Source organism: Pseudophryne corroboree, chromosome 4, assembly GCF_028390025.1.
Source record: "Pseudophryne corroboree isolate aPseCor3 chromosome 4, aPseCor3.hap2, whole genome shotgun sequence".
Lineage (NCBI taxonomy): Eukaryota > Metazoa > Chordata > Amphibia > Anura > Myobatrachidae > Pseudophryne > Pseudophryne corroboree.
In genome coordinates, this window is record NC_086447.1 from 149,212,868 (window position 1) to 149,284,956 (window position 72,089).

Here is a 72,089-nt window from a genome sequence, read left to right on the forward strand (position 1 = left end):
TCATTAGTCAAGTGAAAAGAAATATCCCACACACAACTTGAATTACTGTCCTTGAATTGGTGTATCATATAAAATGTTCATGACTACTTCTATGAGGACCCATTTGAGGCACATACGGATACACACAGATAATAATCCATTGATATACAGTTTGTCCAGACTTCCTCTCAGCTGGATGCAATATGTCTCCATTGTTTGGCAACATTAGCAATAAATGATTTTTGTCTAAAGTATATACCTGGCATTAGCAACACAAACATAGTTGAAAACTCTGAAGAGTTGGTTAAGTACCTGCTATAAAAGTACAAGGGATATGTTATAATGCACACAGCGAGTATACTACTGGTAATGAGTTAGTTAATGACCTTGGGGCTACTGAGAAGGCCCTGCTATTGGTTTACTGCAGTTTAAGCCAATTTGAGTTGCCCAAAATTTAATGAGACCAGATGGAGTATGAACAAGGTCAGCATCTTAATTTAGCTCATCTGCTTTCCCAGATCACAGGATATTTGGATGTTAAAACTTCACAGCAATGCCTGAGAGAAATCCCTCTACTAGAAAGACAATGGAGACAATTAACAGTGAAAAATGGGTTATTATATTACTAGCCAATGAACTGATGGAAAATGGAGGCATTGGATAGTTTTACAGAAAAAATATTGAGTCCTGGTATTACATGCAATACATGACAAACATGAACACTTTGGCTTGATAAAACCTAGAATCCAATAATTTAGATGTTTCATTGGTTGTGTATTGAAGATGAGGTGGGGAAGTACTGTATTGTAGATTAGGTGGGAGTTGCATAGTGTATAAATCCTTACTTTTTAAAGAAGCACCATTGGTCACTTTTAACAGTAATGGTCTTATGAACTTGGTTTGTACAGTATGAACTATCTGACTTTTGAGCCTGGGAAGAAGTGCAATACATTAATAGTAACTGACCACTTCATTAGGTATGCTCAGGCACATGTACTGTAACACCTGATCAATGGGATAATATTTTTTACCCATTGTGGTCTGCCCAATAGACTTCATACAGATCAGGGGACTGTTCTTGAGAGTAAGTTGATAGACAAATTATGCTATTATACTGTAACTAAATGATGAGTAATGCCAAATATCCCCCAAAGTGACCCCACCCTAAACAATTCAACAGGACTTTATATTTTAGAAACATTAGATCCCCAAACTATACATCAGTGGAGGAGGCATGACAGTCAGCTGGTGAGTGCCTATGACTGCACAAAAAACAAAGCTACAGTACTTTGTTTTCATATGCAAACTTATGTTTGATAAAGATGCTAGACTCCCTATAGATGTGTGTATGGGCTCTCTTCCAGTGACAGACCATTCAAACCACATACAGTACCAGGTATTTGGGGACATTGATAAGGGAATTAGGAGAGGCTTACAATATGGCTTGTAAAGGTGCTAAGTAACTTGAAAGAATAAAACTTGTTATGGTATGGGAGTTCAGGATCAGGTATTAACTTCTCGAGATCGAGTGTTACTTAGATACCTTGGGCTTCATAATAACTTTGCCATTAGGTAGAAATTAGGTACCTGCATTGCAAAGGAAAAGTTTCCCAATTTAGCTGTCTACAAAATTAAACCATGGCAAGATACTGTATTTACCTATCATCGACAACACTTGTACTCTATAGGCTAAGCAGTTTGTCCAGATAAAATTAGAGCGTATACTCTACTAAACTTTCTTCCACTCAATCAAAAACAAGGGGGAAATTGGGGGTATATTATGAATCCTCAGTCCCACAGTTTTTTAAAGACATTCAGCTACAAGAGTTGGTGGAAAATGAGTAGGAGTGAGAATGTAGTGTAAAGGGATATTACTATGTAGATAGCGATTCAGAGCTTGATACTGTTCTTACAAATGTGATAACTCCCATTCCTGTAACTGAGACTGAAAATAAATTCATTATACATGAATTCCATGAGTCTCAAGACATAGCACTATGTGAAAGGGTTGATGAGACAATAACTGAACTTTGTTCTTCTTAACTAAATATTGAGGAAAAGGAAAAAAGGATATTAGTAGAGAGGTCTAAGAGGGGTTGTAGACCTCCTATGATCCAAGCATATGTAAATATGTAATAGAATATGTAGAGATTCCTAGAAGTATACAGTACATCCTAATGTTGCACTTACTTAATCTTACTTTGTATAGTCATCACAAACTAGTAAACAGAGGTGAAAAAATTTGAGTGTAGGTTGTCAAATTATCTATGCAAATATGTATATTCCTGTTAATTATAAATGGTGACCTGGCTAAGTTATGTTGCACATAGCCAGTTCACCAAGGTGAGAATGTAACCACTTGAAGGGTTAAACATGGCTACTGTATGCTTTTTATATATATATATATATATATATATATATATATATATATAAAATAGCTCATTAATTTCCATTCTTCACCCAAATCATCGATTTTTCAGAAAGTATTGAGCAAAAGAGCAAGTTTGTGCTGAATATTTGTTTTGCCAAATAACCAAGTTTTTGTCTCTGTTGTGCTTAGGTCTGCATGTGGATCTGGGTTTAAGTCTCTGATTGGAGTGGGTTCTGGAAACGGTTTTTAGAAGCTGCCTTTACTGATGTAGTTCCTGCTCATTGGATACAGTGAGAATATTGGCTAATATCAGTGAGTGAATGTTATGCACACCAGTGCCAGCAGGAATGTACTGGTGTCTGAACGGAGAGGGATCCAAAACAAATGAACTCACAGACAGACTGGGGAATATGACATTACATACACAGAAGGTGATAGGGTAACAAAATAAACACAAAGTGAACAGAGAAGCCCAAAGGCTAAGAAACTGGGTGTCTCCCTAGTATTAGGAATGCTCAGATGGAAAGAAGCGAGATGTTGTGATTTAATGCGTAGAGAACCCGAAATGCTGTTGCTAAGGGCAACAGCAAAACCCTAAAGGGTTACCAACGGGTGTGGCAGTAAACTCCTTGGTCAGAGATGGAATAATAGACACAAGGAGAGTCTCCACAATCCTAGTCTTCACTTGCAGTGCACTGGTTCAGCTTACTGCCACTAAACTGACACCTGAACACCTTGCACAGTGAGAAAGGATTTTGGCAGGCAAGTCTGAGAATACAGCCGCAAACTTGCTAGGTTCACAGAGTAGCAAAAGAACCCCAGCAGGTTAAATGACTGACTCCAGTCTTACTGCTAGGTCTGGATTGGCAGAGTGTAATACCAAATCCCAAGGCCTATTTGCAGTAAGCAACAAACAAATACAAAGTTTACACAGTACTAGCTAGCTTTCAGGAACTGACTAACCAACAAAGATTCAGCAGCATCTGCCTAACCTGATAGGAGGGTTTATATAGCAGGTGCTGTCCACGCCCCACTCAGACCTCACAGACTGTGAGCACAAAAACCAGCACCGGATCCCCTGCCGTGCACAGAGCCTGTAACCACTGCACAGCAAAAGACCCGAACCGGAGTATCAGCTACGCTCAGGTTACTCCGCTAGCACTTGTCTCCCGGTTGCCATGACGACGTGGCAGCACAGAGCAGGAGACCCTAACAGTACCCCCCCTCTGACGAGGGGTCAAAGAACCCCTACCACCGGGTTTATCGGGGAACTGCGAGAAGAAAGAGCGTAACAGTCTGGGGGCATGAAGATCACAACTGCGCACCCACGACCGCTCCTCCGGGCCATACCCCTTTCAGTGCACCAAAAATGACAGCCGACCCCGAACCATCTTGGAGTCAAGAATCCTTTCAACAACAAACTCCCTCTGGCCACGTATCAGAAGAGGGGAAGGTCTTCCACTGGAAGAAGGATTACTAATCGCCCGTTTTAAAAGGGAACAATGAAATGTTTTATTGATACCCAAAGAACGGGGTAGATCTAACTGAAATGCCACCGGATTGATAACCCTAGTGATCTTATAAGGACCGATGAACCGGGGGCCTAACTTATGAGATGGCTGTCTCAACTTCAAATTCTTGGTAGACAACCAGACGAAGTCTCCTAATTTGAAGCTGCAGGGTCTCTTCCGCTTATCAAAAACCCTTTTGGTCACTAATGACACAGACACAAGGGCTTTCTTCACTTTCCTCCAAATACCTCTAAGGACCGAAACCACAGAGGAACCACCAGGCGTGGAGTCCAGGGGGTCAAAAGAATTGGCCTTAGGATGATGCCCATACACACAAAGGAAGGGAGAGATCCCTGTAGCAGAGTGAGCCGCGTTGTTATAGGCAAACTCCGCCATGGACAGATGAGCAACCCAGTCAGTCTGACACTTGGAGACATAACACCTGAGGAACTGCTCCAAGGACTGGTTCACCCTTTCAGTCTGCCCATTAGACTGCGGATGGTAGCCTGACGACAAGCTGACAGAAATCTGGAGATCGGAACAAAATGCCCTCCAGAATTTGGCCACAAACTGGGATCCGCGGTCAGAGACCACATCAAGTGGCAACCCGTGGAGGCGCACAACATGCAGCATAAATAATTCAGACAGGCGTCTGGCCGATGGCAGCCCAACCAATGGAACGAAGTGCGCCATCTTCGAAAACCTGTCAACGACAACCCAGATGGCTGTCATCCCCGAGGATTTGGGCAAGTCCACCACAAAATCCATTGAAATGTGGGTCCATGGCTTAGATGGAATAGAGAGTGGATGTAATGGGCCAACAGGAACCCCTCTAGGAGTCTTATTTCGGGCACAGATGTCACATACCCGAACCCACTGATCCACATCCCTAGCCACCGAGGGCCACCACACTGCCCTAGATAGCAACTCCCGAGTTCTGGCAATACCCGGGTGACCTGCCAACTTCTTGGCATGGAATTCCAGGAACACTCGCTGTCTTAACCTAGGAGGCACAAACAAAAGACCTACCGGAAGGTCTGGAGGAGCCTGCTCCTGTGCTCTAAGGACTAATGACAAGAGGTCCTGGGTAATGCCCACTTTAATACATGATGGGGACACAATGGGCAATGGCTCCTTGGTGGTCTCCTGGATTGGAGCAAAACTCCGCGAGAGCGCATCAGTCTTGATGTTTTTTGACCCAGGGCGATATGTTATCAAAAAATTAAAGCGAGCAAAAAACAAAGCCCATCGTGCCTGCCTGGCATTGAGGCGCTTCGCTGACTCTAAATATGCCAAATTCTTATGGTCGGTGAGAATTGAGACCACAAACTTAGCCCCCTCAAGCCAGTGTCTCCACTCCTCGAGTGCATCCTTAATAGCCAACAATTCCCGGTTACCCACGTCATAATTCATCTCGGCAGGCGAAAATTTACGGGAAAAGTAAGCACAGGGATGAAGGCGATTATCAGACACCCCCATCTGAGAGAGCACTGCCCCAATACCCATCTCAGAGGCAACCACCTCCACCACAAAAGGACGCTCTGGATCTGGGTGTCGCAGCACCTTGGCTGAGACAAATGCCCTTTTGAGACGGGCAAAAGCCGCTTTGGCCTCACAAGACCAGTGAGCAACATCCGCCCCTTTCTTAGTGAGTGCCACGAAGGGCGCCACTATAGACGAAAATCCAGCGATAAATCGTCTATAAAAATTTGCAAAGCCCAGAAAACGCTGAAGCGCCTTCAAACTAGTGGGCTACACACTGCCTGTACCATGGAACCCTCCATTTGGAAACCTTCTGGAGAGATAATATATCCTAGAAATGCGATTTGCTGAACTTCAAAATCGCACTTCTCCAGCTTCGCCCCAAGCCGGTGGTCTCTGAGTTTCTGGAGGACTAAGCGTACATGCTTCCGATGTTCCTCCAGGGAATGGGAGAAGATTAGGATGTCATCTAAGTATACAACTAAGAATCTATCCAAATATTCCCTGAGCACATCGTTCATGAAGTCCTGGAAGACTGCCGGGGCATTACAGAGCCCAAAAGGCATCACCAAATATTCATAATGCCCTGAGTGGGTATTAAAGGCAGTCTTCCATTCATCCCCCTCTCTTATTCGGATTAGATTGTACGCACCACGTAGGTCAATCTTAGAAAAAATGGTGGCTGTACGAAGCTGGTCAAACAAGACCGAAATGAGAGGCAGTGGGTATAAGTTTTTAATCGTGATACGGTTCAATTCCCTGAAGTCGATGCAGGGTCGCAACGAACCGTCCTTTTTACCCACGAAGAAGAACCCCGACCCAACTGGAGACTGTGAAGGTCTGATAAATCCCTTAGCCAAGTTCTCCTGAATGTACTCTGCCATAGCCTGAGTCTCGGGACGTGACAGGGAGTACAACCTGCTCTTGGGAAGCTTAGCATTCGGCAACAAATTAATGGCACAGTCATAGGGGCGATGGGGAGGTAGTACCTCTGCAACTCTTTTGGAGAACACGTCCGCAAAATCTGCATAACATCCTGGCAATCCTGGCAAACTTAGCTGCGAAAGCCTGACTGGAAGGCTCAAGCAACTCCTGAAACAATCAGTACCCCAACTAAGAATCTCCCCAGAGACCCAGTCAAATTGAGGATTGTGGGCCCTTATCCAGGGTAACCCCAACACCAATGGGGCAAAAGTACAGACAGTCACATAAAAGGACAATTTTTCAGAGTGTGTGGCTCCAATAAACAAAGAAATCTGGCAAGTGCAAGAGGTAATTTTACCCTGGGATAATGGTTCCCCGTTTAACCCACAAATCTCAATTTCCGATGCCAAGGGTACTAAGGGAACAGAGTGTTTCAGGGCGAATTGGCGGTCCATAAAAACCCCGTCGGCCCCACTGTCCACAAAGGCCTCAGTCTTGACAGTTTGACCGAGGATCTTCAAGGTCACCGGAATGATAAAAGTCTTCTTGGGAAATTCTGACTTCTGGCCTGACAGGATATTTCCCATCACCCTCAGGCCCTGAAGTTTTCTGGCTTTTCTGGGCATGAAACTACCACATGACCTTTATTCCCACAGTACAAACATAACCCCTGCTGTCTCCTCCGCGTCTTCTCACGCGAGGAGAGGCGGGTAGCCCCAATCTGCATAGGCTCCTCGGAAAATTCCTCAGAGTCTGAGGTTCCCTTGGGAAAGAAGGAAACCTCGGTCTCCCTTTCAAGCCTGCGCTCTCTCAGCCATCTATCCACCCGAATGGATAACTGCATGAGCTGATCCAAGCTATCAGGCAAGGGATATTGTACCAGTTGGTCTTTTAACTGGTTAGAAAGACCTCTTTGGTACTGGTGTCTCAGGGCTGGGTCATTCCACTGGGTATCATGGGCCAACCTCCGAAACTCCGTACAATAAACCTCAACTGGCCTTCGACCTTGCTTAAGGATCGAAATCTGAGCCTCGGCTGAGGCCGTCTTGTCAGGGTCATCATACAACATGCCCAGTGCCGTAAAAAAAGCATCAACACTTTTAAGCGACGGACAGTCAGGCTGCAACCCATATGCCCAGACCTGTGGGTCTCCTTGTAGCAAGGAAATCACTATGCCCACCCGCTGAATCTCCGACCCAGAAGACTGAGGCCTAAGCTGGAAATATAGCTTGCAGCTCTCCTTGAAACAAAAGAACTGCGAGCGATCTCCAGAAAAACGATCCGGGAGATTTACTTTCGGCTCCTTAACCCCTGAAGGTACTGCTGCTGTGGGAGCTCCGCCAGCGGCCTGCGAGGTGTGCATTTTAATGGACAAATCATTAAATTGTCGAGTCAGGACCTGCACCTGATCGACCACCTGTTGCAAAGTATTTTGAGGGGTATGCTCCATATTCCCACAAAATTTCAACAGGAGTATTAGGCTGCTGAATATGTTATGCACACCAGTGCCAGCAGGAATGTACTGGTGTCTGAACGGAGAGGGATGCAAAACAAATGAACTCACAGACAGACTGGGGAATATGACATTACATACACAGAAGGTGATAGGGTAACAAAATAAACACAAAGTGAACAGAGAAGCCCAAAGGCTAAGAAACTGGGTGTCTCCCTAGTATTAGGAATGCTCAGATGGAAACAAGTGAGATGTTGTGATTTAATACGTAGAGAACCTGAAATGCTGTTGCTAAGGGCAACAGCAAAACCCTAAAGGGTTACCAACGGGTGTGGCAGTAAACTCCTTGGTCAGAGATGGAATAATAGACACAAGGAGAGTCTCCACAATCCTAGTCTTCACTTGCAGTGCACTGGTTCAGCTTACTGCCACTAAACTGACACCTGAACACCTTGCACAGTGAGAAAGGATTTTGGCAGGCAAGTCTGAGAATACAGCCGCAAACTTGCTAGGTTCACAGAGTAGCAAAAGAACCCCAGCAGGTTAAACGACTGACTCCATTCTTACTGCTAGGTCTGGATTGGCAGAGTGTAATACCAAATCCCAAGGCCTATTTGCAGTAAGCAACAAACAAATACAAAGTTTACACAGTACTAGCTAGCTTTCAGGAACTGACTAACCAACAAAGATTCAGCAGCATCTGCCTAACCTGAGAAGAGGGTTTATATAGCAGGTGCTGTCCACGCCCCACTCAGACCTCACAGACTGTGAGCACAAAAAACAAGCACCGGATCCCCTGCCGTGCACAGAGCCTGTAACCACTGCACAGCAAAAGACCCGAACCGGAGTATCAGCTACGCTCAGGTTACGCCGCTAGCACTTGTCTCCCGGTTGCCATGACGACGTGGCAGCACAGAGCAGGAGACCCTAACAGTGAAGAGGCATGGAGTCTAACACACTGGTAGTTTTTAACATGAACTGCAAGGAAGTTTGTGCTTAGCTGTGCCCAACATGCAGGTAATGGCGCCTGACTGGGTCTTCCAGTACTGGTGCCAGAATATCATGGATAAATGGAATAGCAGGATACAAGATACCAGACTGGAACTGATGGTACAGGTTATTGGACTGTAACCGGTGGTACACGATACCAGACTGGAACCAATGATACAGGATATCAGAATGAAACCTATGATACAGGATATCATACTGGAACTGATGGTACAGGATAAAAGACTGGAGCCACTGGTATGGGACTGGAACCAATGAGGGAGCCAGGAGTGCAGCGAGATGTAATCTGCACTAGAGACACTGAATAAAATTAGTATCCACAGGAGCTCTCACAGAATCAAAGCAAGGCTATGGACAACATTGCACTGGCAGATTCTGTGTGCATGGATCTTCATTATATACCCCTGGTAGAGAAGGGACTGCAAGAGTCAGCAATCTTGTCACCAGTTGTTGGTGAGCAGTCACCTAATTCAGACTGTAATGGCTGCACCCAACAGCCAGCACTGGAGGAAATACTGCACATGGAAGCCAGCGAGTATATCGGAAGCCACACTAAATCTCAGGAGATCAGTCATGGTGCTGGAGCATGGAGCAGGGAAGCAAGTAAGTAGGCCTGTGGCTGCACAGAATAGTGTGATGTGTAATAGTTTTCTACTCATACACTTTGTGTCACGATCCGGGTATCTGGACGCCATTTCTTACCTATCAGATGCCTCCTAAGGCTGGCTCAGCGCTCCAGGACCGGATCCCATCTGTCATCCTGATGTGCACATTCCCGCATCCTCGCCTGTCTCTCTGGACGCAGTCACAGTAACGCCTTATACATCTGGCATGGCGTCTCCCGCGGCTTCCGCCGCCGTCCCTGAGCTTCTGCATTCAGAGTGGCGATTACGTCAGCCGCGGCCTCCGCTGTGTCCGCGTGGTTGGATGTGCATCTGTCAGCCTGGCGTCTCCTGTCTCCGGTGGCCGGCGCCGCCATTACTGTTTTCCAGACCACATGGATCACAATCCAAACTTCCCTCCAAGTGTCTGCATGGGCGCAGCCATCTTGGATTCTGTCAGCTGATCTTTCCTACCAATCCGTTGTCAGTATTATTAATTTGCATAATTGCCTAGCCAATGCCTTCCTTGCTGCAGGTATAAATAGGTTGTGCCTGAGCAAGGAAGGCGTCAGTGCTTTGGTTGTCAAACCTAGTTCCTGTTTGTCTCTCTCCTGTGATTGTCTTCCAGGTTCCAGCTCCTGTCTCAAGACTTCCACCATAGAGACCCGCACCAGCATTCCACCTGCGGTGTAGCCTGACTCTCCAATCCATTGTGGATTCATCTGTTTCCAGCTACAACATTACCTGCTTCCAGCCCAGCTTCCAGCAGAGTACAGCTTCTCTTAAAGGGCCGGTGTCCTTTCTACACTTTACCACTCTCCACCGGTATTATTATTTCTCCGCTCTCAAGTTCTACATTTCAGTTCATATTTCATCGCTCCCAAGTTCATTTATTATTTAACTGGTTCCAGCCAGTATCCACTCCGTGCTAACAACAGTCTGGTTCCAGCCAGTATCCACAGCAGCCGTTTTATCTTCAGCAACCCAGCTTTTCCTGGAACACCAGCTGGTACAATCCTGGGTTATCTCCATTGCTACAGTCGGGCCTGGTAAGGACTTTCCATCTAGAAGATTATAAGAACTATCTCACACTACCAGTGCCCTGTGGCTCCTGCCATCCTGTAGTACCCAGGAACTGTATTTATTCTTTGCTGACTTTTACGTTTTCTTTTACTGCTGCTGTGTTGCGGAGTTGTCATAATAAACATCATTGACTTTTATCCAAGTTGTCGTGGTCACGCCTTCGGGCAGTTATTATTCATGTTACTTACATGTCCAGGGGTCTGATACAACCTCCCAGGTTCCGGTACATCTCAGCCCCTACAACTGATGCTGCCTCCCGTCAGCTCAGGCCCTCAGTTGTGACACTTTGTTTACAAATAAATTGAGTTTGATGTACTTAATTTTTTTCTCTCATTAAAGTATCCACCCTTAGCAGCAATTACAGCAGTGCAAACATAGGGCATTCTGTCCGTCAACTTGCCTAAAATTTCAGCTCTGAATGCAGCACAATTGTAGCAAATTCCATAGGTGATTTTTGCTTGTGACTTGAATACACCTGTCCAGATGATCCCAAAGAGTTTAGTTAGAATACAATCAGGACTCTAGGGTGGCCAAACCATGTTCTTCATGAGGGGGTGTGCCAAAACTGTCTTCAGGGTCCTCTACTCTTTCAGCCTAACCTCATTTAAATAATTAATTTAAATTTCTATTTGAGGTTTGCATGAATCATCCCAAAAATTTAATTTTCAAAAAATAAACAATAAAACTCAAAAAATACATTATTGTCAGCGTTTATATGAATATCAAATTTCACTGTTTTTGCATTTATAAGTTGGTCTCGGTCATGTGATAGACACCATTTTCTTTGCTATCTAGAAATAACAAAACAATCATTGTATTTTTGACTGTATACTTACAAATCAAGACTCATATTACTAGTATTCACCATCAATATGGTAACCTACAAGGGATAATTAATAGTATCACCATTTTACTACCTACAAGATTATTAAATTATACTTGCCACATTATATAACAAAATTATATATATATATATATATATATATATATACATATACATACATATCTATCTATCTATCTATCTATCTATCTATCTATCTATCTATCTATATATATAAAAAATTATTTTTTTTTTCAGATATGGCTTAATTAATCCAAATGATGGCACTCATCATTAAGCAACAGTTAATTTTAATGATTCAACACTATCACCAAGTATTATTCAGATGCCATATGTGAAACATATGTAGAACATATGTAAAAAAAAAAAAAAAAGTAAAAAAATTATTTATGTGCCTACTGTGGCCCAGATGTAATAGCACCTGAGTTTGCTAGAGGTGCAGGATGCAGGCCGAACTCAGACTTTTTTTTAAAGGGGCAATTATTGTCAAGGCAAAATCATGCCTTGTAAATAATTGCCGCTTTAAAAAAAGGTCAGAGTTCAGCCGGCATTCCGCACCTCCGTCAAACCCAGAAGCTATTACATCTGGCCCTACAGTATATGTTCATTCTGATTCATCAGTGTAACAAGGTCTGATTCAAAGTTATACACCTTGTGGGTGGATCTCACAATTTTTGCAAATGCATATGTGCCAGAGCAGAGCACAGAGGGTTATAGACATCACAGTCTCATCTCACTGGTGGTTAAATAATTATAACTGAAAGGCAAGTAGTTTCATACTGTACATAGGCTGTGTTCTGACAATAAGTTTTCTGGCAGTGTGAATTGCAAGCTATTCATCATTGAGTATATGTAGAGATTTACAGTATCTGATTTGGGTGGATAAACTGGTACAATTCTGGATTATGGTGGAGATATACTAAGCCTGGGAGAGAGATAAAGTGGAAAGAGATAAAGTACAAGCCAATCAGCTCCTAACTTCCTTGTTACAGGCTGTGTTTGAAAAATAACAACTGAGAGCTGATTGATTGGTACCTTATCTCTCTCTGCTTTTATCATTTTCCAAGTATTAGTGCATCTGCCTCTAATGGTGATGATGACTACTTCTGCAAGCAGATGAACAGGAGCAGTATATACTGTAGGGGAAAATCTGCATTTATTTCTAAGTACATAATGGAACTAACTTGTGTGTAACACTAAAGCAGGCCCCAAGTGTGTATGTTTATGCCTCTCATTGGAGTAAAGAAAATGGATTGACAGTGTTGTAAGTAGTTGCATTACCCTATTTGTACACAGTATAATAATAGACTTAAGTGTCATCTACTGTACATTAAAAAGAATATAGTCTAGAATGAAACTTGTATTCGCAATATAAAATGTAATAAATAAAAAAATAGAAATGTAATTAAATAACAATTAATCTTGTCTTCCCACTTGAAAACCAAATGAGAAATATCTTTCCTGCAGTAGTCCAAATGGACATCATCATCATCATCATAATCATCAGCATAAGCAACGCAAATTTCTGGCTTTATTAAGTAGTTTGGGTGCACATGTACAGAACAGAAATCAACATAATACTGTACTATAATTGTGTAAGTCTTTCCCATATCCTCAATGCGTGAGTCCCATCAGCTCCCACTATGAAGTAGAGGGGACAGCCTTAGGAGAGATGGACGAGGGAAAGAATGGGAGTTGGGGGGATGGGATGGTCAGACAGAAGTGTGACAGGAGGGGGGAGGTTGAGATGGGGGCCGCAGCGGGGAGATGAGGACTGTAGAGATGGAAGGGCTTGTTAGAAATGGGCAGGGACAGTCAGAGAGGGAGTGGAGCAGTGTGGGGGCAGAGTTTGAGGCAACCTGGTAACTAGTATATACTGTACATCAGGGATGGACTGGGGCCATATATCGTCCCTAGCATGTACGTACTTTTGCGTGCGCCAAAGCATGTGCGTACTTGAAAGGGTCGTTTGCTCCATGAATGGAGGAACACAGACACTATTCACGAAGGCATGCAACGAGAGAGGGGCGTGTGGACTCACAGCAGGCTCCCATATTTCATAGAAACTAGCACTTCTGAAGGTAGAGGCGACAAACAGAGAGCTGGTAGCTGTGCCTTCCCGGCTCTCTGTGTGACCGGACTGGCCCATCAGCCCATCGGTCCTTCTGGCATGTGCCAAAAGTGCCAGATGGGCAGTCTGACTCTGCTGTACATTATGCAAAAAGTACTCCCGGTTTTCCAATGAATCTGCTGTAACAGAGATAGGGATGGTGCAATTGTGCACTGATGATGATGAGTATCAATGCGAGAGGCAGAAGCAATGACCATTGACTTGTATTCACTTCTGCTTCAGCCCCTTCGTATTCATTGTAATTTACTTTATATAGAAGTGAAGATGAGCGTTACATTGCAGAAAGTTCATAAGAGCTAAATACATATATCATCATAACAGTAGATAAAATACTGCAGCAACATTTATAATTGATGAACTTGTTAAGCTCATCAATTCAACAATAATGATCTCTAAAGTGACAGGAAATGTAATACATTATCAGATCAGTGAGCTGTGAGAATCACTGAGGAAACTATTCTGACTCAATAACCAGGCTGAGGGTGAAAAGCTCCTGAGACAGTTCTTCTGTGTATGTCTGTATTGAACCAGTACTTACACCAAGAGACCTTGTCAGACAGTGTCAACTCAACTGAAGAGGCATGTATGAAGAATCCAGATGAGGCTTTATTTCAAGCTGATATTGTAGTTATACACAAACAGTAGGTGAAAAGATGATAATTTGCCAGAACTCATAAGGAAAGCTAAAATGGCAGATACACAAAGTGCTAGAGACAGAATGAGGGGCAGGGCTAATGACATCAGAACCTAGCTACAGAGAATCAGTAGGGACACATTGTCAGGATTCTGATTTTGTCTGTCCCCGGCGGGGGCGCTAGTGGGTCAGTGTTGGTGTGACATAATACACGAGGAGACCGAAGAATAGTCCTGCGCATAGGCGCTGATATTTATTATGTCACAGGGATCACAAAGTAATTGAATAACATGTGCAGTGGAATGCAATTGCAGTGGAAATGCAAAACCAGAAATAACAGGAAATAAATATTCAAAAGTCACTGGTAACTATGATTGAAACAAACAGAACTTCGGTAATTGTCTCAGTATAACTCAGGATGAAATAACTTTGGAAAAACAGAACTCAGATAAATGTACAGTCTCTATGAAGCACAAGTCCAGATAGCCTAACGGGCTTAAGCAGGAGACAGTCTCTAAGCAAGTAGATGTTAACTGCTGAGATGCACAGATGGTAACTGATAATGAGTGCACAGGTAGATAATGAAAAAACACCTGAGGAGAGTCTCTTACTGCTGGTGGATTGTGGCTGGCTGTGGCTGGAGTTTGTAGTTCCACAGGAACACTGGAACAGGGAGATGACTTGGAGATGCCAGAAATAGAAGACTGCTGGAAACAAAGGATTGAAGACTGGAACCTGGAACTGGAAACTGGAACGGAACTGGAACTGCTGGGACCTGTAGTTCCACATGTCCAATACATAGGGGTATCTCTGCAGACAGAGGACTGCAAACAGGAGACGCCTGTTCACAGAATGTGACGTGTTGTCCAAGGCGATGAGACTGGGCCAGGAACTGGAGTTTATACCCCTTGGTCTGTGATGATTGGATGTTGCATCTGTGAGAACACACCCCGCTGGATTGGGTGTTCAGATCAGCTGTGAGTTAGCTGAAGCACTGTGTACTCCAGGCTGCAGTAGACTGAAAACTGGAACTGGAACAGAACTGAACTGCTGGAACCTGTAATTCCACAGTAGTGATGCGACGGAGAATGCAGATTCCTGACACACATTTTGACAAGATACAAAGCTTTGCAATAGTAACATGACAGCATATGAAACACATATATCGTGGAACATGACACTCCCCATCTGAAATCTTTAGTATCTTTAGTATCTTAGCATTATAGTAATGTCCTTAGATGAAGTCCATAATTGATCTTGGGACCTGTAAGACAAAAGAGAGAACATGCAACAATAAACACCAAACAATAATAGAAAATATATTTAGTCTAAGTCTTGTGGCTGAAGGTCTTGAGATTTGTAATCTATAACAGTAGGGAAATGTTAGATCAAGTTCCAAGTAATAAACCCATTTTTGGATTGGGCAAGTCGCAACTTGCAAACACTTCCACCAACCCACAGTATAATCCAAAGAATAAAGTGTTGATAGTATATCATAGCTGGAAGTTTGTGGTAGAATACTTCCCATCATGAGGTGAATCTCGTAGCCAAGTCCTTCTTTATGTGATATCTTCCTTTGGAAAAAGAATCACTAGTTCAGTGATTGGATGGAAGAAAACTTTGGCAGAGCCTCCTTTGGTCACTTTGACCTCCACCTTATGAGTCTTTTCATCGTCGCTGGGGACAACCTTGGTGATAAGCCCCATTGGCCATTCATTGCTATTGGCCTCTTTATCCTTCAAAAGAACAAGGTCACCGATCTGGAGGTTGGGTTTTGACATCTGCCATTTGTGACTACTTTGAAGCATATGTAAATACTCTGTCTTCCAGCGATGCCAAAACATATTGGACAGGTGTTGAACCTGTTTCCACTGACGCCTGTAAATGTCTTTGTGGTCTAAGATTTCAGGAGGAATTAAAGCAGCTCCAATCTTCTGGGTAAAAAGAGTGACTGGCGTAAGAATGGTTGCAGAATCAGGGACTGAGGATACTGGGACAAGTGGCCTTGCATTGATTATGGCAGATACTTCTGCAAGAAAAGTGACTAAAACTTCATGGGTAAGAGATGACTTGTGGTCCGGCAACATCGAATCAAGGATTCTGCATGTAATTCCAATCATACTTTCCCAACATCCTCCCATGTGGGATGAATGCCGGGGATTAAAAACCCAAGTGCACCCATTGTTAAATAAGAAATTGCCTAATTGCGGTTCCTTGCCACCACAGAGTTAGTGCCACAGTTACAGTTGGACCTCAGTTGTTTGAAAGGCCCACGGATAGAGAAGAATCTTTGGAGGGCATTGATGAAACAAGAAGACTCTATAGATTCAATCACTTCTATGTGTACTGCATGGATGCTAAGACAGGTGAAAAACACAGCCCACTGTTTGCTGTTTGCAGCTCCACCACAGTTCCTTTGTGTAATGACTGACCATGGACCGAAGACATCCACTCCAACATAGATAAAGGGCAGGTCTGTACTTAGACGATCTGCTGGAAAATCTGCCATTTGTTGCTGTTGGTGTATTCCTCTTAATTTATGGCACTTAACACATCTATGGAGCACTGAGGAGATACATCTCTTCATCCCTATGATCCAGAAGATGGCTGACCTGATGGCACCTTTAGTAAACTGTCTGCCTTGATGCTGCGCTTGTTCATGATGGTGTCGAACCAGCAGCGTAGGAATATAATGTCGACCTGGTATGATGACAGGATTGTGTTCCTTGCTAGATAGATCAGATCTCATTATATGGCCACCCACCCTGAGCAATTTTGCTGATCCATTACTGGGTTCAGTTCAAAGAGTGCACTGTTCTTGGACAGATTGTCTCCTTTTGCGATTCCATCAATTTCTTGACAGTATACTTCTTGTTGTACACACTGAATGAGAAACTCCTCTGCATTTTTGAGGTCTGCAACTGTAGGGTGTTCCTTGCAGATATGACAACAATGACACTTTGGTGATGTGTCTTTTGAAAAGCAGTGACCAATGTGGATTAGGCAAGCAGCAGCTCACACTAAGGATGACCAACTTGAGAAATGCTCAAAACGATGTGACTTCAGCTTCAGTTTTGTAGTCACAGTAGTGTAGAGCATGGAGCTTGTGGACCTGATTTCTTTGTCGGACTCGGGATTGACTAGCCCATAGCTGGTATTGGTAGGAGGTAAGCAGGGATCATCATATAAGAATGTTGGAGGTGACAACCACATGTCACAAAGGTTAGATACTGGTGAAGGTCTTGTTCCACGATCAGCTGGATTAAGGTTAGTGGCGATGTGATGCCAGTGCTCAGGAGTGGAGAAACTTCTGATGCGCTCTACTCTGTTTCTGACGTATACATAGAATTGTTTTGTTTGGTTGTGTATATAACCAAGCACGACTTTGCTCTCTGAGTAGAATGCAAATTAATCAATTGGAACATCCATTTCATCCTTTTTAACTTCAGCAATTTCTACTGCTAGCACAGCTGCACAAAGCTCGAGTCTTGTTACTGAGTGTGCAGGTTTTGGGGTTAATTTGGCCTCACCTAGGACAAATCCACAGTGTAGTTTGTTGTTGGTTTCAGAGATCCTCAGTTAGGCTACTGCGGCTATGGTTTCAACCGATGCATCTGAGAAAATGTGGATTTCTCTTTTGACGGTAGCTGAAAGGGAGCTGAGAGTATAACAACATGGTATTTGGAGTTGTTCTAATATCTTCAACTATTTCTTCCACGTCTTCCACCTTTGTTGTTGCTCAATAGGTAATGGAGTGCCCCAGTCTAAGTGTACCTTGGTAAATTGTCTCAGCAACATCTTGCCATGGATGGTGACTGAGGCTACAAATCCAAGAGGATCATAGATACTGTTTATGACAGATAAAACTCCTTGTTTGGTGAAAGGTTTATCATAGGCTGATATTTGGAATGCAAATATGTCTTGTTTGATGTCCCAGAGCAAGCCTAGGCTGCATTGTATGGGAGGAACATCAGAACCAAGATTAAAATCCTTCAAGTTGGTGACATGATCATCAGAATGAAATGATTCCATTACCTTCTGGCTGTTGGAGATAATCTTGTGGAGCCTGAGGCTTGCTACAGAAAGCATTTCTCTGTTTTGTTGAGGAGATCAATTGCCTCTTCACTTGTGGGTAGGGATTTAAGTCTGTCAGAAGTTATTTTCAACAAAATGATGAGCGTCAGATCCATAATCCGTCTCACCTTCCTGGGCTGTTCTCCTGAGTCCATAGATTGCTACAGCAGAAGAAGGGCTGTTGTCAAATACATGTACCTTCACCCGGTAATCTATGACTTCTTTATTGACGTTGTTGTCCTTGTGCCACAGGAACCTCAGGTAGTTCCGACTGTCTTCCCTGACAATGAAGCAATGGAACATTTGCTGATGTCAGCTACTACTGCCACAAGCTCTTGTCTAAAGCGAATTAGCACTCCTATGAGGCTGTTGTTTAGGTTTGGCCCAGTAAGTAGCAGCTTGTTGAGGGAGACACCCTCATACTGATTGCTGAAATAAAAAAACACTCTAATTTGATTGGGTTTCTGTGGGTGATACACACCAAAGGATGGAAGGTACCAGCATTCTTCTCCTTCCTTTACTGGTGGTGCAGGTTCTGCATGATCTCTGTCAAATATGTTTTGCATGAAATCCACAAAATGTTTTTCCATCTCTGGTTTCCTCTTTAGAGTTTATTTTAAAGAGGAAAATCTAGCAACTGCTTGCTGTAGATTGTTTGATAGTTTCACGCTTGGAAAGCAGAAGGGTAAAGGTGCTACCCAGCTGTTGGAATCGTCCTGAGTGAAATCTTTGTTCACTATCTCGAGAAATTCTTTATCTTCTCTTGCAGATGCTAACTTGTTGTCCTCACTTGTTGCATTGAACACTGTCGATCCAAGACTGTCATCCCAAGACAGGACCATGTTCATGTTATCTTGATGGTCATGCTGCAAATTACTGCTGCCCAGCTTCTCTTTCTCCCAGTAATGATGTTGGCATGGCTACAAAGTTATTATTCAAGTACTGACCCCGTATGACCCCAGGGGGTGCGCACATCTGCAATTTGTGAATATATTCTTATGAATGGGACACAGGTGATTTGGGTTTTTAATCCTATCACCTTGGTTGCTCTTGTGAGGAGCTGATGCTGGTGTGGGAATGATTTCGGACTTTTTCACTGACACTAGACCTCTGTGATTCTTGTAGTTAGGGCATGGGCTGTCAAACTTGGGGTAGGTGAACCAGGATGACTTGACTCACTGTAGGAGAAGCTTGGGTCATTCTTGGATTCTGCAACGTTCCTAACAAAATCACAGAAGTAGGAAAAGGGGGAAAGGAGACTCGATTTTCCCTTTTGTATCTTTACCTAAGTGTAGTCCACTTTTCTTGATTACTCTATGGCAGCTTAGAAACTATTGGGTTTACCCCATGAGCTGTGTCCAGGTAACTTAGGCCAGGTAAGTGAGCATCTGCTTTAACCAGCTGGAGCTCAAAGAGTAGGTCACTGAGCTCTTGGAATTTCTCATAGTCCTTGCCGAATATTTAGGGAAAATCCTGCAGCCGTTTGAACAGAGCATTCTCTAAGGCAGGCATGTCCAAACTGTGGCCCTCCAGCTGTTGTGAAACTACATATCCCAGCATGCCCTGACAGTTTTGCTGTTAGAGAATGCTAAAGCTGTGTCAGGGCATGCTGGGATGTAAGTTTCTCAACAGCTGGAGGGCTGCAGTTTGGACATGCCTGCTCTAGGGCTTCAGGACTTCCAAAGCTTTGTTCTAACCTTTCCCAAGCAGCAATGAGGCCTGCCATAGGATTATCAATGTGGACAGATCTGAGTCTCTTGACATGTTCTGTAGACTGTGGGCCAAGCCTTGTGATTAGCAGATCTAGTTCTTCAGCAGCAGTAATGCCAAGGTCACTAATTGCAGTTCTGGAGGCACATTTCCAACCTCTGTACTTCTCAGGCTGGTCATCAAACCTAATGAGGCCAGCCTTAGTAAGTTGCAAAGTCTGACATGTCTGTTTTCTCTGACTTTGGGCAAAGAATTGCTGGATGAGTAGTGCTGTTCATATTATTTGTGGTGTTCTGGGTAAGAGACATAGGGAGATAGGTGGGCGCATAGGCAATCAGCCTAAGAGCTGGTTTAAAGTCCATAGGTATTGCTGCACGTGGAACTACTGTGTGGTTGCCAGGGATCTGGTGACTTACTGGCATATTGGTTTGCGACCAGGCATTTGTATATTGAGCTTGTTGAGGTGTTGGGCCACGGTGCACTGTGGTGTGTGAAAATGGCTCAGGATGACAAAGTGTTTGTGCTTTGTACTGACCTTGAATGTGGCGTGTTGCATAGGGATCTGAGTCCTTTTGTTCTGGAGAGATGTCTGCAATGTCGTGAATGTTTGCAGCAAACAGGAGTTCACTGTTTTGACTTAGGACATAGGTGGTCGTTCCGAGTTGATCGCTCGCTAGCAGTTTTTAGCAGCCATGCAAATGCTAGGCTGCCGCCCTCTGGGAGTGTATCTTAGCTTAGCAGAATAGCGAACGAAAGATTAGCAGAACTGCTACTAAATAATTCCCTACTCCTAGATTGCGATCACCTCAGTCCGTTTAGTTCCTGGTTTGACGTCACAAACACGCCCTGTGTTCGGCCAGCCACTCCCCCATTTCTCCAGCCACTCCTGCGTTTTTACCTGGCACGCCTGCGTTTTTAGCACACTCCCTGAAAACGGGCAGTTTTCGCCCAGAAACACCCACTCCCTGTCAATCAAACTACGTTCACTCGAGCGTTGAAAAAACATTGCTCGAGCTTACGTAAATCTACAAAGTTTTGTGTGAAAGTACTTAGCGCATGCGCACTGCGTACCATGCACATGCGCATTTTTGCCATTTTTCCCCTTGATCGCTGCATTGCGAAAATCGGCAGCGAGTGAACAACTCGGAATGACCACCATAGTGCCTTGTGTGCTTAAGAGGATCATCTGCATCCACTTCACTTAAACTGATCCTGTCTCTTTCACTTCCACTGGCAGCTTGTTCCAAAACCTTTAACTGTACCATTGCTGTGGCCTGCTCACATTGTTTCTCTAGAGCTTCCATTTTGGCCTTTTCCGCATGCTGCTCTGGCTTCCATTTCATCCTTCTCGAGTACTGCTCTGGCTTCCATTTCAGCCTTTTCACGTGCTGCTCTGGCTTCCATGTCTGCCTTCTCATGTGCTGCTCTGGCTTTTATTTCTGCCTTTTTTTGTGCAAAGTCGGCTTGTATTTTAGTAGCTTCTGCTTCTGCATGTGCCTTTATAAGTTGTTCACTGAGCATGGAATATTTTGAACTTTGGGACTTAGATGATCGTTTTGAACACCTGGTGGACACAGAAATGCGTGATGTTTCTAATAATTGTGCGATTCTGTCCGCTGTCTTAGACTTAACATCACGCAAAAAACTGTCTCAATCCAAATTAAGACGATTAAAGCTTTGCAATTCTCCTAAAGAATCCTGAGTATTAAGTTTCTTCAGAATGCTTACAAATTACGTGCTTTTCACTGTATGCAGTTCATATACTGAACAAAGCTGTCCTAGGGCTCCCTCTAGCTATGACACATCACAGACAGGCTGAGAGATGGTGGACATATGACGTTGCAAATTTTGCCATAAGTTTAGTACATTGGAAGAAAGCTCATGTTTCCTATCTTCAATATTCTTTTATCTTCCATGTAGGCTTAGCAGGGCATTTAGACTGCAGGTTGATATCCATAACTTCTTCTTGTCCTGATTATAGATATTATTCATCTTGAACAGGCAGCACAGTGTTCCATTCAGCCATGATAGCACACAGGTAGAATGGACCTGAATAATGCTGGAGCGAGTGTGTAGCTTGCTAGAAGAATCTATGCTGTAATGGGCTGTTCTGTAGCTGCACACACTGCTGATTTCTTCTTACACTGTAGGCAATCTTGTTGTTGTCTTTGTATCTGCAAAAGCTGCAACTGGCTTACGTGTGTATCTGGCAGTTTTTATCAACCATCTTTTCACTAATCTGACTCAATAACCAGGCTCTTTGTATGTCTGTATTGAACCAGTACTTACACCAAGAGACCTTGTCAGACAGTGTCACCTCAACTGAAGAGGCATCTATGAAGAATCCAGATGAGCGTTTATTTAAAGCAGATATATGTTATGTTCAAACAGTAGGTGAAAAGAACTCATAAGGAAAGCTAAAATGGCAGACACACAAAGAGTTAGAGACAGAATGAGGGGCAGGGCTAATGTCATCAGAACCTAGCTACAGAGAATCAGGAGGGACAAATTTTAACAAGATACAAAGCTTTGCAATAGTAACATGACAGCATATGAAATGCATATATCGTGGAACATGACAGAAATAAACAGCCCCTATGGGCTATTAAAGGTTTTTACAAAGAACTTGTACAAAGTCTCATTATAGTCATCTTGTAGATTTACAACTTGTATGAATGGTGACTGTATAAATGTAGGTGTGAGAAAGTATTACTAAATATGAGATTACATTAGCACATACTCAGTGGGGACAACTAGTGGAGTTAAAATGTCAATGTGAATGTAAAAAAAATATACAATCTACTGTTGTCAAACAAAAGGCAAGTCTTAGGGGGGTATCCAATTAGATTTGATCCATTTTTGGCTGGTGAAAATGTACAGATATCGCGATCAATGACTGATGGTCATTATTGCTGTATCCACCCGCGATCGCGCAAAAACAAATGGGATCGTGGATAAGTACCTGATCCCACATGTTATTGCGGCTCCAGCAGCAGCTTATCAACGATTATGCTTCAAGTGCCTGAGGCACCCAAAGCGTAATCTGCGATAATTGCCGGCATAGGGGAGGAGGGGGGTCCTGCCAAATTGTGGCTAATAGGATAACCCTGGGCGATACAATAACTATCGAACATGGGTAATTGGATACACCCCTTTAGGGGGAAACTTGCTAACCAGAATTTGTAAGGTTTGTAAACAGAAGGATATACTACTGTATCTCTACTCCAGATTTTCACTGATATACTCTGACATGGCCTGCATCTCAGCTAATGACAGTATATAAATGCGAACTCTGGGTGGAGTTTTACCAGGCAACAAATCGATCGGGCAATCCCTCTTTTGATGGGGAGGAAGGATATCCGCACCATGCTTACTGAAGACATCCTTGAAGTGTTGGTAAGCTTAAGGTATACTAGAGGAATTAGCCATATGAAGCAGTCTCACTGAAGTCAAACAACTCTTAAAACAGGAATCATCCCAGGTAAAAACTTCCATGGTATGCCAATCGATCTGCGGATTATGTTTCTGTAACCAGGGAAAACCAAGGACAATACCATGAGACGTTTTGGGAATCACTAGAAAGGAAATATTCTAAAAATATAATGCACCCACATACATCTTCAGAGTTATGGTATAGAGGGTTATAATACCCTCTGGAATATGACTTCCATCTACTGCTATTATGGAGATAGTATGATCCAAATTGACTGTTTTGAATTTTGAAGCATTAATCAAGTAATGCAGTAAGTGATAAAACTTTTCACTGCTCCTGAGTCAAGTAATGCAGAGATAAAAAGAGAATGAGAAGAAACTTCCAAAGATGTAGGAAGTACAGACTCCTTTCTAAAAAGGGATTCTAAAGATAAAGTATTCCTAACTTAACCTCTCCCATATAAATTATGAGGGGGAGTTTCCCTGATGAAGATTACAGGATTTAACAAAATGATTGGAAGGTCCACAGTCCATGCAGAGGTTCCCTTGCCGCCGTCTCAGTTGTCCCTTATTAGTGAATCGGGAATGATTAACTTGCATAGGTTCCTCAGTTTGGGGAGAGGGTGACCTTGGAGCTAGATTAGGCCGAGGTCTGGAATGTTCAAATCTAGATTTCTTGAAGAAAAGTTGCCTATACCGAAGATCCACGTTGTTACCTAAGGATATTAAAACATTAAATCATAGAGCTTTGTTGGAATGTCCCAGGTAGCCAGGTCATCCCGAGTTGTTCGCTCGTTAGTGGTTTTCGCAACGGAGCAATTTGTCGCAATGTTCGCAGTGCGTCTGCGCCAAGTAAATTTGCCAAAAAGTTAGGTATTTTACTCACGGCTTAACGAAGAAATTTCTTCGTTCTGGTAATCGGAGTGTGATTGACAGGAAGTGGGTGTTTCTGGGCGGAAACTGGCCGTTTTATGGGGGTGTGTGAAAAAACGCTGCCGTTTCTGGGAAAAACGCGGGAGTGGCTGGAGAAATGGGGGAGTGTCTGGGCGAACGCTGGGTGTGTTTGTGACGTCAAACCTGGAACGAAACTGACTGAACTGACTGCAGTGGCAGAGTAAGTCCCGAGCTACTCAGAAACTGCAAAGAAATTTCTATTTGCAATTATGCAAATCTTTCGTTCGCAATTCTGCAAAGCTAAGATTCACTCCCAGTAGGCGGCGGCTTAGCGTGTGCAAAGCTGCTAAAAGCAGCTAGCGAGCGAACAACTCGGAATGAGGGCCAAGGTACAGAACTGGATTACATATTGGCTGACAGAATGAACACCCTGATGTAGCCGTAGAATCTCCAAAAGAAGCAGAAGAGGTTCTGTCAGGCTCATCGAAAAGGAGGAAACAAATTCAGAATAATTTGAAAGGATGGGCTATGCCTTTTCCCACAACAGTGATGCCCACTCCAAAGTTTATCTGGTTAGAAGTATAATGATGTAAGCAATTTTAGTCTGGGCAGCCGGTAAATTGGCTGCCTGTAACTCGAATTGAATCTTGCACTGGTTGATAAATCCCTGGCAAAATTTTGGGTTCCCATCAAACTTATTAGGGAGCGGCAACCGTAAGCATGAAACCGGAACTGTTACTGGTGGAGGTGTCGCCACAGGAGGGGATGCTGCAGGACTCGACACTGAGACGTGTGGGGACATCATAGCTGCATGAAGCATATCGAGAAGACATATTCTGCATAAACTGCACCAGCTGTGTCTGCGTGGATTCCTGCTTGCCCAGGCGAGTAAAAATATCCGTTGTCGAATCAACTCCAGTCACTTGCTCACTCACTGGATCCATTTGGCCAGTGCTTACTGTCAAATCAGGCTGGAGGTGAGTATCCGACAAGTGAGCTTTAGATGAAGAGACTGGAGGGAAGAAAGCGAGGAGGCCAAATATAGTTCCTTTTCAAGTACTTATATGACTAACCGAGGCACAAAAAGATGAGTACACTGGAAAGACTTGGGGTGAATGAGGATTATGAACTGAGATACTGCAGTCAGGATGAGAAGTGAATACTGAGTAATGTTCAGAGGATATTTGCTGTGAAGACTGGTTACTTGGTGATTGTGGCTGAAGAATACTAGTGACTGGATACTTGACAACTGCAACTGAAGAACACTGAAGATTGAATACTGAATGGCTGTAACTAAAGAACACTAAGTAATGAATACTTGATAACTGTGACTGAAGAACACTGAAGAATCAATACTTTATGACCATGACTGAAGAACACTGAAGAATGAATACTTGATAACTATGACTGAAGAACACTAAATGATGAATACTTGATGACCGTGATTGAAGAACTTGAAGAATGAAAGCTTGATGACTGTGACGGAAGAGCACTGAAGAATGAATACTTGATAACTGTGAATGAGGAGCATTGATCAAGAGACCTGAGAATCCTCCAACAGCTTCAAGACACTCAAAGCCACTGCCCGATGGGCTTGTGGCTGTGGTTCATGGCACCAGCACCTGAAACTGGACCGCGGGTGATAGAGTAATGAATTGGAAAGCAGAGCTGGATACCTCTTGGAGTACTGAGCACAACAACAGGAGAACCCTGGGGCAGCACAGAGCTACAGCACTTGCCTAGAGAAGCAGCATAAAGCACTGGCAGCGTTTGAATCAGAGCTGACCCCTTTTAAAAGAGGAAGCAGACCGGGATTGGCTGAGTACTTACACATAGCACTGCCATTGGTTCACTGTGCTCCCTGAACAGCAGACAAACAAGGGAGTGCTTCATTACTTGTCTGGTACCCAACTACAGCACTCCAGATCCTGCACCAGTCACCTCCATCAGCCGTGCTGCACCTAACCACAGGCCGCATCCATCCACACACCGTCAGCACCCGGACGTGGAGACCATGGGACCGGATGCCGGATGTAGGACACCGGACCTTGATAAATACAAAGTAGGCACAACATTTAACAGAACAGACACATTAGTTGCAAAATTATCACCAATGACAGGTACAATGTTTCACATTTTACAAAAAAGTACCTGTTGCATACCACCTATTCGCTAGTTGTTATATTTGTCCTAACTCAGTCTCCTAGCTACTGCAAAATGCCAACACAAGTAGTTATTCTCAGTTCAATTGCTCAGTTCCTTTACTTTAGAGCAGAGATTCTCAAACACGGTCCTTAAGGCACCACAATGGTCGAGATTTTAAGTTTATCCATGGCTAAGCTTTGATGGTTAAATCAAATTGACTGAGGTACTAATTAAGTCACCTGTGGCCAAGCATGGCTATACTTAAAATCTGGACCATTGTGTTGCCTTGGAGACCTCCTTTAGAGCAGTGGTTCTCAACCTCGGTCCTCAAGTACCCCTAACAGTTCATATTTTCCAGGTCACCGAGCAGTTGAACAGGTGTATTCATTACTCACTGACACATTTTAAAAGACTCACAGGTGGAGCAAATTATTTAACTTGCAATCCTGTGAGGAGACCTGGAAAACATGAACTGTTGGGGGTAGTTGAGAACCACTGCTTTAGAGGATGGGGGATAAAACAATACAATAACAGAAATTTGCATCCTTTAGCAATCTTAAAAACAACTGCAAAGGCTGAGTACTTGTATCCTCTTTGGTCTAGTGCAATAACAAATGCATATATACTATATTGTAGGTGACTCACTAAATCGCTTAAAGATGAGGAAATAAGTGCAAGACTTTTTAATCCTGGTGAGTTAAATCAGCACTGTGCTATCCTTTATTGGGGAATTGAGAAGATCTGGTGTAGATAGATGCATAGCTGTAGGATTAGATCATCTTTTATATACAGTAGGTGAAGGCTTTTCTTCATTTTAACTCAGGGGTGAAAGAGGCTGGCAATGCTGCTCTGCAAGACGTTTACTTTGCCTGTATGTGTTTACAGTGATAATAATTCTAACACTGGGTCTAATTCAGATCTGGTCGCAACAGCAAATTCGTTAGCTAATGGGCAAAACCATGTGCACTGCAGGGGGGGCAGATATAACATGTGCAGAGAGAGTTAGATTTGGGTGGATTATTTTGTTTATGTGCAATGTATATACTGGCTGCTTTGTTTTTACAGTGCAATTTAGATTTCAGTTTGAACATACCACACCCAAATCTAACTCTCTCTACACATGTTACATCTGTCCCCCCCCCCACCCACCCCTGCAGTGCACATGGTTTTTCCCTTTAGCTAACAAATTTGCTGCAGCGATCAACTCTGAATTCCAAGTTGATCGCAGCAGGAATTTTGTTAGCAGTTGGGCAAAACCATGGCCCTCATTCCGAGTTTTTCGCTCGCTAGCCGCTTTTCGCAGCATTACACACGCTAAGCCACTGCCCTCTGTGAGTGTATCTTAGCTTAGCAGAATTGCGAACGAAGTATTCGCAATATTGCGAAAAGATTTTCCTGTGCAGTTTCTGAGTAGCTCGAGACTTACTCTTCCAGTGCGATCAGTTCAGTGCTTGTCATTCCTGGTTTGACGTCACAAACACACCCAGCGTTCGCCCAGACACTCCCCCCGTTTCTTCAGCCACTCCCGCATTTTTCACAGAAACGGCAGCGTTTTTTCACACACTCCCATAAAACGGCTAGTTTCCGCCCAGAAACACCCACTTCCTGTCAATCACACTCCGATCACCAGAACGAAGAAAAAACCTCGTAATGACGTGAGTAAAATACCAAACTTCTTAGCAAATTTACTTGGTGCAGTCGCAGTGCGAACATTGCGCATGCGCAATTAGCGGAAAATCGCTGCGATGCGAAGAAAATTACCGAGCGAACAACTCGGAATGAGGGCCCATGTGCACTGCAGGGGAGGCAGATTTAACATGTGCAGAGAGAGTTAGATTTGGGTGTGGTGTGTTCAATCTGCAATCTAATTTGCAGTGTAAAAATAAAGCAGCCAGTATTTACCCTGCACAGAAACAAAATAACCCACCCAAATCTAACTCTTTCTGCACATGTTAAATCTGCCTCCCCTGCAGTGCACTTGGTTTTGCCCAACTGCTAACAAAATTCCTGCTGCGATCAACTTGGAATTACCCCCACTGTCTGAAGAGGTGCACCACTATCAGCAAGCTATATGGAGTCACTGCAGTACAAAGGGCTGAGGATACTCTGACTCCTAATTCTCCTGGGCACTGTATATTAAGGTAGCACTGTCTGTTAAGAATGTACAGTAGCTTTCAGCTGCCTGTATAGAGTCACTATACTGCAGTGCACACGGAACCTTTATTTGCTGAAAACCTGTGTAAGCAGCTGACAGAGTGTAATATTGAGGGCTGGAGCTGTAAGTATAGTAGTGTACATTTATAGGCCTATCTGGTTGTCTCCCCTCAGTCTGCGTGGGAGTTAATATGAAAATCACCTCCCTCTCTTTGGCTATGCTCTGCCGACCTTAGGGGAATGGGCATCCAACTCACTGCCTATCTTCAAGGCTTGTATCTCCAAGGCCTCCTGGGGTAAAGTCCACCTTCTCTTCTCCATCCCTGCTGCAAGTGCCAGAGAAACTTGGGACTCTGTCACATTGACCAGAAGCTCGACTGTGCTCCGGTCCTGTCAGAAAGCTGCCACTGCCGCTACTCCATCTGCCTGCCAACAGGTCAGGCATGTAACCACTCACTATCAAGTTCGGCTCCCTCCATTATCGCACAGGATTCCCTGTAACTGACATATCAGTTTCCCACCAGCCCCCTGTTGCTGGCTCCAGCAGCCTCTAAGTCATGTGACCTGCTGCTGGCTCACCGCTCTATCACTCACTCTTCTCTTCTGGGGGAGTGTGGTTCAAATATATGTAAACTAGATAATATATTTAAAATTAACATGCAGGCAGACATATTACTATATAATTTGATAAATTTACAGATTTCTTTGACATAGGTGTTAGCATGGGTAGGGACACTTAGGGTACGGGGCACCACACAATTGGGAACAAAACAGTAATAAAACAAGACTTGTTAATAACAGACAGACCTTAGGTAAGAGGGCCCTGCTCGCAATCTTACATTCTACTGAGATAAACATGGTTTGTCACAATTTAAAAATTTGTTGAAATATTGAAGTCCTCAGAACTGACTAGTGGTATGTGGAAAACTACAGAACTAAAGGTTCTATAAGTGATAGCTTTGGTTTCTCTGCAGTAACACTTTTCTTGAATTGTACAAAATTAATAAAAGGACATTGAAAAAACTGCAGGTACTAAGCAGTGAAACGTGTTGGTGTATCTACCCAAAAACACCCATTGAATGCCTATACTTACCTGAAGAGCCAGAACCAGTTTTCAGAATTGACAAAGGAAAAAACTGTTTGCTTTGGACCAGGGGCGGACTGGGGGCTGAAATTAGTGCATAACTAAAGGGGCCGCGCGGACACTAGCAATGGGGGGTCCCGCAAGTCAAGGGAGCGTGGACTCGTGGCTGTTGCATCTGGTTCTTGCTGGACCTGGACCGGCCCAGCCCGAGCTCAAATATATGTGTCAGGAATCAGAAGTCATCGATCGATCGTGGGAGAATAATCACACATTACAGTTATATAGTCAGATACAGTTACAGTTATATAGGCTTTGAGTTACATTGAATTACATCGGTTCCATTACATCCATAACAAGCCCTCCCATTGGATATTCTGCCTTACCCAAATATAAGAAACTGCATCTGCTAGCTGTTCCTTGTTTTGGTACATATTGGTACAGGAATATCAACATATCATCCTTGAAAGTGTTTCAAGGGAAAGGGGACAGAAGTTTCTTTTCTCTGAATTGCACATTCCTTTCTTGTCCTTTGCCGTCATGTAGTTAAGCAGATGGGTTCATTAATAACATACAGTATAAGAAAAAATGGCTGCTAGTGTTACAGAATGGTGACTATAAATGGAGAACACAAAGTTGACTTTCTCATGGAAACAGGCAGGGGGGCGGGGGAACGTCCACAACAGAGAGCCGGCTCTTTGAATGATAAAACCAGCCCATCGGCCCTTCTGGCATTTTCCAGAAGTGCCAGATGGGCAGTCAGGCCCTGCTGTGGACTATTCCAACCCAATTCATATTCGGAGCATACCATTGCTTATACAACTGCATGCTATTGAGGACTCTGCATTCAGCGTTAACAGCCTGACACCTCCTCTAGCGGTAACTACCATTGCTCAACTGTATGCATACTGGACACCCCTCTATGGTCTTATAAACCTTATCAACTTCAGCATATACTGGTATCGGAAGTATTCATAGGAACCGGCTCTTATCAGGATCAAACATGCACTAATTCCTTACAGTATATGAACACTGTAATGGGTGAGACATCTGCTCAGATCATATACCTATATAAGTCATATCTCGCTTATATATTTTTTTATTGTTTGTAAGCAGTATATCGCAGTATACTGTATCACCTTCTTGATACATTAAACATTTATGAATTCCATCCTAGTGATGTGTAATTGGCCTTTTACTGTATAATGGTGGTCATTCCGAGTTGATCGCTAGCTGCATTCGTTCGCTGTGCAGCGATGAGGCAAAAAAACGGCACTTCTGCGCATGCGTATGTGGGGCAATGCGCACGCGCAACGTACTATTACAACGAACGATGTAGTTTCACACAGGGTCTAGCGAAGATTTTCAGTGGCACTGCTGGCCGCAGAGTGATTGACAGAAAGAGGGCGTTTCTAGGTGTCAACTGACCGTTTTCAGGGAGTGTTCGGAAAAACGCAGGCGTGCCAGCAAAAATGCAGGCATGACTGGGCGAACGCAGGGCGTGTTTGTGACGTCAAAACAGGAACTGAACAGTCTGAAGTGATCGCAAGTGCTGAGTAGGTCTGAAGATAATGCAAAGGAAAACAGGGTTGAGGCTGCGCTGTATTTGATCGATGTAACAACACTAATATTATATTTAGTAAAAACACATTTTATTCCTAAAAACAATAATATGTACTTCAGTTTGAAAATGAACACATAATAAAAAATGCATGCATATCAAAAACAGATGATAAGTAATATACACTTCATGCAAACAATTAAATGGGATTACCCAATACGCCAGGATATGGAAATGTAAATGATATGGAGTCCGTTCCAAAGTTATTATTGTTTTTAGGAATAAAATGTGTTTTTACTAAATATAATATTAGTGTTGTTACATCGATCAAATACAGCGCAGCCTCAACCCTGTTTTCCTTTGCATTATATTCGGGAGTGACTTCCCTTTCTTCAGAGGCCGCTGCTTGGTGGAACATCCCGTACCTAAAGCGCCCGAGCACCCTTGGGTAACCTACTTTTTTGCACGGACACATAGGTCTGAAGATACTCTGAAACTGCACAAAATTATTTCGTAGCCGCTCTGCGATCCTTTTGTTCGCACTTCTGCTAAGCGAAAATACACTCCCAGTGGCGGCGGCATAGCGTTTGCACGACTGCTAAAAACTGCTAGCGAGCGATCAACTCGGAATGACCACCAATATCTCACATAGCACTACTTCTTTACCACTGTGTATAACGTTCTTTAAACGCATACAAAGTTGCAGATTTAGCACAATGGAACTTGGCGGGTGAAAAAACTCATGCTGCTGCATTGTAGCACATTGTATACAGATTCAGATTCATTCACACACATATACAAATGTCATACATCAGAATAAAAAAATGACGGGATGGATCTATTTCGGGCGCTCTCGGCTGCTGAAAATGTGTAGCTCCAGAGAGATTACACCACTCTCTAAATCAATCTAAACAAATACACAATGTGAGCAAACACATATATTCAAAGGGCTGAGAAGAAAAAAAATCAAACCTTCCCTTATGTGCGTGGATGTTTTCACAGGGGATGTTTCTTAATATGTTTCAACCAATCAATTAATCCTTTGTCACTCACATGTAAGGTGGTATATATGGAAAGAAAAGCAACAATACCATAGTGTAGTATGTCAAATACAGTATTTTACAATATTGTAAAGTCCACCCAGGTGATATTGGATAATTCCCATTGTTTGTATAGGATTAAATTCGTGATGAACCTCCACCGTCTTCCTATGAAGGTTGGGCGTGAATAAAAGGTCCGTTTAGGTTAGGACTGTGTTTTTACCTCTCCCTTATATTGTACCAGGACTCACAATATATTAGTATAGATGAGCGTACCGCAACTCAGAATGAGTGGATATGTTCAAAGGATATCAAGGTTTCTTTAGATGATTCTAAGAATAGCAGCATACCGCAACTCACAGCACAGATGTTCTTAACCACGTAAAGATATCTTTTAATGTCCATAAAACCAAATGATATGTAAACTTGAATAGTTTTATTCCTTAAAAAAGTAGTGTTCAAACATTTAAAAAATTCCAAAAGGAATGTACAATGGCGTAAAAAATGACCATAAAACTAATGAAGGAGCAGTAATACACAATCTCACCGGAAGGAGGGGTCCACTGGTGAATGACCACTGATCGGTCAGGCTCTGGAAAATTCCTTCTCAGTCAGGGCCCCAAAGGTCCAGTTTCCAAATGAAGAGACCGCGTATCACAAATGTCAGATGCTCCTCTCTGCTGCCAGTGATTTTTGAAGCACTGTCATCAGACTCTGGAGATGTAAGCATTCTGTATGGCTGCAGGGTGTGCAGTGTGGGCTCCCATGGACCCAGGGGCCCGTGTGCACTACACACCCAGCACACATTACAGATGACTAGAACCTTCACAATCAGGACAGACATTACATCTTCCCTGGGTTCTGGAAGTTCCAATACTGGGCCCAAAATCATAACCATAGCACTGAAGGGAAAGTATAATATAATGTTATACAGGTCAATCACTAGCCCACATGGGTACAGGGGGATTCCCCAGTTGGCCAAACTGCTTGTGGGTCCTCCTTCTCCTCTATGGATCAGGTTACAGACTGTGCACTAACTATACATTACACATACGTTACATTATATTGCATAGGAGTATGGCGTATTTCCTACAGTGCATTGCTGTTATTAATCTGGTACATTATCATGCATGAACTAGCTGTATATATTTATCAGGGGGCTTAAACCATGCACTGTCTAATTGTTAGCCAAGTCTCTGTGGTGACTGGCCACACCCCATCTGGAGACTGACCACACCCCGAAGAATGGGCCCCTACCACTACATTCCCCCGGTAGGCCTTTCATGCCCTAGTCTAACCCTGTCAATAGCTATGGAGCATTATCAGCAGTCCAATATTTGAGGCAGGATGAGGTTGCCCTAGAAAATTGCCTGCCTGGTTGAGTTACTCATCACATCCTGTACTCTAGCAAGCCCTATGCTTTTCCTCGGTATGTATTCCCAATCCAGATATTTCCACTTTGATTGAGACAAATGCTTCTTGCCTTATCCGGCATGTCACCCTTCTGCCTATAATATACCTTTATCTCTACTTCTGTCATAGCAAGCATGTTATTTCAGGCACATCTGCCAAGTAAGAACTTATTGGGATACCTAATTAAAATTATCTCCATTATCAAGAATTCAACCAATTTAACATCTAGCTGAGCAGTTTCTCTCAGCAGCTAGTATAGATATAGCTTGCAGCTCGTGTCGTTCATGCTTGAGATTTCTATCTATGGATATTATAGTGTGGAAGTGTCTGTGATAATTGCAGGGAGAGACTTCTTGTACAGCAACTAATTTAACTGCTGAGCATCTGCTACTTATAAGATGGACAATAGATATATAACGGCAGCCCCCCACCCATATTTGTCACTAGTAAAGTGACTAATACACACTGCAATACCCCTGAAACATTATACCACATACCACAATGCCCGTGATATAGAATACCACACAACGCAATGTCTGTGACACATTATAAACCACACCGCAATGTCCGTGACACATTATGACACACACCGCAATGTCCGTGATACATTATGCCACACACCGCAATGCCCATTACACATTAAGCCCTCCAGTAAGGCTTCTAATTACTTTTAAATTACCTACTCATTGCCAGGGGTTTCATGCTCTTGGTTCCATGCATGGTGCCAGGGGTTTTCATGCCCAGGGTGTCATACTCGTTGCCAGGGATTTCATGTGCTAGGTGTTATGCTTGTTGCCAGGGTTATTATGTGCTGGGTGTCAAGCTCATTGCCAGGGGCTAATATTTGTTGCCAGGGGTTTCATGGACTGGGTGTCATGCTCGTTGCTTGGGGGTAATGCTTGTTGCCAGGGATTTCATGAGCTGGATGTCGTGCTTGACCCCAGTGCAACATATGCCCCGACAGTACCAGATACACCTGTGCCTCCAGTGCCAAATATGCCCCCCAGTGCCAGATACACATATGCCCCCAGTGTCAAATATGCCCCCCAATGCCAGCTACACATATGCCCCCAGTGCCAGGTACACACTCTACCACCACTGCTCTGCTGTCCGGTAAGGAGGGTAGTGGTACAGTCCGGGAAGGAGCCAGAGGGCACAGCGCGCACCTCTCCTGTGTCTCCGGCGACGTGTCTGTCAAATTAAGTGCCGGTTCGTGAGCCAAACAGAGTTTGCGGACTGGCAGCTGTGGCTCCTGATTGTCTTCTGGTCCGCAAGCTCTGATTGGCTCATGAACTGGCACTTAATTTGACAGACATGCAGCCGCCGCCGGAGACCCAGGAGGGACACAATCTCACACACAGCATCAATCAGTGGCGGCGCCCCCGCAGCCCTGCGCCTCCGCAGTGGCTGCAGGAGTGGTAGTTACATCACTGTTTGGAGCAGAGAAGGGAAAGGGGGGACATGATATAGACTTTCAAATACTGTATTTCAAGGGTTTTAGTAAGGTACACGAATTAAACATTATTCAAAGGAAGAGAAGTACTAGAACACAAGGACATGCACTGAAACTGGAGGGAGATAGTTTCAGGGGAAATTTGAGGAAAAATTACATCTCAGAAGGGGTAGTGGTTAAGTGGAATAGGCTCCCATCAGAGATGGTTGAGGCTAAGACAGAGCATTTTAAACATGCTTTAGATCAGTTGCAGCTTGAGTGGGGCTGCAGCACAGTCCAAAATTCAAATAGGGGATCCACACCAACTGCCATTGAGTCCTGGCCAGCAATGTTTTGCAACGTTTGAAGTTGTAGTTGGTGTGGCTCCCCTATTTGAATTTTGGACTGTGCTTCAACCCCACCTCTAGAGCCACAACTGCTTGGGATAGACATATGAATATCTTTACAAATAACTAAGGATGAAAAACAGTAGGGTTGAGATTACCAAAAGGTATAAATGGGGCAGACTAGATGGGCCACGTGGTTCTTATCTGCTGTCAATTTCTATGTTTCAATTTCTATTGCCTAGCTCCTTCCACCGAAGGTCACGCATGCATGAACCCAGGGGAGCCTTTGAATACTGCTACTCTACTCTGCAAAGCAGCAATTGATCACTGAATAGATGCTGTGTGTACAACATCTAAGCAGTGCAGGGAGGTAAGCCAAGGGCTGCCCAGCTGCTTAGGGAGTGCCTGGCACACCCCCAAAAATTTAAAGAACAGGGTCCAGCCATGAGACCACACTGCCCTTTTAGGGCGCGTGCAGGTCCCGAGTCCATGGGAGCATAAAGTGGGAAATATGACTTAGGGCTTTTTATTTACCATGGGAGAAATACATACAAAAAATGTTTTCCAAGTATTCAAAGGAATATTTTATTCTAAGTCTCACCACTGAAAAATGAATATAGAGACTAAATAAGAAAGAGTTTTGCTGTGCTGCTCCTTTGTAAATTTCTATTGTGATTCTTTTGACCTTGTCTAGGCTGATAGGATCATTGCATACCGTATCTGAAGATTTTCAAAACTGATACACCCAAACTGACTGACCGAATACATGCACATATCATTCTTTCTAAAGGGGAGATTCAATTCTCAGTGTGGCCGTGAAGTACCTACTGGAGCTGTAAGGGGCCCTACACATATAAAGATCCGCCGCCGAGCTGCCCTGCGGCGCGCGCGGGGGGGGGGGGCTGGCAGTGACAGGGGAAGTGAAGTTTCTTCACTTCCCCCGTCACACGGCTCCATTGAAGTGCAGGCAAATATGGACGAGACCGTCCATATTGGCTTGCATGCACAGCCGACAGATCACCAGCGATGAACGAGTGCGGGGCCGCGCATCGTTCATCGCTGGTGACTCAACACTCAAAGATATGAACATTATCTCGTTCAATAATGAACGAGATCGTTCATATCTTTGAGGAATATCGGCCAGTGTGTAGGGCCTATAACACTGCTAATTTACCCCACAGAGTTGCACATGAAAGTTAGCGATCTTTCATGATTACCTTAACAAATGGTGAGGTGCACCGCCAAATACTGTATTGCAGAAGAACATTGCAGAGAACTGAATCTCCCCCTAAAATAGACGACAGCAGATAAATTGTTTACAAAAAAGTGTTCATGCAAAAAACATTATATTATAATAAGCATCCTCTCTAAAGAAACATTGGGAGTCATTCCGAGTTGTTCGCTCGCAAGCTGCTTTTAGCAGCTTTGCACACGCTAAGCCGCCGCCTACTGGGAGTGAATCTTAGCTTATCAAAATTGCGAACGAAAGATTAGCAAAATTGCGAATAGACACTTCTTAGCAGTTTCTGAGTAGCTCCACACTTACTCGGCATCTGCGATCAGTTCAGTCAGTTTCGTTCCTGGTTTGACGTCACAAACACACCCAGTGTTCGCCCAGACACTCCTCCGTTTCTCCAGCCACTCCCGCGTTTTTCCCAGAAACGGTAGCGTTTTTTCGCACACACCCATAAAACGGCCAGTTTCCGCCCAGAAACACCCACTTCCTGTCAATCACATTACGATCACCAGAACGAAGAAAAAACCTCCTAATGCCGTGAGTAAAATACCTAACTGCATAGCAAATTTACTTGGCGCAGTCACACTGCGGACATTGCGCATGCGCATTAGCAACTAATCGCTCCGTTGCGAGAAAAAAATAACGAGCGAACAACTCGGAATGACCCCCATTGTCAGTAGCTTATATGAAGGTCATTGTAGTTCTCCAATCAGTAAATAATTTGTTAGGCATATGTGACTTGGTTACCTTCAGTCTCTTCCAGAAGGCACGTCAGTATGAGATCGAAGCCTGAACATGTTTTCTTCCTGGAGAGAAATGTCTTGTGCTTTCTCATCACTTAAAGATTTTTGCTGATGTCTTATCAATAAACAACCATCAGCAATGGAAAACTAAGATGTCCTTAAATGTCACTCAGTCATTTTATTTTGCTCAGTATAAAAATAATACTGTTTCCACTGTTGTGATTAGCTCACAGGCATTATAAGTTAAATGCAGATGAGTATAATTACATTTATTTCTTAGCTATACTAATTAAAAAAAATGGTTATTACCTAATTTGACAGCATTATTGAAATGGAGATATTTACATACTAAATGGTAGGGTTGATGAAGTAGCACTGATATCCCTGGTGGTATGTTAACCCTTCTCAGCCTTATTACAGGACCATGGCACACACACGCTATTACCCTTATACGCATGTTTACAAAAGAATCAATCATGAAAAGGTCAAGTTGGGATATGACAGTAAGTCAAAGATTACCTGCTTGCTTACAAAATCTCAAGCCTTTGTAGTCTCCTAGAGAGGTAATGTGACCTTTCCTTTTCCTAGGGAGTGTCCATTGACTTTTAGATGGCAAATTAATCCCTACATGTAGTCATGAGTAAAGATCTCACTTGTAGGCACCTAAAAGTCAAGTCAATCCGTTTGCCATCATTAACACTAGAGATGTGCGCTCACCCTCTTGTTTTGGTTTTGGTGTTGGATCTGTATCTCCTTAATGTTTTGGATCTGTATTTGGTTTTGCAATAACTGTCCTTACGTGTTTTGATTTTGGATCTGTACATTTTTACAAAAATCATAAAACAGCTAAAATCACAGAATTTGGGCATGTTTTTTTCCCCTACAGTATTATTAACCTCAATAACATTCATTTCCAATAATTTCCATTCAATGTTGACCACCTCACAGTTTACAATATTGTTTTCATCCATTTTAGGCCAAAGGTTGCAGTGAACTGACTGGTTACTAGCTGACAGCAATGGCACAAAAAAACATGGCAGTTTATTGCATATCTATGAAACATTGCCACACAGCAGTGGCAGAAATAAAAGTGGTGCAAGATATAATTGTTCTTGGGACCCTCCCATGAAGGATATTAAAAAAGACATGCACAGTTTTACACACCAAACACTTCAGTGACAGGGACTGACACTTTTGTGGCTGAAGTGCTTGCTTTGTTTGGGCCGCCATAAAACAATTTTTTGGAAGGACTTCCTCTGATCACTAATGAGGAGATTGATGATGAGGGTGTTAATTACATAATAATCTTGGAAAATAAATTTCATGAATGCACCACAAATGACGTAACATAGAGGAGGTGCCTAGATGGCTAATGTCCCTATCTCTACTACCTTTGGCCTCACAGCTGGAGCAGATGCCTTCACAAACATTGTCAGGATTTGAGTCAAAATAATCCCACACCAAAGAGGCAGCTTTTTTTGGTCTTATGCCCAGGCATCACAATGGCTTTCTTTATATCACACGTATGAACTGCAGCCACTGGTGGCTGACTTAAACAACATCATCAACATCCTCATATTCAGTGTCAGATAGTAGACACACATATCCCTCTCATCATGTTCCACTTCCACACAAGCATCCTCAACTTCTATTATGTCTCCATCACCACCTGTACTTGTACTGCTCCCCACATGTGAAGATGGTGCAGAAATAATGGAAGTGGGTGAAAGGCTTTTCTATGAAGACAGTGTTAGAAATATCAGACTCACACATAGCTAACATGGACACCCCTAAATGTTCCTCAGGAATGTGTGACAATTCTGAATGCACAGTTTGTTCTACTGCTTTATTTGCTTTCATTTATTTGACACCTAATCTAGACTCTGAGTGAAAAGTTCTTGCATCATCATGAGACGCAGAAGAAGATGCCTCACTGACAGTTGCAGAACCACCACATTTAAATATAGGCCAAGACCTGTGTCTTCCCTTGTCACTGTGTGGTGAATGGAATATTGCCAATTTCTTGTTTCTCTGCTTTAGATTTTTATTTCATTACCACTATAAAATTAAATTGCTTCTTTAAATTTTACATGCCCTAACTGAAGCCTTCTATGCCCTTCTATGGACCATGGCCTTAGTAGATGAAATTGACAGACTTGTATCATTATGACTGGTGGCAGCACCTGCAGCACTAGTATGTGCTTCCTGCTCTCATCTCAATTGTTCTTCCGCCAAATCTACCAACAAACATGAACGAAAGTGGGGTACAGCACACACCACAATTTGTACAAAAAATGTGCCACCTACAGTCTCACAATATGTCTCTGAGTAGGAAATAATAATCTAACACTGTAGTTTACGTTCACCTACAATGTCATACAATATATGTATGAGTCACAAAAATAATTTACCCCTAGGTTAACTTTCACATACAGTGTCACAATATGTGTATGAGCCAGAAATAATAATCTAACACTGCGGTTTACTTTGACCTACAGTGTCACACAATATGTGTATGTGTCAGAAAAAAAATAATTTACCCCTGGGTCAAATTTCACATACAGTATCACACAATTTATGTATGAGTCAGAATATATATTATATTATAGTCCTCTTCCACCTATAGTACCTCACAATACGTGTATGATACACTGTGGTCTGACCTGCAGTGTAACAGGAAAATGATAGTTTAGTAAACTGGGATATAGCACAAAAATAAATAAATTATATATATATATATATATATATATATTTATATATAGTAAAGTTCAAAACCGCACACACTTTTAGTCCAAGTGTGTGGGTGCTCAGTCATATATAATAATAGCCAAAGGAAGCCAGAAATGTCCAAATTAGGACACAATGAGGTAGACCAGCACACCACCTTGTAAAGTGCAAACCAGCAACATTTTAATGCATCAAGAGGCAGTAAGCCTGTCTGTTAGCAGCATCAGGCAAAAAAAATAGCCTATACATTAGCAGCAGTACAGTAATTCACAACAAGGACATCATATTGTAAGCAGCATTATACTCAGCCATATCAAGTACATGATAGCCAGTTTAGCTGCATATGGCAATCCCAATGGCCCGTTTTGGTTATTTCCTTCATCAATATATATATATATATATATATATATATGTGTGTGTGTATATATATATATATATATATATATATATATATATAAAGAATTAACATATGACTGGCATGCCACTCATAATTATAAATGCCCTGGTGCCCTCCAAGTAGTTTATATATAGCAGTCACAAGGGGAAAGTCGGTACTCAAAGGGTCTATGCAGCATTAATAAATTATATGCAGACACAGCATATGTGCTAACGTTTCAGACGTATGTATTCCGTCATCAGAGATGTTCTCTGATGTTCTCTAATGACGGAATAAACAATTCCAAAACGTTGGCACATATGCTGTGTCTGCATACAATTTATTAATGCTGCATAGACCCTTTTACTGCCACCTATCCCCTTGTGACTGATATAAATTAGAGATGAGCGGGTTCGGTTCTCCGAGATCCAAACCCCCCCGAACTTCACCTATTTTACACGGTTCCGAGGCAGTCTCGGATCTTCCAGCCTTGCTCGGTTAACCCGATCGCGCCCAAACGTCATCATCCCGCTGTCGGATTCTCGCGAGATTCGTATTCTATATAAAGAGTCACGCGTCGCCACCATTTTCACTCGTGCATTGGAGATTGAACGGAGAGGACGTGGCTGCGTTCTCTCCCTGAAAAGCTCCGTAATCTGTGCTCAGTGTGCTGCAAATATCTGTGCTCAGTGTGCTGAAAATATCTACGTTCTCTGTCTGAAAACGCTCCATATCTGTGCTCAGTGTACTGCAAATATCTGTGCTCGGTGTGCTTTATTGTGGGGACTGGGGACCACCAGTATATAATTATACTTATAGTAGTACAGTACAGTAGGCCATTGCTGTATCTTGCAGCTCTGTTTCACTGCAAGTATCCATTCCATATCTGTGCAGCATTTTTGTGAGCAGTACATATAGTATTACAGTGCAGCATTTTGGTGACCCAACAGTATATAGTTGTGTACAGTAGGCCATTGCTGTATCTTGCAGCTCTGTGTCACTGCAAGTATCCATTCCATATCTGTGCAGCATTTTTGTGAGCAGTATATATAGTATTACAGTGCAGCATTTTGGTGACCCAACAGTATATAGTTGTGTACAGTAGGCCATTGCTGTATCTTGCAGCTCTGTGTCACTGCAAGTATCCATTCCATATCTGTGCAGCATTTTTGTGAGCAGTATATATAGTATTACAGTGCAGCATTTTGGTGACCCAACAGTATATAGTTGTGTACAGTAGGCCATTGCTGTATCTTGCAGCTCTGTGTCACTGCAAGAATCCATTCCATAGCTGTGCTGCATTTTTGTGAGCAGTATATATAGTATTACAGTGCAGCATTTTGGTGACCCAACAGTATATAGTTGTGTACAGTAGGCCATTGCTGTATCTTGCAGCTCTATGTCACTACAAGTATCCATTCGATATCTGTGCAGCATTTTTGTGAGCAGTATATATAGTATTACAGTGCAGCATTTTGGTGACCCAACAGTATATAGTTGTGTACAGTGGGCCATTGCTGTATCTTGCAGCTCTGTGTCACTGCAGTATATATAGCATTACAGTGCAGCATTTTGGTGACCCAACAGTATATAGTTGTGTACAGTAGGCCATTGCTGTATTTTGCAGCTCTGTGTCACTACAAGTATCCATTCGATATCTGTGCAGCATTTTTGTGAGCAGTATATATAGTATTACAGTGCAGCATTTTGGTGACCCAACAGTATATAGTTGTGTACAGTAGGCCATTGCTGTATCTTGCAGCTCTGTGTCACTGCAAGTATCCATTCCATATCTGTGCAGCATTTTTGTGAGCAGTATATATAGTATTACAGTGCAGCATTTTGGTGACCCAACAGTATATAGTTGTGTACAGTAGGCCATTGCTGTATCTTGCAGCTCTGTGTCACTGCAAGTATCCATTCCATATCTGTGCTGCATTTTTGTGAGCAGTATATATTAGAGATGAGCGGGTTCGGTTTCTCTGAATCCGAACCCGCCAGAACTTCATGGTTTTTTTCACGGATCTGAGCAGACTCGGATCCTCCCGCCTTGCTCGGTTAACCCGAGCGCGCCCGAACGTCATCATGACGCTGTCGGATTCTCGCGAGACTCGGATTCTATATAAGGAGCCGCGCGTCGCCGCCATTTTCACACGTGCATTGAGATTGATAGGGAGAGGACGTGGCTGGCGTCCTCTCCATTTAGATTAGGGTTGAGAGAGAGAGAGAGAGATTGACCTGAGGCTGTGATACTGTAGAAGAGAGTGCAGAGTTTAGTGACTGACGACCACAGTGACCACCAGACAGTGCAGTTGTTTGTTTTATTTAATATATCCGTTCTCTGCCTGAAAAAAACGATACACACAGTGACTCAGTCACATACCATATCTGTGTGCACTGCTCAGCCCAGTGTGCTGCATCAATGTATATATATATCTGACTGTGCTCAGCTCACACAGCTTATAATTGTGGGGGAGACTGGGGAGCACTGCAGTGCCAGTTATAGGTTATAGCAGGAGCCAGGAGTACATAATATTATATTAAAATTAAACAGTGCACACTTTTGCTGCAGGAGTGCCACTGCCAGTGTGACTAGTGACCAGTGACCTGACCACCAGTATATATAATATTAGTAGTATACTATCTCTTTATCAACCAGTCTATATTAGCAGCAGACACAGTACAGTGCGGTAGTTCACGGCTGTGGCTACCTCTGTGTCGGCACTCGGCAGCCCGTCCATAATTGTATATACCACCTAACCGTGGTTTTTTTTTCTTTCTTTATAGTCATACTAGTTACGAGTATACTATCTCTTTATCAACCAGTCTATATTAGCAGCAGACACAGTACAGTGCGGTAGTTCACGGCTGTGGCTACCTCTGTGTCGGCACTCGGCAGCCCGTCCATAATTGTATATACCACCTAACCGTGGTTTTTTTTTCTTTCTTTATACATACATACTAGTTACGAGTATACTATCTCTTTATCAACCAGTCTATATTAGCAGCAGACACAGTACAGTGCGGTAGTTCACGGCTGTGGCTACCTCTGTGTCGGCACTCGGCAGCCCGTCCATAATTGTATATACCACCTAACCGTGGTTTTTTTTTCTTTCTTTATACATACATACTTGTTACGAGTATACTATCTCTTTATCAACCAGTCTATATTAGCAGCAGACACAGTACAGTGCGGTAGTTCACGGCTGTGGCTACCTCTGTGTCGGCACTCGGCAGCCCGTCCATAATTGTATATACCACCTAACCGTGGATTTTTTTCTTTCTTTATACATACATACTAGTTACGAGTATACTATCTCTTTATCAACCAGTCTATATATTAGCAGCAGACACAGTACAGTGCGGTAGTTCACGGCTGTGGCTACCTCTGTGTCGGCACTCGGCAGCCCGTCCATAATTGTATATACCACCTAACCGTGGTTTTTTTTTCTTTCTTTATAGTCATACTAGTTACGAGTATACTATCTCTTTATCAACCAGTCTATATTAGCAGCAGACACAGTACAGTGCGGTAGTTCACGGCTGTGGCTACCTCTGTGTCGGCACTCGGCAGCCCGTCCATAATTGTATATACCACCTAACCGTGGTTTTTTTTTCTTTCTTTATACATACATACTAGTTACGAGTATACTATCTCTTTATCAACCAGTCTATATATTAGCAGCAGACACAGTACAGTGCGGTAGTTCACGGCTGTGGCTACCTCTGTGTCGGCACTCGGCAGCCCGTCCATAATTGTATATACCACCTAACCGTGGTTTTTTTTTCTTTCTTTATAGTCATACTAGTTACGAGTATACTATCTCTTTATCAACCAGTCTATATTAGCAGCAGACACAGTACAGTGCGGTAGTTCACGGCTGTGGCTACCTCTGTGTCGGCACTCGGCAGCCCGTCCATAATTGTATATACCACCTAACCGTGGTTTTTTTTTTCTTTCTTTATACATACATACTAGTTACGAGTATACTATCTCTTTATCAACCAGTCTATATTAGCAGCAGACACAGTACAGTGCGGTAGTTCACGGCTGTGGCTACCTCTGTGTCGGCACTCGGCAGCCCGTCCATAATTGTATATACCACCTAACCGTGGTTTTTTTTTCTTTCTTTATACATACATACTAGTTACGAGTATACTATCTCTTTATCAACCAGTCTATATATTAGCAGCAGACACAGTACAGTGCGGTAGTTCACGGCTGTGGCTACCTCTGTGTCGGCACTCGGCAGCCCGTCCATAATTGTATATACCACCTAACCGTGGTTTTTTTTTCTTTCTTTATACATACATACTAGTTACGAGTATACTATCTCTTTATCAACCAGTCTATATATTAGCAGCAGACACAGTACAGTGCGGTAGTTCACGGCTGTGGCTACCTCTGTGTCGGCACTCGGCAGCCCGTCCATAATTGTATATACCACCTAACCGTGGTTTTTTTTTCTTTCTTTATAGTCATACTAGTTACGAGTATACTATCTCTTTATCAACCAGTCTATATTAGCAGCAGACACAGTACAGTGCGGTAGTTCACGGCTGTGGCTACCTCTGTGTCGGCACTCGGCAGCCCGTCCATAATTGTATATACCACCTAACCGTGGTTTTTTTTTTCTTTCTTTATACATACATACTAGTTACGAGTATACTATCTCTTTATCAACCAGTCTATATTAGCAGCAGACACAGTACAGTGCGGTAGTTCACGGCTGTGGCTACCTCTGTGTCGGCACTCGGCAGCCCGTCCATAATTGTATATACCACCTAACCGTGGTTTTTTTTTCTTTCTTTATACATACATACTAGTTACGAGTATACTATCTCTTTATCAACCAGTCTATATATTAGCAGCAGACACAGTACAGTGCGGTAGTTCACGGCTGTGGCTACCTCTGTGTCGGCACTCGGCAGCCCGTCCATAATTGTATATACCACCTAACCGTGTTTTTTTTTTCTTTCTTTATACATACATACTAGTTACGAGTATACTATCTCTTTATCAACCAGTCTATATATTAGCAGCAGACACAGTACAGTGCGGTAGTTCACGGCTGTGGCTACCTCTGTGTCGGCACTCGGCAGCCCGTCCATAATTGTATACTAGTATCCAATCCATCCATCTCCATTGTTTACCTGAGGTGCCTTTTAGTTGTGCCTATTAAAATATGGAGAACAAAAATGTTGAGGTTCCAAAATTAGGGAAAGATCAAGATCCACTTCCACCTCGTGCTGAAGCTGCTGCCACTAGTCATGGCCGAGACGATGAAATGCCAGCAACGTCGTCTGCCAAGGCCGATGCCCAATGTCATAGTACAGAGCATGTCAAATCCAAAACACCAAATATCAGTAAAAAAAGGACTCCAAAACCTAAAATAAAATTGTCGGAGGAGAAGCGTAAACTTGCCAATATGCCATTTACCACACGGAGTAGCAAGGAACGGCTGAGGCCCTGGCCTATGTTCATGGCTAGTGGTTCAGCTTCACATGAGGATGGAAGCACTCAGCCTCTCGCTAGAAAAATGAAAAGACTAAAGCTGGCAAAAGCAGTAGCACCGCAAAGAACTGTGCGTTCTTCGAAATCCCAAATCCACAAGGAGAGTCCGACTCCAATTGTGTCGGTTGCGATGCCCGACCTTCCCAACACTGGACGTGAAGAGCATGCGCCTTCCACCATTTGCACGCCCCCTGCAAGTGATGGAAGGAGCACCCGCAGTCCAGTTCCTGATAGTCAGATTGAAGATGTCAGTGTTGAAGTACACCAGGATGAGGAGGATATGGGTGTTGCTGGCGCTGGGGAGGAAATTGACCAGGAGGATTCTGATGGTGAGGTGGTTTGTTTAAGTCAGGCACCCGGGGAGACACCTGTTGTCCGTGGTAGGAATATGGCCGTTGACATGCCTGGTGAAAATACCAAAAAAATCAGCTCTTCGGTGTGGAAGTATTTCACCAGAAATGCGGACAACAGGTGTCAAGCCGTGTGTTCCCTTTGTCAAGCTGTAATAAGTAGGGGTAAGGACGTTAACCACCTCGGAACATCCTCCCTTATACGTCACCTGCAGCGCATTCATAATAAGTCAGTGACAAGTTCAAAAACTTTGGGTGACAGCGGAAGCAGTCCACTGACCAGTAAATCCCTTCCTCTTGTAACCAAGCTCACGCAAACCACCCCACCAACTCCCTCAGTGTCAATTTCCTCCTTCCCCAGGAATGCCAATAGTCCTGCAGGCAATGTCACTGGCATTTCTGACGAGTCCTCTCCTGCCTGGGATTCCTCCGATGCATCCTTGCGTGTAACGCCTACTGCTGCTGGCGCTGCTGTTGTTGCTGCTGGGAGTCGATGGTCATCCCAGAGGGGAAGTCGTAAGCCCACTTGTACTACTTCCAGTAAGCAATTGACTGTTCAACAGTCCTTTGCGAGGAAGATGAAATATCACAGCAGTCATCCTGCTGCAAAGCGGATAACTGAGGCCTTGACAACTATGTTGGTGTTAGACGTGCGTCCGGTATCCGCCGTTAGTTCACAGGGAACTAGACAATTTATTGAGGCAGTGTGCCCCCGTTACCAAATACCATCTAGGTTCCACTTCTCTAGGCAGGCGATACCGAGAATGTACACAGACGTCAGAAAAAGACTCACCAGTGTCCTAAAAAATGCAGTTGTACCCAATGTCCACTTAACCACGGACATGTGGACAAGTGGAGCAGGGCAGGGTCAGGACTATATGACTGTGACAGCCCACTGGGTAGATGTATGGACTCCCGCCGCAAGAACAGCAGCGGCGGCACCAGTAGCAGCATCTCGCAAACGCCAACTCTTTCCTAGGCAGGCTACGCTTTGTATCACCGCTTTCCAGAATACGCACACAGCTGAAAACCTCTTACGGCAACTGAGGAAGATCATCGCGGAATGGCTTACCCCAATTGGACTCTCCTGTGGATTTGTGGCATCGGACAACGCCAGCAATATTGTGTGTGCATTAAATATGGGCAAATTCCAGCACGTCCCATGTTTTGCACATACCTTGAATTTGGTGGTGCAGAATTTTTTAAAAAACGACAGGGGCGTGCAAGAGATGCTGTCGGTGGCCAGAAGAATTGCGGGACACTTTCGGCGTACAGGCACCACGTACAGAAGACTGGAGCACCACCAAAAACTACTGAACCTGCCCTGCCATCATCTGAAGCAAGAAGTGGTAACGAGGTGGAATTCAACCCTCTATATGCTTCAGAGGTTGGAGGAGCAGCAAAAGGCCATTCAAGCCTATACAATTGAGCACGATATAGTAGGTGGAATGCACCTGTCTCAAGCGCAGTGGAGAATGATTTCAACGTTGTGCAAGGTTCTGATGCCCTTTGAACTTGCCACACGTGAAGTCAGTTCAGACACTGCCAGCCTGAGTCAGGTCATTCCCCTCATCAGGCTTTTGCAGAAGAAGCTGGAGACATTGAAGGAGGAGCTAACACGGAGCGATTCCGCTAGGCATGTGGGACTTGTGGATGGAGCCCTTAATTCGCTTAACAAGGATTCACGGGTGGTCAATCTGTTGAAATCAGAGCACTACATTTTGGCCACCGTGCTCGATCCTAGATTTAAAGCCTACCTTGGATCTCTCTTTCCGGCAGACACAAGTCTGCTGGGGTTGAAAGACCTGCTGGTGACAAAATTGTCAAGTCAAGCAGAACGCGACCTGTCAACATCTCCTCCTTCACATTCTCCCGCAACTGGGGGTGCGAGGAAAAGGCTCAGAATTCCGAGCCCACCCGCTGGCGGTGATGCAGGGCAGTCTGGAGCGACTGCTGATGCTGACATCTGGTCCGGACTGAAGGACCTGACAACGATTACGGACATGTCGTCTACTGTCACTGCATATGATTCTCTCAACATTGATAGAATGGTGGAGGATTATATGAGTGACCGCATCCAAGTAGGCACGTCACACAGTCCGTACTTATACTGGCAGGAAAAAGAGGCAATTTGGAGGCCCTTGCACAAACTGGCTTTATTCTACCTAAGTTGCCCTCCCACAAGTGTGTACTCTGAAAGAGTGTTTAGTGCCGCCGCTCACCTTGTCAGCAATCGGCGTACGAGGTTACATCCAGAAAATGTGGAGAAGATGATGTTCATTAAAATGAATTATAATCAATTCCTCCGCGGAGACATTGACCAGCAGCAATTGCCTCCACAAAGTACACAGGGAGCTGAGATGGTGGATTCCAGTGGGGACGAATTGATAATCTGTGAGGAGGGGGATGTACACGGTGATATATCGGAGGGTGATGATGAGGTGGACATCTTGCCTCTGTAGAGCCAGTTTGTGCAAGGAGAGATTAATTGATTCTTTTTTGGGGGGGGTCCAAACCAACCCGTCATATCAGTCACAGTCGTGTGGCAGACCCTGTCACTGAAATGATGGGTTGGTTAAAGTGTGCATGTCCTGTTTTGTTTATACAACATAAGGGTGGGAGGGCCCAAGGACAATTCCATCTTGCACCTCTTTTTTCTTTTCTTTTTCTTTGCGTCATGTGCTGTTTGGGGAGGGTTTTTTGGAAGGGCCATCCTGCGTGACACTGCAGTGCCACTCCTAGATGGGCCCGGTGTTTGTGTCGGCCACTAGGGTCGCTAGTCTTACTCACACAGTCAGCTACCTCATTGCGCCTCTTTTTTTCTTTGCGTCATGTGCTGTTTGGGGAGGGTTTTTTGGAAGGGCCATCCTGCGTGACACTGCAGTGCCACTCCTAGATGGGCCCGGTGTTTGTGTCGGCCACTAGGGTCGCTAGTCTTACTCACACAGTCAGCTACCTCATTGCGCCTCTTTTTTTCTTTGCATCATGTGCTGTTTGGGGAGTATTTTTTTGAAGGGCCATCCTGCGTGACACTGCAGTGCCACTCCTAGATGGGCCAGGTGTTTGTGTCGGCCACTTGGGTCGCTTATCTTAGTCACACAGCGACCTCGGTGCAAATTTTAGGACTAAAAATAATATTGTGAGTTGTGAGGTGTTCAGAATAGACTGAAAATGAGTATAAATTATGGTTATTGAGGTTAATAATACTATGGGATCAAAATGACCGCAAATTCAATGATTTAAGCTGTTTTTTAGTGTTTTTTGAAAAAAACACCCGAATCCAAAACACACCCGAATCCGACAAAAAAAATTCGGTGAGGTTTTGCCAAAACGCGGTCGAACCCAAAACACGGCCGCGGAACCGAACCCAAAACCAAAACACAAAACCCGAAAAATTTCAGGCGCTCATCTCTAGTATATATAGTATTACAGTGCAGCATTTTGGTGACCCAACAGTATATAGTTGTGTACAGTAGGCCATTGCTGTATCTTGCAGCTCTATGTCACTACAAGTATCCATTCGATATATGTGCAGCATTTTTGTGAGCAGTATATATAGTATTACAGTGCAGCATTTTGGTGACCCAACAGTATATAGTTGTGTACAGTGGGCCATTGCTGTATCTTGCAGCTCTGTGTCACTGCAGTATATATAGCATTACAGTGCAGCATTTTGGTGACCCAACAGTATATAGTTGTGTACAGTAGGCCATTGCTGTATTTTGCAGCTCTGTGTCACTACAAGTATCCATTTGATATCTGTGCAGCATTTTTGTGAGCAGTATATATAGTATTACAGTGCAGCATTTTGGTGACCCAACAGTATATAGTTGTGTACAGTAGGCCATTGCTGTATCTTGCAGCTCTGTGTCACTGCAAGTATCCATTCCATATCTGTGCTGCATTTTTGTGAGCAGTATATAGTAGGACAGTGCAGCATTTTGGAGACCAGCAGTATACATATATAGTACAGTACAGTAGGCCATTGCTCTATCTTGCAGCTCTGTGTCACTTCTAGTATCCTGATCAGTGCTCAATATCTGTACAGCATTTTTGTGAGCAGTATATATAGTATTACAGTGCAGCATTTTGGTGACCCAACAGTATATAGTTATGTACAGTAGGCCATTGCTGTATCTTGCAGCTCTGTGTCACTGCAAGTATCCATTCCATATCTGTGCTGCATTTTTGTGAGCAGTATATATAGTATTACAGTGCAGCATTTTGGTGACCCAACAGTATATAGTTGTGTACAGTGGGCCATTGCTGTATCTTGCAGCTCTGTGTCACTGCAGTATATATAGTATTACAGTGCAGCATTTTGGTGACCCAACAGTATATAGTTGTGTACAGTAGGCCATTGCTGTATTTTGCAGCTCTATGTCACTATAAGTATCCATTCGATATCTGTGTAGCATTTTTGGGAGCAGTACATATAGTATTACAGTGCAGCATTTTAGTGACCCAACAGTATATAGTTGTGTACAGTAGGCCATTGCTGTATCTTGCAGCTCTGTGTCACTGCAAGTTTCCATTCCATATCTGTGCTGCATTTTTGTGAGCAGTATATAGTAGGACAGTGCAGCATTTTGGAGACCAGCAGTATACATATATAGTACAGTACAGTAGGCCATTGCTCTATCTTGCAGCTCTGTGTCACTTCTAGTATCCTGATCAGTGCTCAATATCTGTGCAGCATTTTTGTGAGCAGTATATATAGTATTGCAGTGCAGCATTTTGGTGACCCAACAGTATATAGTTGTGTACAGTAGGCCATTGCTGTATCTTGCAGCTCTGTGTCACTGCAAGTATCCATTCCATATCTGTGCTGCATTTTTGTGAGCAGTATATATAGTATTACAGTGCAGCATTTTGGTGACCCAACAGTATATAGTTGTGTACAGTAGGCCATTGTTGTATCTTGCAGCTCTATGTCACTACAAGTATCCATTCGATATCTGTGCAGCATTTTTGTGAGCAGTATATATAGTATTACAGTGCAGCATTTTGGTGACCCAACAGTATATAGTTGTGTACAGTAGGCCATTGCTGTATCTTGCAGCTCTGTGTCACTGCAAGTATCCATTCCATATCTGTGCTGCATTATTGTGAGCAGTATATAGTAGGACAGTGCAGCATTTTGGTGACCAGCAGTAAACATATATAGTACAGTACAGTAGGCCATTGCTCTATCTTGCAGCTCTGTGTCACTTCTAGTATCCTGATCAGTGCTCAATATCTGTGCAGCATTTTTGTGAGCAGTATATATAGTATTACAGTGCAGCATTTTGGTGACCCAACAGTATATAGTTGTGTACAGTAGGCCATTGCTGTATCTTGCAGCTCTGTGTCACTGCAAGTATCCATTCCATATCTGTGCTGCATTTTTGTGAGCAGTATATATAGTATTACAGTACAGCATTTTGGTAACCCAACAGTATATAGTTGTGTACAGTAGGCCATTGCTGTATCTTGCAGCTCTATGTCACTACAAGTATCCATTTGATATCTGTGCAGCATTTTTGTGAGCAGTATATATAGTATTACAGTGCAGCATTTTGGTGACCCAACAGTATATAGTTGTGTACAGTAGGCCATTGCTGTATCTTGCAGCTCTGTGTCACTGCAAGTATCCATTCCATATCTGTGCTGCATTTTTGTGAGCAGTATATAGTAAGACAGTGCAGCATTTTGGTGACCAGCAGTATACATATATAGTACAGTATAGTAGGCCATTGCTCTATCTTGCAGCTCTGTGTCACTTCTAGTATCCTGATCAGTGCTCAATATCTGCTGCATTGTTGTGACCAGTATGTATACTGTACTGTGCAACTTGTGTTATACACCTGGTGATTATACATCCTGTAATCTGTACTGAGCGATGTGTGAGATACACCTGGGGATTATACACCCTATATACTGCACTGTGTGATGTGTGAGATACACCTGGGGATTATACACCCTATATTATTATTATTATTATTATTATTATCCTTTATTTATATGGCGCCACAAGGGTTCTGCATCACCCGATTACAGAGTACATAAATAATCAAACAGGAAAACAGCAACTTACAGTTGATGACAGTATAGGACAAATACAGGGTAAATACACATAGTTACATCAGCAGATGACACTGGAATAAGTATCAGGTGGCAGAAGACTGCTAGATGTGGTACAGTTGAAGATTATTAAAGTAAGACAAAAGATAAGCACGAGGGAAGAGGGCCCTGCTCGTGAGAGCTTACAATCTAAAGGGGAGGGGTAGACAGACATGGGTGACACAGATGGGGTACATAGAGAACGTGGAACAGAGGGTTAGGATGAGATTTGGCTGGGTTTGGTGAAGAAGTGGACCCCCAGAAGGCACAAGTCAATACTTAACATTGCAACATTTTACAGGGCTATGCAGGAGAAAATTAAAAATAGGGGGGGGGGGGGGAAGAATCGTTAACTTCTACCACTTTCAAAAAGGTCAATGGAAGCTGAAATAATGGACAACTACCTCATGGAAGCCAGATACAGTATACCAAACAGTACTTAGCAGAGTTAGGAATGAGTGCTTATGAAATACAGTAACATTTTGTCATAATATTTCAGAAACTGCATGGCTGGTCTCTTGCACTCTTTTGCTATAATGCACCACCTGCTTTAGGAGTTATATTCAAAAACATTATGTCTCCATAATCCCAAAAACATCAGTTTTCTTGGAAAGTGGTTTGTTCCTTTGTAAGGGAAAGAGAACAAACGTTCTCAAACAACGGTTTCTCAATTTCTTTTTCCTCTGGGAAGGGATTGTGGATTCGCAGGAATATCTGAGCATTTCTGTAATCAGAAAGCAGCGACTTTCTACAAATGTTTACGAATAATTCCAGTGATTTTGTCATTTTCTTCCAGTGATTTGGACCAATAATACCATTGATTAGAACAAATAATTCTAGTGATTTTGTCATTTTCTTCCAGTGATTTGGACCAATAATACCATTGATTAGAACCAGAGGCGCTGGGATGTTTTTAGGTTGGGGGGGGGGGGGCGTAGAATAAAAATATTTTTGCGCCCCCATGGTGCAGGCCTCCTCTACCTTTTTAGCCCCCCACTGCTGTGCAGATGAGCGCTTACCAGCAGATCCATGCGGGCGTCATCTCCTTTAAAAACAGTCTGCTACTGCAGGGTGCTATGCCCTCCTATCTTTGTTCGTTGTGTCCTAGCCACCAGAGGCTGTCTCTCCTTCACAGTTGCATTACTGGGAGGAGGCGTGGCCAGGCTGGGACATACATTATAGGCCAACCAAGGCAATATTCATGAGAATGTAGCCCATCAATTCACTAGGAACCGATGACATCAGTGAGGCACAGACTGCCTCATGCCTCAGTGACCTCAATAGTATCTAGTGGCAGATTACTGACCCAGCCTGTCTAAGTGAAAGCTAAAATAGTCTAGTAGCATTTTAATTAGAGTTGCACACATTTCTTTCCCATTACAATTACTATTTTATAATTATTTGGGGAATCTCTACTGTAGATCCTCCTGTAATATATATATATATATATATATATATATATATTGCAGTGCCGTAACTAGGCATTTTAGCGCTGTGTGTATGAAACGGCATTGGCGCCCCCCATACAAGATAGGGACAGTGCGTGCCGTGGGCGCGCGGAAAATATATAGGGGCGTGGCTTCATGGGGAAAGGGCGTGGCCACAAAATAATACTAATCCATACTACGGTGCACAGTAGTCTCCATTATTCAAATTACGCTGCACAGTAGCGCCACTACACCAGGTAGAGACCCTTTTACACATTACAGCAGCCAGTCCCCCTTTTTACACATTACGGCAGACAGTCCCCCTTTTTACACATTACGGCAGACAGCGTCCCCTTTTTACACATAACGGCAGCCAGTCCCCCTTTTTACACATTGCGGCAGGCACAGTCTCCCTTTTTACACATAACGGCAGCCAGTCCCTCTTTTTACAAATTACGGCAGACAGCGTCCCCTTTTTACACATTACGGCAGACAGCGTCCCCTTTTACACATTACGGCAGGCACAGTCCTCCTTTTTACACATAACGGCAGCCTGTCCCCCTTTTTACACATTGTGGCAGATACAGTCCCCCTATTTACACATAACGGCAGCCAGTCCCCCTTTTTACACATTGCGGCAGACAGCGTCCCCCTTTTTACACATATTGGCAGCCAGTCCCCTATTTACACATAACGGCAGCCAGTCCCCCTTTTTACACATTGCGGCAGACAGCGTCCCCCTTTTTACACATAACGGCAGCCAGTCCCCTATTTACACATTGCGGCAGACAGCGTCCCCCTTTTTACACATATTGGCAGCCAGTCCCCTATTTACACATAACGGCAGCCAGTCCCCCTTTTTACACATTGCGGCAGACAGCGTCCCCCTTTTTACACATAACGGCAGCCAGTCCCCTATTTACACATTGCGGCAGGCACAGTCTCTCTTTTACACGTAACGGCAGCCAGTCCTCCTTTTTACACATTGTGGCAGGCACAGTCCCCCTTTTTACACATTGCGGCAGCCAGCGTCCCCCTTTTTACACATAACGGCAGCCAGTCCCCCTTTTTACACATTGCGGCAGGCACAGTCCCCCTTTTTACACATAATGGCAGCCAGTCCCCCTTTTTACACATTGCAACAGGCACAGTCCCCCTTTTCACACATAACGGCAGCCAGTCCCCCTTTTACACATTGCGGCAGGCACAGTCCCCCTTTTTACACATAAAGGCAGACAAGATAGAGAGAGACAGAGAGAGAAGTCGAGAGAGAGAGACAGAGACAGAGAGATATACTTACCATCTCCCCGCTGGCAGTCAGGCTCCTCGTGCTGGCAGCTCCGGAGTCAGGGTAGAAGGAGGAGGAGGGAGGGGGACTGGAGCCGCAGTAGCGCTATTTCATTGGTAGTAAGCGCCGCTGCAGCTGTCCCCTCTCCTTCCGTATTGGCTGCCCGGCGCTGTTGTGGATGCTGGGATGAAGGAACCGCATCCCAGCATTCACAGCAGCGCCCGGCAGCCAATACGGATGGAGAGGGGGCTGCTGCAGCGGCGCTTACTACCAATGAAATAGCGCTGCTGCGGCTCCAGTCCCCCTCCCTTCTCCTCCTTCTCCGCTGCCCGGCGCTGCTCTCTCCTCCACAGCGCGGCGGCGGCGCACGGCGCACACAGCAGAGGTGGCATGTAATGAGTCAATTTGACTCATTACATGCCGCTGGCCGTTGCACCCTCAGGGCAACTGTGCTGTGTGCCAGGCACACCTGGCACACAGGTAGTTACGGCCCTGATATATTGTGGCAGAGTGTGCAGTGAATGTATCCATAAACCCCCATATATCAAGTCAATATTTTGGTTTCTCTGAAGAAGGGTGGGAGGTGGGGGGGGGTTTGTGTTAGGACATATTAAACTCAAAAACAATTATAATTAACTTAAGAAATTAAAATGGGTCCTAAAAACGGACTGAATATGTACATATTCCAGATGCTTCATGTACCCAAGTGGCTAAAAGTCCTATATAATAGAGTTTCTGGGCGAAGGGGGGACAAAAAACACATCTGAGTCTGTACAGATTGACAATAGATGGGGGGGGGGGAATCTCCCCCACATATATACACTTACCAAGGAGCTTTGGGTTGGAACACCATTCATAGAGCATCTCAATGGAAGGGAATGAGGGTACAGTCCAGATCCCAGACGAGCAATAAATAGAGGCCATGGCTGAGCAGAGCAGAATATCAGGTCCAGGCCAGTGGTCGAAGTGGAAATTTTGAAGTGGGGGTATGCAAAAGTCAAGGACGTAATTATGCGCACCTTCGCTACAGAAAAGGGGCGTGGTAACCCCAAAAGGGGGCGTGGTCACCCAAAAGGGGGCGTGTTCCGTGTAGTAGAACCCCTTATACTATCTAGTACCTGTGCCCCTTTCACATTATAGCACAAGGTACGAGCCGAAATTCACATTATAGCACACGGTACGAGCCGAAATTCACATCGTAGCACACGGTACAAGCCGAAATTCACATTATAGCACACACTGAATGAGCCGAAATTCACATTGTAGCACAATGAATGATCCGAAATTCACATTGTAGCACACTGAATGATCCGAAATTCACATTGTAGCACACTGAATGAGTCGCAATTCACATTGCAGCACACTGAATGAGCTGAAATTCACATTGTAGCACACTGAATGAGCCGAAATTCACATTATAGCACACTGAATGAGCCGAAATTCACATTGTAGCACACTGAATGAGCCGAAATTCACATTATAGCACACTGAATGAGCCGAAATTCACCTTGTAGCACACTGAATGAGCCGAAATTCACATTGTAGCACACTGAATGAGCCGAAATTCACATTATAGCACACAGAATGAGCTGAAATTCACATTATAGCACACTGAATGAGCCGACATTCACATTATAGCACACTGAATGAGCCGACATTCACATTATAGCACACTGAATGAGCTGAAATTGTGACAGCAGGGACAGCCAGAGTGACGACAGGGAGAGAGAGTGACAGGGAGAGAGAGTGACGATGGGGAGAGAGAGAAAGAGAGAGATTGACGACAGTGAGAGAGTGACAACAGTGATGACAGTGAGAGAGTGACGACAGGGAGAGAGTGATGACAGGGAGAGAGAGTGACGACAGTGACAGCAGGGAGAGAGAGAGTGACGACAGTGACAGCTGGGAGAGAGTGACGACAGTGACAGCTGGGAGAGAGAGAGTGACAGTAGGGACAGGGATGGTAACGACAGGGAAAGAGGTGACAGCAGGGGAACGTTACCTCATTTGTTGCTGGTGGCTGGCAGTGGTGAGCGGTGGGCTGCTGGCGGCGGTGAGCGGCTGTGAGCTAATACAGCGTTCTCCACAGCCGCCAGCCGCCGCGCAAGGACGGGGAGCACCATGTGCAGCAGGATGGCCACTTCCCTCGCCTCCTGCTGCACTTTCAGTTCTGCATTTCCGGGTCAGTGGAAGAAGTGGCGGTATACCATACCGCCGTATACCGCCCCACTTCGACCACTGGTCCAGGCACAAGTTACTGGGAGGCAGGCAGAGCCACAAGGGAGCCCCGCCCTGTCCTTCCCGCTGGCACCAGGGCTCACAGCACCTAGAACATCCAGGTAGGCTGATCCTTGTAGTACAGGCAGTCAGAGGAGTTGAAGGGTAGCGCTGTGCCAACATAGCCCTAGTGGTGGTGGTGATGGGGGTGGTGACTAGAGCTCTGGCTCAGGTGGTGGCCAGATATGGAGGAGGGGGGCCATGGGGCTGAGTGCATGGGGGCCAGATACGAGCTACAGTCCACACCCCCAAAATAAGAGAAGGAAGGGGCCGGGTAGCCCTGGCTGTAGCTGGCAGCCTGGCCATAGGACAGGACATGGGGTAGGAGGTGGCTGTAAATGAGGAGCCGGAGCGCTGCATGCAGGAGGTGCTGTCAGGGCCCAGGGGGTCTATGCCAGTGGCTGGGGCGGTGCCCGGGGAGATGGAGGCCGGGCTCCAGATGGAGGAGGCAGAGGGTGCACTACAGGTCAGCGCCGCGCCCAGGCCGGGGTTGGAGCTTAATTTGGAGGAGCCGCCGGAGCTGGACACGGCCGCCGGTGGGATGAACTGGCCGCTGCTCTCCGAGCTCGTGCTCTCCCAGGGCGTGCGGCACTTATTCTTTGCTGGACGGCTCTTTCCCCTGGCGCCGCCGCTCTGCTGCTGCTGCTGCCGGCACTTACCCCGGCGGTTCTTAAACCAGACCTGAACGTAGGTCTTGGCGAACTGTGCTTCCAGGATGTCCAGCTGGGACCAGGTGAAGGTGGGTCGCTCCTGGCGCTGCTTCCGCGGTGTGACCCACAGAGGGATGCAGCAAATCCATTGTGGGACCCGTAAGCCCCACACCATTCATGCCATAGGACAGGCATTCCCAACCGCGGTCCTCAAGGCACACCAACAGTGCAGGTTTTAGTGCTATCCAGGCTTCAGCACAGATGGTTAAATCAAAATAACTGAAGCACTAATTAAGTCACCGGTGTTCAAGCCTGGATATCACTAAAACCAGGACTGTTAGTGTGCCTTGAGGACCGAGGTTGGGAAACAATGCCATAGGGGAACTGTTTGAGGTATGACATCATGCTAACAGCAAAGATCTCCGATATTATCCGCAAAACTACGGTAAGTTCTCTGTAGAAATGACTTTTTGTCTTGTAGACCTGCCCGGCCCTGTGGTATAATCCCGGGGAGCTGGGAGAATAGCAGGCTGTGTTTAAAGGAAATGACGCCTGCAGGGATTCGGAGGTAAGCGCTCCCCTGCGCCTCTGTCATATTTGGGGGGGGGGGGCAAGCTGCCCCCTTGCCCCCCCAGTTCCGACGCCCCTGATTAGAACGAATAATTCCAGTGATTTTTTTATTTTCTTCCAGTGATTTGGACCAATAATACCACTGATTAGAACGAATAATTCCAGTGATTTTGTCATTTTCTTCCAGTGATTTGGACCAATAATACCATTGATTAGAACAAATAATTCCTGTGATATTGAGGTGTTTGTGTCGCTTAGCTTAGCCGTCCAGCATCCACAGTGCACCTCTTTTTCTCTTTTCTGTGCTGTTTGGGGCCAAATTTTTTAAGTGCCATCCTGTCTGACACTGCAGTGCCACTCCTAGATGGGCCAAGTGTTTGTGCCGCCCTCTTGGGTCGCTTTGCTTAGTCATCCAGCAACCTAGGTGCAAAAATAGTATTGTGAGGTGTGAGGTGTTCAGAATAGACTGGAAATGAGTGGAAATTGTGGTTATTGAGGTTAATAATACTATAGGATCAAAATGACCCCCAAATTCTATGATTGAAGCTGTTTTTGAGGGGTTTTTGAAAAAAAACACCCGAATCCAAAACACACCCGAATCCGCCAAAAAAAATTCAGGGAGGTTTTGCCAAAATGCGGCCGAATCCAAAACACAGCCGTGGAATCGAATCCAAAACCAAAACACAAAACCCCAAAAATTTCCGGTGCACATCTCTAATATATATATATATATACGCACACACATTTTTTTTTTCCAATTGCATTTTTGGCTTTAATTGTTTTTTTACACTGGGGTCACACACCTAGTTTGACAGAGCCCCCCTGGATGAACACTGTAGTCCTTTGTCTGACGTAGCACCCCTTTATGTACAACAAAGCACGCCTGCCGACGGACCACTTACAGTATCATAATATGTGTATGATACACTGCTGTCTGACTGGTAGTGTCACAATAAAATAATACTATAGTTCACTGGGGTATAGCACAAAAATAAATATATATTTTTTTATATCTTTAATATTTTATATTAAATTTGTAATTTTTTAAGTTTAAAAAAAATGTAATCACTGGGGTCGCACCCCCAGTTTGACAGAGCAGCCCTGGCTGGACAACACAGCACCCCTGGATGCACACAGCATAGAGAGAAAACCCCTGGAGATCAAAGCAGCTGCAGCTCTTTGATGGATAACACTGCAGCACCCCCGGATGGACACAGCACAGAGAGAGCATCCCTAAGCAGCCCCAACCCCTTTATGTACAACACAGTAGCACCCCTGGATGGACAACACAACACCCCTGGACGGACACTGCACGGACTTGTCTGCACTATACATGCTCCACACCTGGAGTGAAATGGCACAGATAACAGGGGAGCTTTGTAAAAACCAAAATCCGCGAGAATCCAACAGCGGGAGGAAGATGTTTTGCCTCGTTTTGGGATCTGAGTCCAGCGGGAAAACCTGAGCCGGACCCACTCATCTCTAATAAACACTGTAGTTTAGATCTGTAATAGAGAAAGATAAACTCAGCACAATTGCTGTGGATACCGAGTCAGTAGGCTGTACAGTCTGGCTGCTATGGACCAATGACAAGACTTGGAAGCCTAGCACCTTTCTTTATGGACAGTAATTTAAAGTATGAAAAATGTATATAATAGAACCAAACCAATCCCTCTTTTTTTTTCCCCCAGGAGAAATATTTATTTATTTATTTATTAACAGTTCTTGTATTGCACAACATATTATGTTGTGCTTTACAATTAAAAACAGTGATAGAACAAACCAAGTAACAACAGACAGACATAGAGGTAGGAAGGCCCTCTCATAAGCTTACAATCTATAGGGAAATAGGCATTGACACACAAGGACAGGTACTATCTATTTCCAAATGGTCCAGCCAGATTGCAAAGGGCTGTATGATATAGTCACACAGCTGAGCATGGTTGGCCTGGGGTCAGGAGGATGTGAAATTAATAAAGGTAAAATCTGTGAGGTTATGTGTGGATTGTATAGAGGGGATGTACGTGAGTAGGATACAGTGGCGGCTGACTACTTAGTGAACATGTGAAGATGTATGTAATATATGTGCCTGCAGTGCATCCAAGACCAACAGAGGCGCTGTATAACACAGCCGCTGTGCAGAACCCGGGACTTGACATTAGGCTTTACTCTCCTATGCCCGCCCCCAGACTCTCATTGGATTAGCTAGTTTTAGAGGATTCTGTGGGTGGGTTTAAGAGAGTGAAGCCTTAAACCGAGTCCTGGGATCTCCATGGCAGCTGTGGTATACAGCGCCTCTGCTGATTCCGGATACACTGGCAACAAAATAAGGCTGTTGATATACTGTTAATTTTGTAACTTCAAAATTCCGGAGCAAATGTAATTTCATGGGCGGGGGGGAGGGGGGGAATCAAGGGCTATGGGGAATGCACACCCTAATTCCTTGTACTGCACACCCTAATTCCAAGCATAATGAGAGGTTCTATCATCCACACAAAGAAAAAATGCAGATGTACACTCTATAGTACCAAGCGCTGCTAATCACAATAATTATAATAAACTCTGCAATCGGCCATAGAGAAAAATCAAGGTGCTTGGAATAATTTTTGCCTAAAAAATATGGGCCCACCAGCCACATCCAGGTGACCTTATCTGGAGAGTCCAGAACACTATGGTTCATGTCCAAGGTGCGGGACCTCACCAAGTCAGTACAGGCCAGCTGCCCAAGGTACCACACTAGTGATGTTATTCTGACAATTCCCTCCTACTTTTTGTTCCTCTCTAGCACTATACTTGCTTTCAGAGCTTCTTTTCTCTCATTTCCTAGTTTTTTCCAGCAACTATAACTCTCTGTGAATCACTTCCACTGGCATGTCAAGATATACACAGTAGGGGCATATTTATTACATTCTGCATATTTAATGCAGGTGTGATAAATATTTTTGTGGAAATTTGCAATGGAAAAATGTATATTTTCATGCAAATTTACAGTTTTTTCTTTGCCTGGAGACAGGCTCTGATAAAAGCTGGAAGCAGTGTGATAGCATAACACTATTACACTGCTTCCTGATTTGGATCCCTGAAGCCAACGTGCTTATGCATCCGACAGATACTGTACTTCGACTGAAAATTCTGAGTAACTGTGGCCCATAGGCTATTATAGGCTTACGCCTTCTTGACATCGGGTTACCTAGTAGGGCTACTGTAAGTATTCTGGTGCTTTGTAAATCCAACTGGATAGCAGCTACCATAGAATCTTTACCTTGGCATTCTGTCTTTGGTTATCTTCTCTTCTTTCTCTATACAGTATATCTACCCCTGCTCTTTCAGCCTTTACTATCACCTTTATGCTGATGACACCTAACTTTACATCTCACACACCACTGTCCTCTCCCTTATCTCCAACTGTCTGCTGGCCATCTCCTATTGGATCTCACTTTCCCTTTCTTTCAACCCCATTATTAAGTCCTTCATCCTATCCAGCCATAACTTTACCTGGATTTAGCTCTATCTCAGCCTGGAAGCCACCAAAACTATTATTTATGACCTTATCAGCTCCTGACTTTCTTCTCTTTGTTCTTCCCCTCTTTTTCTTTTGCCCCTCATTATTTCTATCCAAAAAATCTGCTTCCTGACTCACTTCAATTATTTGCCAGTCCACCTCTGTTGTCCACCCCTCTGTCACCCTCTCCAATGCTCTAACTTCCTATTCTCTTTTTTATCAAATGTAACTTCCTTTCACTCATTTATAAAGCCTTCAACCACTGGTCCCTGTCTTCATCTTCAAACTAATTCCACTCATACTCCATCTAACACACTTTGCTCAGCCACCGACCACCTCCTGTCCTCCTCCCTTAACACTTCCTCTCACTTCCGCCTTCAGAACTTCTTTCAACCTCTGGACAGCCCTCTCAAGATGTAAAATGTAACCTAAAATCTCACCTTTTCTCTGTTTCCCACAACATCTCCTCCTACCCTCCAGTTTATGCACCACACTGAACTGCACCGCACTTTCCTTCAGAATGTAAGCTCTAACGAGCAGAGCCCTCTCTCTTCATGTTTTATGTAGCTATGGATTTTTGCGGGTTCTAGTTATTAGTCTATGTTTGATTGTTTCTTGACTCTATCTGCCTATGCTGTTCACTATATACCCTGTATGTAATCATGTTTGTTATTTGCTTATGTAGAGGGCAGAGTATAAAATGGGCTGACAATGTATACTAACCACTAACAAGTACAGTATTATAATCACTGAAAGAAGAGGTACGACTGACAGCAGAAAAGCAGATTGCAGGGTAACCAACATCTCTTATGGCAACCCATGGGTTCCATTATAACAGTACAGTAGCTATGTTAAATATACACAATTGCTATATTTATGATAGAAAACATCTCAATATTAAACCCAGATCATATTAGAAATTTCATTTCATGTTGAGTTTTTACATTTATATGACATACATTTTTAAATTACATTGTTTTAAGTTTCTTTTTAACTGCTGTCATTATTATTCCTCAGCACACTATTCTATCGATTCCAGACAAAAATAGTTCTCTCACAGGTTCCAAATCGTTACCCTGGCTGATAGAAAAAGTATTTATTTCTATGAAGTGTATGATACACAGCATATGAAGATGTTATTCTTCTTAATATGTTTAATAAACGGGATAGACAGACTTAAACGTACCAAATACGTGCTGTATGAAAACCTCATGCAATTCAATTTAACCTATTTAACATTATTGCATTTAATTTAATAACTTCCTCCCACTCCTACAATATCGCCAAGATTTTTCACATGCTGCTCCCTTACTCTGGAATTCTCTACCTCTCCCCCTCAGACTCTCCACCTCTCTACAGAACTTCAAATGGACTCTTAAGACCCACTTCTTTACTAAACCCAGCCAAATCTCATCCTAACCCTCTGTTCTACGCTCTCTATGTACCCCATCTGTGTCACCCATGTCTGTCTGCCCCTCCCCTTTAGAATGTAAGCTCTCATGAGTAGGGCCCTCTTCTCTCATGTGCTTATCCTTCTCTTACTTTAATAATCCTCAACTACCCAAATCCTGCAGTTTTCAGCCACCTTGATACTTATCTCAGTGTCGTCTACTGATGTAGTTATGTTTAGTTACCTTCGACTTGTCCTATATTGTCTTCAACTGTAAGTCACTGTTTTCCTGTTTGGATTATGTGCATATGTACTCTGTAATTAGGCACTGCAAAACCCTTGTGGCGCCATATAAATAAAGGATAATAATAATAATAATAATAATAATAATAATAGTATCTTGTATCTCTCCAGCTGTTGTGGCACTACAATTCCCAGTATTCCCTGCAAGACTTCTAACTGGAATGCTCTGGAACAACTGCAGAGTCTCATATTGTCTATATATATATATTTATATATATATATATATATATATATATATAAAATGTATATATAGAGCGGTTGCGCGGTGAGGTGAGGCAGAGCCTTTCCTGTCATACTAACATGTACGCCAGAGTTTTGACTATATATAGCATATGAAAAATGCAAAAGAATATATTAGAAATATCTTCTTTGTATTATTCTAATTATTTTTATAGTCAAAACTCTGGAGTAAAAAGTCTGACAGGTGAGGCGGTGCCTCCCGTGCCTACCCTTTCTGCACAACTCTGATCAAAACTCACCAAATATCCAGCAGTTTATACTGCTTCACCTGTGTATAATGCTCACATGTACACTCGGTTGGGTGTGGTACAGCTCATAGACAGTTAAAAGATAGACAGTCATTAGTTAGACACTATATGGTCGACAGTCAAAAGTCAGACAGGGTCAAAAGTCAGACAGGGTCAAAAGTCAGACAGGGTCAAAAGTCAGACAGGGTCAAAAGTCAGACAGTCAAAAGTCATACAGGGTCAAAAGTCAGACAGTCAAAAGTCAGACAGGGTCAAAAGTCAGACAGGGTCAAAAGTCAGACAATCAAAAGTCAGACAGTCAAAAGTCAGACAGGGTCAAAAGTCAGACAGGGTCATAAGTCAGACACACAAAAAAATATATTTTTTTGTGTTTTTAAACATTTTTAACCCAAAATTGGTGAAATTTGTCCACTCGCCACGCTTCGGGCTCGGTGTCTCATTCCGCTCCGCTTCGCTCACCACTTTACTAAAAGGTAATAGTTTGTGTGACATGGATAGTAAATGAGGCAAAAGTTGTAAAAAAACTGAAAAATCAAACATTTTTTTTGTGTCTGACTTTTGACCCTGTCTGACTTTTGACTGTCTGACTTTTGACCCTGTCTGACTTTTGACTATCTGACTTTTGACTGTCTGACTTTTGACCCTCTCTGACTTTTGACAGTGTGACTTTTGACCCTGTCTGACTTTTGACTGTCGACCATATAGTGTCTAACTAATGACTGTCTATCTTTTAACTATCTGTCTATAGACAGTAACCCCACTCGGTTTCATATACTGTACTGTGCAAAAGTTTTAGGCAAGTGTGGAAAAAATGCTGCAAAGTAAGAATGTTTTAAAAAATATACGTTATGGTAATAACTTACCGTTGATAATGGTATTTCTCCTAAACCCACAGGATCCACAGGATAACAATGGAATATGATGAAGTGACAGTGGATTTGTACCAATCGGTCAAAGCTTTCCGGCCTCCCAGCATACAGGGGTCCCGTCCATATATCCCCACCTCCTGGCTCAGGCATATCCAAAGCTCAAGGCAGGAGCATCATAGATAGACCTAATCAGGCAATAAGAACACACATGCACACCCTTCCGTACAAGAAGGAAGAGGTTAGTGAGTAAAAGGATCCTCAAATCAGGTGCGTCAGGGTGGGATCCCTGTGGATCCTGTGGACTTAGGAGAAATACCATTATCAACGGTAAGATCTTACCATAACGTATATTTCTGCGGCAGGGTCCACAGGTTATCCACAGGATAACAATGGGATTTCCCAAAGCTATTTAGTGGTGGGGACGCTCCTGATTGGACAGGAGAATCCTTCGCCCGAAATCAGCGTCATGAGAGGCAAAGGTATCCATGGCAAAATGTCTAATGAATGTGTTAATGGAAGACCATGTGGCTACCTTACATATCTGTTCTGCTGAAGCACCACGTTGAGCTGCCCATGATGGACCTACCTTATGAATAGAGTGAGCAGAGACATTAGCCGTAACAGGGAGATCAGCTTGAGAATATGCTTCTAAAATCATCATCTGAAGCCACCTTGCCAGTGTCTGCTTATCAGCAGGCCATCCTCTCTTGTGAAATCCATAGAGAATGAAAAGAGAATCTGTCTTTCTGATGGCACTGGTACAATCCACGTAGCTCCTTAATGCACGGACCACGTCCAGCTATGCATCTCCCGCAGAAAGGCCCGTTACCTTGAAAGCTGAGACTACAATTTCTTCATTAAAGTGAAATTTAGACACCACCTTCGGAAGATACCCAGATCTAGTTCTGAGAACTGCTTTATCTGGATAAAAAAAATCGGAAATGGGGAACGACATGATAAAGCTCCTAAATCTGATACTCTTCTAGCTGACGCCGTAGCCAGGAGAAAGAGAACTTTAGCAGTCAACCATTTAAGATCCACTTTATTAAGTGGTTCAAATGGAGCAACTTGAAGGGCTTTCCGGAGTAGTCTTTACACCCGCAATCGTTGTGTCCCCCTTAGGGTCCATTTTCCGTTCACTGCACCAATGAATATAGGTTTGCCATATTCGGTGATAAATGCGAGCTGAGGAAGGTTTCCGTGCTCTGAGCATTGTGTGAATTACCTGTTGTGAGAATCCTCTTGACTTCAGGATAGAGGTTTCAAGAGCCACGCCATCAAAGACAATCGATCCAGCTGTCTGTGATAACAAGGTCCCTGCATCAGTAGATCTGGACGTGGAGGGAGCAGAAGTGGAGCATCCATCGACATTCTCTGCAGATCTGTGTACCAATGCCTTTTGGGCAAAGCTGGAGCTATTAGTATCACAGCACCATTCCCTTGCTTTATCTTTCTCACCACCCTGGGTAATAGGGTGATTGGAGGAAACACATAAGCCAAATGAAAGTCCCATCTCACCAACAGGGCATCCACAAAGATCGCTCTGGGATCCTTTGTTCTTGACCCATATTCGAGAACTTTGTTGTTCAGATGGAACGCCATGAGATCTATCTCTGGCAACCCCCACTTGTCTACTAGAGTCTGGAAGACCTCCGGGTGTAGAGCCAATTTGCTTGCCTGAATGGCATGTTGACTGAGAAAGTCCGCTTCCCAGTTTAAGACTCCCGGAACGAACACTGCGGACAAGGCTGGATGATGAAGTTCTGCCCACTTTAGTATGTGACTTACCTCCTTTATCGCTTTTCGGCTGCAAGTTCCTCCCTGACGGTTCAGGTACGCTACTGCCATCGCATTGTCCGAGCCGATCTGGACTTGTTTTCCCCGAAGAATGTCCTTTGCCTGAATCAGTGCCATATATATGGCCTGAAGTTCCAATATATTTAGTGTCAGGCAACCTTCTTCCTTGGTTCATTGCCCCTGGAACCACAACCTTCCTGACACTGCTCCCCAGCCCTGGCGACTGGCATCTGTCATCAGAATTTCCCAATCTGATATCCAAAAGGGTCTCCCCTTGTCCAGATGGGATGTTTGTAGCCACCAGGCTAATGACCTTCTTACGTCTATTGTAAGAACCATAGTCTGTGTTTTTATTGTCTGATGCAACCCATTCCATTTGGCAAGAATCAGACGCTGCAGAGGCCTCGAGTGGAATTGTGCATACTCCACAATGTCGAATGTTGACACCATCAAACTCATAACACGCATTGCTGCGTGGATGGATACCTTTTGACTGTGTAGCAAGTCCTGAATCCTTGACTGAACCTTGGCTATCTTGTTCAGAGGTAACATTACTCTCTGAAGACTTGAATCCAGTACAGCCCCCAAGTGAGTCATCCGCTGTGACGGAACCAGAACCGATTTTGCCCAATTTATGAGCCACCCGTGCTTCAGCAGACACGTTATTGTCTGTTGCAGATGACATAGGAGCAATTCCTGTGACTGTGCCAGGATTAAAAGCTTGTCGAGGTATGTAAAAATTCTTATCCCCTGCTGGCAGGGATAAGCTGCCATCACCACCATAATCTTGGTAAATACTCTGGGGGCTGTGACTAACCCAAAAGGTAGGGCCTGGAACTGAAAATGCTGGTGGAGGATAGCGAACCTGAGATAGCACTGATGGGACAGTGCTATAGGAACATGTTGGAAAGCATCCTGTATATCGAGGGATACAATATAATCCCCTGGCTCCATGACCAGAATGAGTCTCCATGTGAAACTGAGGTACCCAAATGTATTTGTTCAACACTTTGAGATTGAGAATGGGCCGAAATGACCCATTTGGCTTCTGAACTGAAATCAGGTTGGAGTAAAACCCCTGTCCTTGTTGTGCATGAAGAACTGGAATGACTACTCCTGACTAAAGCAATTTCTGAACTGCCTCTTGCAAAGCCCTGGCCTTCGTCTCTACCCAAGATGGGCTGGTACAAAAAAACCTTTGAGGAGGGTGCTTCTTGAAGGCAAAAGCATAACCTGGAGATACAGCTTCCTGCACCCAGGCATTTGTTGTAGACTGTTGCCAGACCTGTGCAAACTGAAGAAGTCGTCCCCCCACCCTGGGATCCCCCAGGTGGAGGCCCGCACCATCAGGCTGATGACTTATCTGTTTTACCAACCGCTAATTGGATATCCCCCTAAGATTTGAAACGTTTCTCCCAAAGAGAGAAAAAGGACATAGAGGTTTAGTGGTAGAGGAAGGGCTGAGGAATAAGTAATGCAGAAAGGAAAAAAGGAGACATCTTGAGGATTTTTAACTGGTATGATACAATATATCGGGATGCTGGTGGTCACATGACTGACACCAGCATCCCAACAATGAGAATGCCTCCAGGGGACAGTGCAATTATTTTACCCCTCCCCTGTCCCCTACCCTAACCCTAATCCATCTAGGGTGGTGGCTAGCACAATTATTTGTAGGGGTGACAGCTAGGGCTATTCCCACCCTATAGTGGCTAACCCTGAACCCCCCAGGCCATAACCCTAACAGTCACCCTGATACTTACCATCAGGATGTTTGTGGTTGGTGTTCCGGCAACGGGATTCCGAGTGGTGTCGGGATTCTGGTGTCGGGCATATGACCACTGGCATCCCCTCTGCAGGAATACATTTTAAACATATCCAAAGTCGCAGATGAGTTACAACAAAACTCGGTTTGAAAATAAGTTGCATCCGCTGCACCGTAGCACTTCATGTACAGATTCAGACTCATTCGCACACAGATGTACAAATGCTGCACATCAAATCAGTGTAATCTAGCAATGTACTTTTGTCACTTCCAGTTGTTTTAACCATGCAAATAAGATTTTAAGTGAGACAGACACTCGCTTATACCCTGGAGTGGCGAGAGGGGCTGTTTGGCACAACTGAAGCCACTGTGTATATCAAAAAGAGATGTACAGCTCACCGGATACATTTCCTTTGCTATCTACATATGGGAAACTGTAATTCCAAATCTGAGAGACCATTAATGCAGTCAGTAGACTGTAAATTATCCACTAATTATTTTCAAAGGCTCAGATCATTTGGAAGGCAATGCAACAAAGGATCACTGTGTATCATTTCCCCAAAACATTTACTGTACGTTTATTAATAGACATCCACTTATGTGCAGTACAAAGCTTTACATTACAGGTTTCTGAGCATTTCTTTCTGTGGAGAGCAGCAGGTATCATATCTCAGCCCACTCTGTTAATTCAGTGACCTGGCCCACAAAGGGAGACATATTTTGTATGTGGAATTAGAACAATTATATACCAATATGTGTCTGGCATTTAGTCACAAAAATACACCTAGACATATTCAATTAAAGACATTTCTGTTTGGAATCTTGAGTTCCTGTGATCTTATTTTTCTATGATGGTTCAGGCTCAATTTTAAATACTCCTTTTACTAGCAAACATTGATTTGACTTTGCTAATTTGCATAGAGTCTTTTTTGTACATTCAATAAAAGGCATCAATAAAATACTAATGTTTGTTAATACAATCAAGCCTGTAAGAAAATGCGAAAAATGCAGCTAAAATTATCTAAACTGCCACATGGGATGGTATTGGGATCCCGACGCTTGGGATGCCAGTAGTCAGAATACTGACAGTGGCATCCTGATGAGCAAGCTCCTCACATTGGTGAGGTAAGTATGCTGTCCCCCTAACATTAACCCTACCTTCCCGCAGCCTGACCCTGACCATCCATAGGCACCTCCAGTGAGGGTAATGGACAGGCTGCAGCGGCAGGAGGGATAGGTTTAGGCTGCTGACAGGGGGGTTAAGTTTAGGCACCACAGGGGAGTGTTAGGGTTAGGTTGCTGGGGGGTGGGGGGCAACCTAACACTCCTCTGAGGTGCCTAAACTTAAGCAGCCTAAACCTAACCCTCCTGCCCCTGCAGCCTGTCCCTAACCCTCCCCGGAGGTGCCTAACCCTATCACCCTCCCCCCACAGCCTAAAGCTACCCCCCTTCCCTGCGCCTAACCACTCCCCGTGGCCTGACACTAAGGAGCACCAGCATACTCATGTTCGGGTTGCTGGCAGATGAGATTCCAGCGTGAGTATTCTGATCCATGTTGGTGCCGGAAATCCGACTGCCACCATCCCGAATACTGGTATGCTGACCAGATCCCTGCCACAGAGTGGTTGGCAATATATAGGGCAGACATTGACATATAGTAGGAGGTTATTTATGAATATCACTTGATACTCCACAAATCTCCGTTTTTCATAGATTTATCTAGATTGATGGAGCATAATCCAAGATCCAGATTATGGGCCCGAATTCATGATTCAAAGCACCAAAAGCATGTAACTTTTTGTCTGGAACAAACCATGTTGCAATGCAAGTGGAGCAAATACATTTATATTGTTTCTGTACAGGGTAAATACTGGCTGCTTTTGCATGTAGCCCACACATGTTAAACAGCTTTATTTTTACACTGCAATTTAGATTTCAGTTTGAACATACCCCACCCAAATCTAACTCTTTCTGCAGATGTTACATCTGCCTTACCTGCAGTGCAACATGGTGTTGTCCAATTGCTTGCTTTTTTGCTTTACTTACCTCAGTCAGGCCAACTGCTGTCTAATGTGTAATTAGGTGCTAGTCTCTATACACAGAGCCAGATGGTGAGTGTTTGCATACAGCGCATGCGCATGAGTGAATTTATGCATTTTTCTGTATGTCCATCCTATTCTGAATTGTCCTTAGGTTGCCTTTTCTGTATTTTGGTGAAATAGGCGGTTTTGGGGAGGGAATTTATCAGTGACAATGTGATGGCATGTATCCATCTTTATTTGTGGAAGTGTCATGGGAGTGTGATTCTGAGTTGTGTGCATGGGGAAGGGAAGCCTGTGTCTGGCTGGTCTTTTGCATCTAGCATGGGTCTGGTGCAAGTTCAGCAACTAATAAGGATAGTTGCAGAGGCCAGCATAACATCAGGATGAATCTGGCTCCTGTGGCTGCACACAACTACAGCCACTTTGCATGGACTCAGAATGAGCCCCTTTGATGTTCTGTGCAGAGAGTATAAATGTGATTTATATGTACTACTTCCTATTAGACATGAGTGGGTCTGGCTCTCCGAGAACCAGATCCACCCGAACTTAGTGATCTGAGCTGGGATATGAGTCCGGCTCGGGTTTTCACTCCTGATTCAGATACCAAACCGAGGCAAAATGTCATCCCCCAGCTGTCAAATTCTTGCTGGTTTTGGTTTCTATAAAGGTCCTTGGTGATCAGTGCCATTTCACTCCAGCTGTGGAGCTTGTTCAGTGCAGACGTGTCTGTGCTGTGTCCGCCCAGCAGAATACAAATGATTTACTGTCAGACAGGGTGCCGGCTGTCACTATATTGACAGCAGAATCCCAGCAGCGAGTCCCCTCACGGGTTCCCTGCGCTTGCCACACTTCAGGCTCGGTGGCTCGTTTTGCTTGCCACATGTTATATTTCCACTCGGTTGGTGACATGGACCCACAAACCGTGTGAGAATACCCTTCATTTGTTTGGATTCTGACCAGCAGTATTTAACCAACTGTCAGGATTCTGGCGTCTGCCTCCTGAACGCTGGGATCCCAACAGCCAGTATATTAACTGCATCCCTGTCCAGCGGTGCTGTGTTGTCCATCAAAGGTGCAGTGTTGTCCATCCAGGGGGTGCTACTTTGTCCTCCATGGGTGCTCTGTCTATCTATATGCTCCAGTGTTAAAAAAATAATAATAATATTTTAATAATTTAAAAAAAAATATTGTGCTGTACCCCAGTATGCATCCAGAGGCTGCTGTGTCTGTACAGGGGGACTCTGTCCGTCCATCCAGGGGCTCTGCCCCAGTGTTAAAAAAATAAAACTAATAGTCAGACCACAGTATATTATTATTTTGTACTCATACACGTATTGTGTGACACTTGCTGAAGGTCAATCACAGTGTA

The 72,089-nt window shown here is 44.0% G+C and overlaps 1 pseudogene; it reads right to left on the reverse strand.

Moving 5' to 3' along the window:
* Positions 1-18,966: 18,966 nt before the first annotated feature.
* Positions 18,967-58,399, reverse strand: LOC134910859 (homeobox protein OTX1-like; annotated as a pseudogene).
* Between the last annotated feature and the right edge of the window lie 13,690 nt (positions 58,400-72,089).